Consider the following 71,285-nt stretch of genomic DNA (forward strand, 5'->3'; position numbering starts at 1 on the left):
TGAGCAAGAGGACAAGTACATTAGTGTGTCTAGTTTGAGAAACAAGTCCTCAACTGTCAGCTTCATTAAATAGTACCCGCAAAACACCAGTCTCAACGTCAACAGTGAAGAGGAGACTCCGGGATGCTGGCCTTCTAGCTAGAGTTGCAAATACTCAGACTAGCCAATAAAAATAAAATATTAAAAAGAACACAGACACTGGACAGAGAAACTCTGCCTAGAAGGCCAGCATCCCGTAGTCGCCTCTTCACTGTTGAGACTGGTGTTTGCAGGCGACACTACAGTGGTAGGCCTGATTAGCAACAATGACGAGACAGTCTACGGGGAGGAGATGAGTGCCCTCGGAGTGTGGTGTCAGGAAAATAACCTCTCACTCAAGGTCAACAAAACATCCACATTGACGGGACAGTTATGGAGAAGGTGGAAAGTTTTAAGTTCCTCTGCGTACACATCACGGACAAACTGAAATGGTCCACCCACACAGACAGAGTGGTGAAGAAGGCGCAACAGGGCCTCTTCAACCTCGGGAAGCTGAAGAAATTTGGCTTGTCATCTAAAACACTCACAAACTTTTACAGATGCACAATCGTTAAACAGCCATCACTAACACAGAGTGGCTGCTGCCAACATACAGACTCAAATCTCTGGCCACTTAAATAAACGGACTTAATAAAGGTATCACTACTCCCTTTAAATAACGGCACTTTAATAAAGTTTACATAGAGGTATCACTAGTCACTTTAAATAACGTCACTGTAATCATGTTTACATATCCTACATTACCCATCTCATATGTATATACTGTATTCTACAGCATCTACTGCATCTTGCCTATGCCTCACACCATCGCACATCCATATATTTATATGTTCATATTCTTATTCATCCCTTTACATTTGTGTGTATTTGTGTGTGTATAAGGTAGTTATTGTGAATTTGTTAGATTACTTGTGAGATTTTACTGCATGGTCGGAACTAGAAGCACAAGCATTTCGCTACGCTCGAAATTAACATCTGCTAATCATGTGTATGTGACCAATAAAATTGAACTTGATTTTGATTTGATTTGATGAGACGAAATCTGTCGGGAGAGGTTCTCTTCTGCACTGTTCAACCAATCTAGTAAATGTGGAGGAGGAGTTAAGATGGAGTGTCGCCTTGTTAACATCCAAAAGCGCCACAGGCTCTCTTTCCATTTCCCCTGAAAACCGGGAAGTCTGGTTGTTGAGGGAACTCTACAAAGGCTAGGGGACTTTTGACAGGTTAGCTCTCCTTCAAACATTCATTGGTCAGTTCATAAAATGTAGACATCCGGCTGTTAAAACTCATTGGTTGCTTCCTCCTGAGCAGACATTGACCATCAGGTCATCGACATCTTCATTCACCTACCATAAACACACACACCATTCTATTGCCTAAGAATCGGTCATTCTAACACATTATATAGCTAGAAGAATCCTAGAGCAAGTATGATTTTTGTCTTTATTTGCTGTCTCGTACTGTATTTTGCTAGGTAGTGCCATCTACTTTAAGTGCTGCCTGTCTCCCCAGTAGCCTACTTGGTGCGTGAACTGCTGACTGCTCATAACTTGCAGATGATTGTGGACACATCAACCAGGATTAAGGGGCAGGGAAATTTCTGACTGTTGTGGTTTTCATAATCAGTGGCTGTATTGGAGGGGGAGTGCATTCTCCTCGGCAATCAGCAATTAGTACTGGGTGGTGTGCTCTTCACCTTTGCAAGGAAATTATTGTTAGTACTTCAGTGTCCCCTGTTTTCTTAGCCGTAGCTGTGTTAGCAACGGTCTAGTTGGCAAAACCAAGACCATCACCGAAACAAAGACGGTTCTGCTGGAGGAGGCAAGTAGAAAGGAGAGAAGGAACTTGTCTGCATTAAAGACCAAAATTGGTTAAAGAAAATTGTGATAAATAAAAAAAGTATACCAGTTCCATTTAAGGACCAAAATATGTACAGCTCCGCCATACATGTTGCAAAGTAGTTGGGAGGAGATTTTTGATGTACCGATTACATTTATGAACTGGTTTATGAACTGATACACAAAATGACACCAGTTTCAAAACGTAGTTTTTCAATTTAAATGATTATACACAATTCTTGCAACCAATAGAATGATATATATATATATATATATATATATATATATATATATATATATCAATAATAAAAAATACTCTTAGCAAAACATTTTTTCTTTAATTTACAATATGTATAAAATATGAGAATAGAAAAGTTCTGAACTGCACAGCAGAAAAGTATATGGCGGTATATGGACTGAAAACAAACAGAAACATAAAACATATCTAATGTAAAATATACTGTTTGTAAAATGTACAGTGCATTCGGAAAGTATTCAGACCCCCTCCCCTTTTCCACATTTTGTTATGTTACAGACTTTCTTAAATTGATGAAATAAATTAAAAATCCTCATCTACACACAATACCCCATCATGACAAAGCAAAACAGGTTTTTGGCAATTGTATATGCTGAAATACCTCATTTACATAAGTGCTCAGACCCTTTGCTATGAGACTCAATTGAGCTCAGGTGCATCCTGTTTCCATTGATCATCCCTGATGTTTCTACAACTTGATTGGAGTCCACCTGTGGTAACTTCAATTGATTGAACATGATTTGGAAAGGCACACACCTTTCTATATCAGTGGCGATTTTTAGCATGTAAATCTTGGTGGGGCACAAATAAAATTGTGGGGGTGCATGCCAGCCAAGCCACTACACTACACAACACAACACTAAACAATACATTAATTGCACTATAACAGTGACAAATGGTGCCCACAAACTTTTAGGGCCTACATAAAGCTGTCACAACAGCAGAGTCCCAACAGCAGTCCCAACACCTTACCACTGCTACACCTGGCTATCAGTGGAGCCATGTCTGGCAGTGAAACAGTTCCTTCAGACTTTTTTACTGCCTTTTAAAAAAACAGAGCTGAGATGGCTGATTTGCTTAAACAAATGTGGTTTCTGCTGACAATTGAGATATACAAACTATGGCATAAGGGGACGACAAGCGGATAAGTGACAATCCATAATCTTGATTAAGACTTTATGAGCGACGGACTTGGTCAATATAACTATTTGTTCAGCACTTTTGAAATGTATAAGCAGACAATGAAAGCTCTAGGCAACATGTGCACCACCAAGTCAGAACAGTAGGAGAAATTAGACCAAATTATTAGGGTGAGGCACATGGGCTACTAACAGCTTACTACACAACATACACTTAGTATTACTTTCTTAACTACAGTATACATATCTCCCTGGCATATTACATTATTAAAGTATTAAAAAGGATTTGCCAGTAGATTGTTGACTTGATACATGACTGCTAGTTTAGATTTTGAAAGTATGATGTTGACATGATCAGTCCAATCAAAAGGACTAGATATAATGTAATTTGATGTGATTTTCTGTGGTCAATGACCTCGAGCCTTCTTGGATGGGCACTTCTAATGTAACTCTATGGCAGCACCCAAGGGGCTAGAATTTTCAAGCTCTACGGTTAGACTTGGCGGTGACGTAGTGTCCCCATAAGTGACAGAAACTGAACCAATCACAGCGCAATGCGCCATATTTTCTACTGGCTTGCCCCATCATCACTGAGCTAGGCTGAAACAACTACATTTTGGAGGTCCCTTACTCAAGAAAACAAAAGAGACCATGTTTGTATGCAGCTTTATTAACTCAACATATTTTTTTACATTGTTTGCACGTTGATATGTGACACGTATTAATGTCAAAATAACATGCAAAACAGGCAAGCTCAAATGTTGGTCTCAATGAACACAATGGGAGACAGAGGGCTGGTTTCAAACGCAGGGCTCAGCAGGTGTTTATTTGCAAAGGACCACAGGAGGAGGCAGATAGCTGGGTCCAGGGGCAGACAGAAGGTCATACACAGGGGGTCCAAAAAGACAACAGTACAGGCAGGGAAAAGGCTAGTAAAGTCATCCGGGAGATCAGGCAATATGTTGATAACAGGAAATCCGGCTAGGCTAGGGTACAGGCAGGGAATAGGCAAAAGGCATCATTAGTTTTGGCCTGCCTCACTATCATACACGGGAGGATTAAGTCACAGGAAAAACAGAGCTCCGAATAGAAGAGTGTCATAAAACAAACAATACCTCACAATGATGGGGTGCAAAGAACTGAACTAAATAGAGCGTGATAATGACATACAGGTGTGCGAATAGGTGATCAAATTTCAGGTGATTGGGATCTAGAGAGTGAGCTGCGTTCAGGGGATCTACATGTTTGAGAGTGTGAGTTGGAAGCAGACGTTACAGTAGAATAATAGTGAAGACATCAAAACTATGAAATAACACATGTGGAATCATGTAGTAACCAAAAAAAATGTTAAACATGTCAATATATTTTGGATTGTTTAAAGTAGCCACCCTTTGCCTTGATGACAGCTTTGCAGAATCTTGGCATTCTCTCAATGATCTTCATGAGGTAGTCACCTGGAATCCTTGAAAGAATTCACACATATGCTGAGCACGTGTTGACTAATTTTCCTTCACTCTGCGGTCCAATTAATCCGAAACCATCTCAATTGGGTTAAGGTAGCGGGATTGTGGAGGCCAGGTCATCTGACACAGCACTCATCACTCTCCTTCTTTGGAAAATAGCCCTTACACAGCCTAGAGGTGTGTTGGTCATTGGCCTGTTGAAAAACAAATGATAGTCCCACTAAGTGCTAACCAGATGGGATAGCATATCGCTGCAGAATGCTGTGATAGCCATGCTGGTTAAGTGTGCTTTGAATTCTAAATAAATCACAGATAGTGTCACCAGCATAGCACACCATCACCATCACACCTCCTCCATGCTTCACGGTGGGAACCACACATGCGTAGATCATCCGTTCACCTATTCTGCATCTTACAAAGACATGGGGGTTGGAACCAAAAATCTCAAATTTGATCTCATCAGACCAAAGGACAGATTTCCACCTATTTCACCGATTTCCATCGAATGTCCATTGCTCGTGTTTCTTGGCCCAAGCAAGTCTCTTATTTTTGTCTCTTAAGTCTGTGAAGATTTTATTTGGGCTGCAATTTCTGAGGCTGGTAACTCTAATGAACTTAACCTCTGCAGCAGAGGTAACTCTGGGTCTTCCATTCCTGTGGCGGTACTCATGAGAGCCAGTTTCTTCATAGCGCTTGATGGATTTTGCGATTTCAAATATAAAATATATTTTGATTTGTTTAACACTTTTTTGGTTACTACATGATTCCATGTGTTTATTTCATAGTTTGATATCTTCACTATTATTCTACAATGTAAAAAATAGTAAAAATAACGACAAACCTTTGAATGAGTACGTGTGTCCAAGCTATGACTGGTACTGTACACTTTCTTTTTTTGCCCCACCAAGGTTTACATGCTAATATCGCCACTGTGTCACTGTCACTTGTACACTCAAGCTTAACATATCTGACAACAATCGGCCACCAGGTGCCCTTAGAGTACTTCAATGAGCTTGACACCTTGATAAGACAATTTCCAGATGATGGCTCGTGCTCTTTGTACTTAACGACTTTAACCTCCTGACGTCTGCCTTCGATTCATGTATTTTTTCACCTTCACCTTGCACTGTCCCCTTTCCTCCCGGCCGGCTCAGCCCTCCCATCCTGCTCTGTGGCTGAGTGACTCATTGCAAGCTTACAGAACAAGGCTGTGGGCAGCTGAGCGAAAAGTTGAGGAAAACTACACTTCCAGAGGACCTATCATCCTTTCACTCCCTCCTCTCTACCTTCTCTTCCTCTATATCCACTGCTAAAGCCACTTTCTGTCACTTTAAATTTCAATCTTATGCCTCTAACCCTAGGAAACTCTTTTCCACCTTCTCCTGCGTCCATAATCCTTCACCCCCTTCGTCCTCCCTCTCTGCGGACGACTTTGTCAACCACTTTGAAAAGGTTGGCGACATCCGCTCCTCATTCACTCAGTCTATTGCGTACACTGGTCCCACTCACACACAACTGCTCGACACCTTGCCTTTTCCTCCCCTCTCTCCAAATGAAATCCTGTGACTAGTGAGGTCCAGCCATCTGACAACCTGCCCGCCCGACCCCCGTCCCCTACTCCCTTCTCCAGACCATCTCTGGAGACCTTCTACCATTCCTCACTTCTCTCATCAACTCATCCCTGACCAGTGGCTGTGTCCCCTCTGACTTAAAAATGGCCCGAGTAACTCCCCTCAAGAAACTAGCACTGGAATCCTCTGATGTCAACTACAGACCGGTATCCCTTTTCTTTCCAAAATGCTTGAGCATGATGTCTCTGCCCAACTCTTTCGCTTTCTCTCTCAAAACAATCATCTTAACCCAGCCAGTCAGGCTTCAAGACGGGTCACTCAACTGACACTGCTCTTCTGTGTCACGGAGGGTCTCCGCACTGCCAAAGCTGACTCTCTCTCCTTTATTTTCATCCAACTTCGACACTGTGAACCATCAGATCCTCCTCTCCACCCTCTCAGGGCTTGATGTCTCAGGATCTGCAAACTCTTGGATGGCATCTTACCTAGCAGGTCGCTCCTACCAGGTGACGTGGAGAGGATCTGTACCACTTACTCTCACTACTGGTGTCCCCTGGGCTCTGTTCTAGGTTCTGTCAAATCCTCACATGGTCAATCCTATCATTGCTATGCGGATGACACTCAACTGCTTTTCTCCTCCCCGCCCCCCTTCTGACACCCAGGTGGCGACACACATCTCTGTGTGCCTGGCAGATATCTCTTTTTGGATGTTGGCCCACCACCTAACACTCAAACTCGACAAGAAGGGGCTGCTCTTGCCCCCGGGCCTAACTGTTCAAAGACCTCTCCATCACAGTTGGCAACTCCAGTGTCCCCCTCCCAGAATGCAAAGAACGTTGGCGTGACCTGTGGCGGATGAATCAGAATTAGTTGGGAAACATAGATAATTAAGATGTTTTATTTGCATAATATGCTTATGTGAGATACTTGTCATTAGAATGTATCCTTTTGGACTATAGTGTTGGCAGTTGCACTTTTCCCTAAGCTGAGGCTCAGTCACTTGGGGCCCAGAGAGGGGAGAGGTCAGGCTTGTCTTTCACATGTCCCTGGTGCTATGCAGAATATCAGAAAGGGAAGAGAACAGAATGGAACATTGTCTTCATATGTGAATGTGTCTTTACCTATTCTTAAACCATGTGAAGGGATGGAGTGATTAATGGGGAACCAATTACTTGTCTCCACAATGTCTGTGTGCCAGTCACTCCCTCCTTTTCCCATTGGGGGGAGGTGTATGGCAGTGTCTGGAAACATTGTATGTCCTCTCTGATCTTACACTTATCCTGGGATAGTGTATGGCCTAGAGGCTCACACCCCTCAGTGAGCTTGTCCAGGAGTGGGGTCAAGATGGGGTTTACTTGAGATGGGTGTATCTAGAGTTGATAATTGATATATGCCATTGGATGAGTGGGTGTTTTTGTACTATGAAATACCAGGAACGAGATTAGAACCTCGTCTGAGGGACCAAACTGAACGATAATTTATAGTGAATGTTATCTGGCTTAAGGGATACTCCTTTCTCAAGAAAAAGTATTTCTTTGTGAACAGTTCCTAAGATCTGTGGTTCGTCATGTAAGTTGAGAGGGGTGTATCTTGGCTATAAAAGATCTTTGTATTTTTCTGACGTCACTTTTCAATGGTTCATTGGAGATAGCGCATCATTGAAAGTCAAAAAGGCTATTGCAAAGCTTATTATTAAAAAATATGTAGTTTAAGTATAACTCTGACTGGTGTGTGAAGTTTGTCACTCTCCTCATTTGGTAAAGCAGAAATATGCCACCACATACCTTGCACAACACCCTGTTGGTCTTTGCAAACATCAAAGTAGTGACTTGTTCATGATTTACAACATCCGTAGAGTACGACCCTACCTCACACACAGGAAGCGGCACAGGTCCTAATCCAGGCACTTGTCATCTCTCGTTTGGACTACTGCAACTTGCTCTTGGCTGGGCTCCCCATTTGTGCCATCAAACCCCTGCAACTTATCCAGAACGCTGCAGCCCACCTGGTGTTCAACCTTCCCATGTTCTCCAATGTTACCCCATTCCTCCACACACTCCACTGGCTTCCAGTTGAAGCTCGCATCGACTACAAGACCATGGTACTTGCCTACAGAGCAGCAAGATGAACTGCCCCTCCCTACCTTAAGGCTATACTCAAACCTTACACCCCAACCCGAGCACTACGTTCTGCCACCTCTGGTCTCTTGGCCCTCCCACCCCTACGGAGGGCAGCTCCTACTCAGCCCAGTCCAAGCTCTTCTGTCCTGGCACTCTGTCACGACTTCCGGTGAAGTCGGCTCCTCTCCTTGTTCGGGCAGCGTTTAGCGGTCGACGTCACCGTCTTTCTAGCCATCGCCGCTACATTTTTCATGTATCCATTTGTTTTGCCTTGTTCCCTGCACACCTGGTTTTCATTCCCCATTCATATGTACTGTATTTATTCCTCTGTTCCCCATCATGTCTTTGTTTAGGATTGTTTGTGTTACGTGTATTTTGATATTGTGGATATTGTTACGCACATTACTTTTTGTCTATGTTCTGTGTTTTGGGCACGTTTTATGTTATTTTGTGCTGTCATTTTGACCGGAATAAAAAGTGTGCCTGTTCACTACACTCTGCTCTCCTGCACCTGACCAACACCAACCATGGAGTCAGCAGGAGCAGGTACCACGGTCAGAGGAGTCGAGGAACGTGTCCAGGAACACGCGGCTATGCTACATCATCTCGGTGCCATGATGGATCGGGTTTGTCCAGACCATGGACCGCTGGGAGAGACAGGCCTGGACATGCGCTGGCTTGAGCAGGGGGGCTTGGGTGCGCTGCAGGATTTTAATCCATGACGGCGTAGTGTATTACTAATGGTTTTCTTTGAGCTGTGGTCCCAGCTCTCTTCAGGTCATTGACCAGATCCTGCCGTATAGTTTTGGGCTGATCCCTCACCTTCCTCATGATCATTGATGCATCACGAGGTGAGATCTTGCATGGAGCCCCAGACCGAGGGTGATTGACCGTCATCTTGAACTTCTTCCATTTTCTAATTATTACGGCAACAGTTGTTGCCTTCTCACCAAGCTGCTTGCCTATTGTCCTGTAGCCCATCTCAGCCTTGTGCAGGTCTACATTGTTTTTCCCTGATGTCCTTACACAGCTCACTGGTCTTGGCCATTTTGGAGAGGTTGGAGTCTGTTTGATTGAGTGTGTGGGCAGGTGTCTTTTATACAGGTAATGAGTTCAAACAGGTGCAGTTAATACAGGTAATGAGTGGAGAACAGGGGGGCTTCTTAAAGAAAAACGAACAGGTCTGTGAGAGCCGGAATTCTTACTGGTTGGTAGGTGATCAAATACTTATGACATGCAATAAAATGCAAATTAATTACTTAAAAATCATATAATGTGATTTTCTGGATTTTTGTTTTCTATTCCGTCTCTCACAGTGGAAGTGTACCTTTGATAAAAAATTACAGACCTCTACATGCTTTGTAAGTAGGGAAACCTGCAAAATCGGCAGTGTATCAATTACTTGTTCTCCCCACTGTATATTAAAGATGTGAAAAAGATTTTAGCATATGCCAACAGCTATACAAAGCTTGGTTTAACCGTTGAATTCCTGGACTTCCTCCGATTATGACATGTAGGAGACATCTATCATGGTGCCTTAATCCAGGTCAACTCTCTGCTCCGTTTGGTGTGTTTGTGTGTCTAGTGGATGCAGAGAGCTACACAGTGCACACCCACCTCAGGCAGTCCATCTCCCAGGGCTGTGATTTACAGCCAGAAGAAAGAGTCATAGGCCGGTATAAAACACTCTGTTAACAGACCAGCTTCCCAATGCCACATATAACTCAGCCTAGCAGTTATTCAATAAGACTCCTAACACACTACTGCCGTGACTCTCATAGATATTCTAAAGACTCCAACTGCTGTGACTTTCAGAAATATTCAATAATATCATTACCGCAGAGACGATCTTCAACAACATCAATTTCCTAGACTCCTGCTAGAGATACAATAACAGTTTCCAGTGGTGTAAAGTACTTAAGTAAAAATACGTTAAAGCCCTACTTAAGTAGTTTTTGGGGATATATGTACTTTACTGTACTATTTATATTTTTGCCTACTTTTACTTCACTACATTCCTAAAGATAATAATAATAATGATGCAACTCAGCATTCTTTGTCCTCCAAATACGACGAGTTGAGTTTTTACCAAAAAGTTCTATTTTGGTTTCATCTGACCATATGACATTCTCCCAATCTTCTTCTGGATCATCCAAATGCTCTGTAGCAAACTTCAGACGGGCCTGGGCATGTACTGGCTTAAGCAGGGGGACACGTCTGGCACTGCAGGATTTGAGTCCCTGGCGGCGTAGTGTGTTACTGATGGTAGGCTTTGTTTCTTTGGTCCCAGCTCTCTGCAGGTCATTCACTAGGTCCCCCCGTGTGGTTCTGGGATTTTTGCTCACCGTTCATGTGATCATTTTGACCTCACGGGGTGTGATCTTGCGTGGAGCCCCAGATCGAGGGAGATTTTCAGTGGTCTTGTATGTCTTCCATTTCCTAATAATTGCTCCCACAGTTGATTTCTTCAAACCAAGCTGCTTACCTATTGCAGATTCAGTCTTCCCAGACTGGTGCAGGTCTACAATTTTGTTTCTGGTGTCCTTTGGTCTTGGCCATAGTGGAGTTTGGAGTGTGACTGTTTGAGGTTGTGGACAGGTTTCTTTTATACTGATAACAAGTTCAAACAGGTGCCATTAATACAGGTAACGAGTGGAGGACAGAGGAGACTCTTAAAGAAGAAGTTACAGGTCTGTGAGAGCTAGAAATCTTGCTTGTTTGTCGGTGACCAAATACTTATTTTCCACCATAATTTGCAAATAAATTCACTAAAAATCCTACAATGTGATTTTCTGGATGATTTTTTTCTAATTTTGTCTGTCATAGTTGAAGTGTACCTATGATGAAAATTACAGGCCTCACTCATCTTTTTAAGTGGGAGAACTTTCACAATTGGTGGCTGACTAAATACTTTTTTGCCCCATTGTATATACTTGGTGATATTCAATAAGGGAGCACTTCAGGCCAACACAAATGGTCTCAAAGTTCTCACCTTGAAAAAATTGTTTTCGCAAGTAGTCTTGATTCCCAAAATACCCTTCTATCTCCTGTCCTCCATGCTTGATTTAAGGCACATCTGGAGAGTTAATTTCAAGTCTGCTAGTGCCTAAATGAATCAAAACACAGAAGGCCTGAGCAGTGTAGAGTCAGTTACAGTAGGAGCACATACATGTATATCCTTCATCACTTGTGAACTTGTGTAATGCTAACTTTATCAGCAACGTTATATTCCATTTTGTGCTGGAAAAGTATTGTGGGCTACACAGAGAAGTATTGCTCGAGTTGCACAAAATGGAATATAACTTACATTTACATCGCAAATAGATTTGGTTAAAATAAAGTAAACTTCTCCTTTAACATCACTATCTCTCTCCTTTAAGATCTTCCACTGACTGTAAATGAGATCACCACAGTGATCTGGGGAAAAGGTGGTCGAGGTATGATGGATGGGTGGGAAGGGGAGGGGATTGGGTGGGCAGGTGGGGTGGGGATTCTTGTGCTGCTGCCAGCACTGAAGAATGTCCACAGAAGAGCACAGGCCAGCACTTTTCAGAGAGCTGCTGTAGTGTAGATCGGTGATCTCTCCCTCCCCCATCAGCACCAAATCATGGGCTTCCCATGGGAAGCGCCTCCTCTCCCCTCACATACAGAGCAGGACGACCAGGCTGAGCTCAGCTCCCATGCTAATTATCCATATGTTAATCTGCAGCAGCAGTTCATCTTTGGCACGGCCACATGCTGCTGTGCTGTGCTGAACTAAACCCTGCTACCTCCAGCATCTCTACACAGTACACACGCCTTTCCATGGGCCACTAGCTGGTTGAAATTCATTTACTTTGCCATTTTTTCTAAACCCTTTCCCTCCAATCACTAAAACCATCCCCCCACACCAGAGGAGGCTGGTGGGAGGAGCTATAGGAGGACAGACTCATTGTAATGGCTGAATTGGAATAAAGGGAAAGTATCAAACATATGGAAACGACATGTTTGACTCCATTACATGTATTCCATTCCAGCCATTACAATGAGCCTGTCCTCCAATAGCTCTTCCCACCAGCCTCCTCTGCCCCATACATTCACCTTCCAAATCAGTACATGGATGGAAGCTGGCTGCATAAATTAGATGCAGGCTAATCTTATTTCCTAGTTTTCCCTGACAGCAGGTTGCTGCCAACCACCAGCCCTGTGCTACTACTAGCAGTACCACTAGCACGGGCAGCAGACGGAGCAGCACAGAAGGACCTGCATGCCAGGTTATGGTCCTCTTTCTTTTTCAGACTGACACAATGCCCGTCAGACCATGTCATTTTTCTCTCTATCACTTCTTTCACCTCTATTGGATTGTGATACTGGAGGTGAGAATTCATTAAGGTGTTATGATTTGAGTGTCTCTCTCATTCATTCATACACACACACACACACACACACACACACACACACACACACACACACACACACACACACACACACACACACACACACACACACACACACACACACACACACACACACACACACACACACACACACACACACACACACACCTTACTCACCTTCATACAATCCTCTGCATTCTCTGACACGCAGTTATTCCTTAAGTTTCTTTGAACACCTTTTCACACAAAATGAACCATGAAATACCATAATCATGTCTGGTAAGCATCTTTCTTTGCTGAATTTCCTTATTTTCCTTTTGGCCTTTTTCTGAAATTGAATATTTCATATCGTTATTGCATTCAACAAATTAGTTGCAGTTAGTAATGAATCCTGAGAAATTATCTGCTTAAAGATTAAAAAGAGGAATTTAAACGTGGTTTTCGTGTACACCTCTGGCGCCATCCTGTGGACATGGATATGACATCCTTCTAAAATCCATCTGACTTTGAGTGTTGTTGTTTTTTTACTCCAGATCTTTGTTCATTCAGTGATTATAACAGTTAATACAATAAAACGAATTGATGGCGGTATCAAGTATTCAGATCATTTGGACTATTATCCGCTGAAGAAGACACACACATGCAATTTAAAGCAGGCTTTCAGAGCAAACCCAGCAATTGTCTGTAAAGTAATATATTTATTGAGATGAATAAAGCCAAAAATGAAATGAATAATGTATTATCTGACTATCTCACTGTACATATGAAAAGGCCATGTACAGTATTTAGAGCTCTGCTGGTAACTAACCAGGTTTCCCTTTTTGTCTGTGGTAGTACAGTAATAAAGGACCAATCGGATATGCAATTACACGCATGCGCGCAGAACCTACTTTCACTGTATTTTGATCCATCTAACATTAGACTGGAGTGGCTTGGGAATTCCCCAGGACAACTATTTTAGCAAGACGCCTTGACTTGAAACAGCTTAAGACGGTAACATTTATTTTACTCCTTAAATAACCTTTTAAAATATTAACTTTATCAGTTAGAGTTTAGGTGCAGCGCCCTGCGCTGTTTTCTTAGCCTGGTCCTAGCACTTTAGCTTGCAAGCTAGTCAACTGCTACTGTCAAGCTGCCAGCTTGACAGCACAGCTAACGTTAGCTTGTTACTTTTCTTTAGACAGTTTGCTATCAGACTAGCTACTAAAAGTAAATATACACCAATTTTAACCAACTGTTATTGCCATTATTGCAGAGGAATCTTTAAAAAAAAAAGTGCATAGCTAGCTAGCAACGGTATTCGTAATGGCTGGTATACAGCCCAGGTGCGATTCTGGAAAGCCGCCTACACGGCCTGAACTTCACTTCGGGCTTGAAAAACACGACGCTCTGTGTACTTCTACACCGGAGGATTGGTGCGACAGTGGGCTAGATTGTCTGAGTGGAGCAGCGCTGAGTCTGGATGACCCCTTCAGCAACGAGGTATCCCAAACATGGGTGCCCGGGTCCCCTCCGTACACGACCTCCTACCCATCACTGGATGACACTGACAAGCGCCCCATGGACTGTAGTTCACCGGGGGGTGAAGAGAGGTTGGACTCGGCTATAGGCGATTCAATTACAGATGAGACTATGGGGAGTATATCACAGGGGCTGGGGACCATGCACCTGAATGAACCAGTTATCAGTGACACAGTGGATGACAGTGGGAGGCAAGCGTCACTGATCCCAGAGGAGGAAAGACGGAGAAGAGAGATATTCAACACACTGAACTTTGTGTCTGAGGATGGAGACACGTGAGAAGCCTCTCCTTACTATTCACATGGTGAACAGCAGTTTGTTGGCTATTTGTACTTCTCTCAAACACCTCCTTTGCTCATAGGGCTCTTCACTTGGCTCTTATCCACGAGCACTGGGCCTTCGTACAGTACCTTCTGGGGGTGATAGCGCTGGACAGGAGCTGGGTGCCTTACCTGGACATCCAGAACCACTTGGGACAGGTAAGCACAAGGACACATAGCTACATTTGCAACACTGGAGTATTTACAGGGACATTTGTGACAAAATATCTAAAGAAACGTATTATTAAAGACTTTCTAAATGTAGGTCTGTTGTAGACCCACTTCTTCTCTGCTAACCTCATGTCAAAATACAAGTCCTGCCAGTGTGCCATATGTGGACAAAAAATCTAATAAAATTGTATTGGTCACATACACATGGTAAGCAGATGTTAATGCGAGCGTAGCGAAATGCTTGTGCTTCTAGTTTTGACAGTGCAGCAATATCTACAACAACTACCTAATACACACATCTAAGTAAAGTGATGGATTAAGAATATATAAATATATGGATGAGCAATGACTTAGCAGGCATAGGCAAGATGGTATAAAATACAGTATATACATATGGGATGAGTAATGCAAGATATGTAAACATCATTATTAAAGTGACTAGTGATCCATTTATTAAAGTGGCCAATGATTTATTGTCTGCATGTAGGTAGCAGCTGTCTGCATGTAGGCAGCAGCCTCTGTGTTAGTGATGGCTGTTTAAGTCTAATGGCCTTGAGAGAGAAGCTATTTTTCAGTCTCTCGGTCCGAGCTTTGATGCACCTATACTGACCTCGCTTTCTGGATGGTAGCGGGGTGAACAGGCAGTGGCTCGGGTGGTTGTTGTCCTTGATTTATCTTTTTTTTTGCCTTCCTGTGACATTGGGTGCTGTGTGTGTCCTGGAGGGCAGGAAGTTTGCCCATGGTGTTGCGTTGTGCAGACCGCACCACACTCTGGAGAGCCCTATGGTTGTAGGCAGTGCAGTTGCCGTACCAGGCGGTGATACAGCCGACATAATGCTCTCAATTGTGCATCTGTAAAAGTTTGAAAGGGTCTTAGGTGACAAGCCAAATTTCTTCAGCCTCCTGAGTCTGAAGAGGCCTTCTTCACCACACTGTCTGTGCGTGGACCATTTCCGCTTGTCTGTGACGTATACGCCGAGGAACTTAACTTTTCACCTTCTCCACTGCTGTCCTGTCGACGTGGATAGGGGGATGCTCCCTCTGCTGTTTCCTGAAGTCCACGATCAATGAATACCTTGTGGGGGATTTATTTTGACATGATGTAAGCAGAGAGGAATTGGGTCTACAACAGACCCACATTTGGAAAGTCTGTTAAGTAATATGTTCCTTTCAGATGTTTTAACAAATTCCCCCCTTTTAATGACCTGCCCACTAGCACAGTAAGTTGAAATGGAATTTTATTTAACTTCTGGCTTCCCAAAGACTGTTATTGTGCAACTCAATACAATAGGGAGCAACGCTGTAGGTTAAATCTATTTTAATTCAGTCACTTGACAGCACCCCTTTTGATTTGAACAAAACCTTCTATACATATTTGCCCAGTGTAGAAGTGCTCCGAACACTGACTTTTTGGACCTGAATGTCAAAACATTCAAGAGATAAAGGTGCTCAAAGTTGACCCATTTTTGCATACCCCACCATACCATGAAACATCCATGTCTTCACCACAGTAATGGATAAACAGTTGAGATTCATATCATTTAAAAGCTTACAAACAGGGTTGTCAAATTATTTAAAAAACAATCTCTTACAAAATAATATACACACGCTACTGGTCAAAAGTTTTGGAACACCTACTTAAGGGTTTTTATTTTTACTATTTAATACATTGTAGAACAATAATGAAGACATCAAAACGATTAAATAACACATATGGAATCATGTTGTAACCAATGAAGTATTAAACAAATCAAAATATATTTGAGATTCTTCAAATAGCCAAATAACGACAACCGTGTTAAACAATTTAAAATATATTTTATATTTGGGATTCTTCAAGTAGCCACCATTTGATTTGATGATAGCTTTGCACACTGTTGGCATTCTCTCAACCAGCTTCATGAGGTAGTTACCTGGAATGCATTTCAATTAACAGGTGTGCCTTGTTAATTTGTGGAATTTCTTTGCTTAATGCGTTTGATTCAATCAGTTGTTGTGACGTGGTGGTGGGGGGGTATACAGAAGATAGCCCTATTTGGTAAAAAAAAACAAGTTCGTATTATAGCAAGAACAACTCAAATAAGCAAAGAGGAATGACAGTCCATTACTTTAAGACATGAAGGTCAGTCAATACAGAATACAGAACATTTCAACAAACTTTAAAGTTTCTTCAAGTGCAGTACAAAAACCATCAAGAAACTGGCTCTCATGAGGACCGCCACAGGAATGGAAGACCCAGAGTTACCTCTGCTGCAGAGGATAAGTTCATTAAAGTTACCAGCCTCAGAAATGGCAGCCCAAATAAATGCTTCATAGAATTCAATTAACAGACACGTCTCAACATCAACTGTTCAGAGGAGGCTGTGTGAATCAGGCCTTCGTGGTTGAATTGCTGTGACGAAACCACAACTAAAAAGACACCAATGAGAAGAAGAGACTTGCTTGGGCCAAGAAACACCAGCAATGGACATTAGACTGGTGGAAATTTGTCCTTTGGTCTGGAGTCCAAATGGGAGATTTTTGCTTCCAACAGCTGTGTCATTGTGAGACGCTGTGTGAGTGAATGGATGATCTCTGCATGTGTATTTCCCATCGTGAAGCATGGAGGAGGTGGTGTTGGGGTGCTTTGCTGGTGACACGGTCAGTGATTTATTTTGAATTCAAGGCACACTTAACCAGCATGGCTACCACAGCATTCGGCAGCGATACACCATCCCATCTGGTTTGCGCTTAGTCCCATTATCATTTGTTTTTCAACAGGACAATGACTCAACACACCTACCGGCCGTGTACGGGCTATTTTACCAAGAAGGAGAGGGATGGAGTGCTGCATCAGATGACCTGGCCTCCACAATCCCCCAACCTCAACCAAATTGAGATGGTTTGGGATGAGTCGGAGCGCAAATTGAAGGAAATGCATCCAATAAGTGCTCAGCATATGTGGGAACTCCTTCAAAACTGTTGGAAAAGCATTCCAGGGGAAGCTGGTTGAGAGAATGCAGGAGTGTGCAAAGCTGTCATCAAGGCAAAAGGTGGCTACTTTGAAGAATCTCCAATATATATATTTTGATTTGTTTAACACTTTGTTACTTCATGATTCCATATGTTATTTTATAGTTTTGTCTTCACTATTATTCTAAAATGTAAAAATAAAGAGAAACCCTTGAATGAGTAGGTGTTCTAAAACTTTCGACAGGTAGTGTGTGTGTATACACGCACACACACAGTCCATTCAGATAGGATTCAGACACCTGGACTTTTCCCACATTTTGTTACATTACAGCCTTATTCTAAAATTGATTAAATCGTTTTTTTCCCGACCTCAATCTACACACAATATACCATAATGACGAGCAAAAACTTTTTTCTAAATTTGAGCAAATGTATAAAAAAATAAAACTCACAGTTACATAAGTGTTCAGACACTTTACTCAGTACTTTGTTGAAGCACCGACCCTGACTAGTCTCCCAAGCACCTTCGGCAGTGATTACAGCCTGCATATGTAAATAAGGTATTTCCGTATTTTTTCTTCATAAATTTCAAAACAGTTTTTGCTTTGTCAAGGGGTCTGAATACTTTCCAAAAGCACTGTATATGTTTGTAAAGTACATTATTGCACCCACCCTGTATTCAAAATTATGTTCTGTCTCAACTGATGGCGGTTACAACACCACCTCAGATGATGTAAACCAGGGTCGAAGTGAGCTAAAACATATGAAAAAAAATCAGTTTACACATTTTTGGACAATTGATGTTAAAGGTTACTTTATTATTACAAAACATTTTACAACCCTGTTTGTAAGCATTTAGATATCAATCTCAACTGTTTATCTTTTCCAGTGATGAAGACATGGATGTGTCATGGTATGGTGGGGTATGCTAAACTTTGAGCACCTCTATCTCCTGAATACTTTGGCAATCAGGTCCAAAAAGTACATTTCTGAACATTTCTTCCATGGGCAAACACATATGGAAAGTTTTTGTTTAAATCAAAAAGGATGCTGTGAAAAGTGATTGAATAAATACACCAGCAGGGTAGCCTAGTGGTTAGAGCGTTGGACTAGTAACTGCAAGGTTGTGAGTTCAAACCCCCTAGCTGACAAGGTACAAATCTGTCGTTCTGCCCTTGAACAGGCAGTTAACCCACTGTTCCCAGGCCGTCATTGAAAATAAGAATTTGTTCTTAACTGACTTGCCTGGTTAAATAAAGGTAAAATTAAAAATAAATAAAAATTGCTAAGGGTTACACCTCTCTACTGAGCCTAGATCCGCCACGCCAGCATATGGGGATTTCACAATGGGGGATTTATTACTGCTAAATAGCTAACAAAATGGCTATACGGACTATCTGCATTGATCCTCACACTGACACGCCAACACACACACTCGTGTGTGCACACACTTCATTTGTTCACACACAACACTCTACATACACACAGTATACACACATGCGCATACAATCATCATACTCTGCTGCTACTCTGTTGATCTTATATCCTGACGCCAAGTCACCTTACCCCTATACCAGCCGAGGCTGCTGAGGGGAGAACGGTTCATAATAAATGCTGAAACCATGTGTTTGATGTATTTGATACCATTCCACTAATTCCTCTCCAGCCATTACCATGAGCCCATCCTCCCCAATTAAGGTGCCACCAACCTCTTGTGTCCTCTCCATATCTAGCCCTACCACGCCAATATTCCTGCACATTGTAAATATGGTATTGGTACTGACCCTGTATATTCACAAATATGTGGACACCCCTTCAAATATATGGATTTGGCTATTTCAACCACACCCATTGCTGACAGGTGTATAAAATAGAGAACACAGCCATGCAATCTCCATAGAGAAACATTGACCTTACTGAAGAGTTCAGTTACTTTCAACATGGCACTGTCATAGGATGCCACCTTTCCAACAAGTCAATTTGTCAAGTTTCTGCCCTGCTTGAACTGCCCTGATCAACTGTAAGTGCTGTTGTTGTGAAGTGCAAACCTCTAGGAGCAACAACGGCTCAGCCACGAAGTGGTAGGCCACACAAGCTCACAAAACGGGACCGCCGAGTGCTATAGTGCGTAAAAATTCTGTCCTCGGTTTCAAAACTCACTACCGTGTTCCAAACTGCCTCTGGAAGCAATGTCAGCACAATAATTGTTTGTTGGGATCTTCATGAAATGGGTTTCCATGGCCGAGCAGCTGCACACAAGCCTAAGTTCACCAGGCGCAATGCCAAGCGTCGGCTGGAGTGATGTAAAGCTCGCTGCTATTGGACTCTGGAGCAGTGGAAACGTGTTCTCTGCACTGATGAATCACACTTCACCATCTGATAGTCTGACGGATGAATCTGGGTTTGGCGGATGCCAGGAGAACATTACCTGCCCCAATACATAGTTCCAACTGTAAAGTTTGGAGGAGAAATAATGGTCTGGGGCTGTTTTTTTCATGGTTCGGGCTAGGTCACTTTGTTCTAGTGAAGGGAAATCTTAACGCTACAGCAAACATTGAAATTCTAGACGATTCTGTGCTTCCAACTTTGACAACATTTGGGGAAGGACCTTTCCTGTTTCAGCATGACAATGCCCCCATGCAGAAAGCGAGGTCAATACAGAAATGGTTTGTTGAGATTGGTGTGGAAGAACTTTGACTGGCCTGCACAGAGCCCTGACCTCAACCCCATTGAACACCTTTGGGATGAATTGGAACGCTGACTGCGAGTCGGGCCTAATCGCCCAGCATCAGTGCCCACAGCAATGTTCCAACATCTAGTGGAAAGCCTTCCCAGAAGAGTGGATGTTGTTTTTAGCAGAAAAGGGGTGACCAACTCCATATTAATGTTCTTATTTATGTTTCTTGTGTGTTCTTGTTCTACTTTATTTTATAGTATTTTTTAAATATTTTTTACTACTGAGATTGATTACTGCATTGTTGGGAAAGCGCTTGCGCACGAGACAATAAAACTTGAAACTAACATGTAATTAACACGTCACCTTCCATTTTCTTGTCCCTCTCCTCCTTTCTTTGTCCACGTTTCTTCCTCTGTCAGACTGCCCTTCACCTGGCTGTCATAGTGGACCAGTCTCAGTTTGTGCGAGGGCTGCTGTGGGGTGCTGCGAGCGCTGAGCTCCAGGAGAGGGGAGGGAACACACCGCTGCACTTGGCTGTCAGGGAGCTGAGGCAGGACTGTGTACGAGAGATCACCTCCAACTGCCAGAGCACTGACTACCTGCATGTTACCAACTACTTGGGTACACGGATCACCCCGAGGACATGGAGCCTGTTATTTTAATGTTAGAAACTCTGCATCCCTGCTTACCTTTTGTTTCTCTATTTGTAATGTCAACCTCCCTTCTGCTCTCTCTTCTCTTTCAGGGGTAAGTGCACTGCATTTGGCAGTACAGAGGGGCAAAGAGGACATAATCAGCATGCTGATTGATGCAGGAGCCAATGTTAACCAGAGGGTGAGTAGCCCACATTAGTTACTGTATCAGACTGATGAAGACAGGGTGGGTCCTCTATGCCCGCTGGGTTCCAACATGCCTCAGTACTTCATTAATCAAACTCATTATTAAAGGTCCCCTTACCGAATGAGCAAGATAATTACACTTAAAGGTTATGATGATGCCTCTCTCCCCTCCTGCCCCCCCCCAGGACCTGGGCTCAGGCCGCTCCCCTTTACACTGGGCCGTGGAGTCCCAGAGCCCCAGGCTGGTGCAGCTACTGCTGCAGGGGGGGGCCAATGTAGACCAGCCCTCCTATGCAGGCCACACGGCCCTCTACTGCGCCCTGCACAGGCCCAACAAGGAGGTACAGGCCCTGCTCAAGGCTAGAGGGGCCTCTGACACACGGGTCCGGGATGAAGAGGATGAGGAAGCAGAGGAGAGGGAGAGTGAAAATGTGAGGGTGGTCTGGGGCAGTTACAGTTAGCATTGTACATGTTTGATCACACATTGTCTATCATGGCTGTAAGTGTTATTATTATGAAGATTAACACTGCTGTTCTGTTTTCCTCCTGTAGGAAGAGTTTGATGACGTTGTTATCAATGGACAACGAGTGCACTAACCATGAACATGGACACTAAGCCACATGGAGTCATGGCGCTGCTGTTGGGCTAAACTATAGATGTAGATTGTGTGTGTGGTTCGTGTATGTTTGTGCCTGTAAATTGTATATATCAAGGCTGCTGGGGAACTCCAGTTCTCAACTCAGTCAGGAACTAAGTTGTTCGAATTAGCTGATCACAGTTGTTCCTGCTTCAAATTAGTTCCCTTAAATTGTGCAGAGGGCAAGCTAATATTAGTTGGATCACATGGGTTTTAATGTCTGTCTGGAGCTAAGCTTGTCAAGACTAGTGTTGCCTACTCTAAGCATGGGAGAATGATCCAACCATGGACTCAGCTGTGTGCTGTCAAACTCAAATCATGGCCCCGCCCACTAGTGGCCACATCTCTTGTTCATGTCCCACCCCACCGTTCGCTCACATTCAACTCCACTGCTCAGATGGGCTACTGATACCCATCTTCAGGGTAATCTATGGTGCAAAGTCAGAAAAGGTTTTGATGTCTAAATACCCAGTAACACATTGATACTGCAGTGTGCTGTAAAACAGACCAGTTGGATTTGATTTGTTTATTTTTCATTTTTAAATATGTCTCTATAAGATAAAGAATTGCAGCTCGATTAAGTTCTCAAATAACCCATACTGTATGTTTTAAATTCAAGCTATTGCTAAGGGGCAGATATAGCTGGCATTTGGGGACTTAAAAAAAAAAATCCCCCTCTGTTTAAATAACCACTTGATCATGATTTTCTTGCCTCTGATGGTGATCTTCAGCTGCATGGATTTTTTGTATTTTTTATTTCCAATGCTAATCGTGAAATTAGGCTATAAATAAGAGATGTGGGTTTGGGATTAAAGTAGTTGGATTATCTGAGATGTTTGCATTATTAACAGTTCAGGGTTAAGGGAAGATGTGAATGTATATCAGGTAGAGGTTAATGCATGCCAAGGTAAGTAGTTCATTTGGGATGGAAAGAGAAAGGAGGGGCAAACTCAACACATTGGTACTAAATCATCTTTGCTTCCAGTTGAAAATAAATTATAATTTCACGTATTCGAGAACCTCTGCAAATCCACATGAATTGATATTTGACCTATCACATGTGACGTGACGTGATCCAACTATTTAACCAGGGCCTGTTTGTCCCTGGAGTGATGTTGTCATTTAGTCCATTTTATGTACAGTTCACCAATTAAAGACGGAACTACAAGAAGCAAACACAGGGACCCACCCAGAAACAAGGGTTGGAGATCCCTGGTCTAAAAGAATCTGGTGTATATTCGCTTTGTGCATTTTGATTATTTTGAAGGATTGACTGTTGATTTGACAGGCTAGGATGCCTCTGTGTTTGCTCATCAGCAGGAGCATGGTGTCTACATGATTATTGTAATTAAAACTAAAATAAATACAGTATTAAGAGGCTATGCAGTGTCTGCTGTTTATTGTCACTAAACACGCAAAAGTATAGATTCTGAATCAGTTGTAGTTTAACTTCCATGCACTACTTTGATACAGTTACAGCATCCGGAAGCCGAGGCTACGTTATACATACTTTCAAGGTTTAACTTGCAAAGAGTTTGACACAGTTTTGCAGGCTGTTGTATAATCCATTCGGCTGCTTCTGATCGTCTATCATCTTCTCAAAATGTTGCTAGAGTCATTTGGAGAATAAATCATGTGCACTCAAGTAAGCCTGATGTTTTTAAATGTTTATTGTTGAAATGCATTTAGTTAGCTGAAAACGGCAACATTCAGAGTAAACCAGGTAAACACCCTATAACTTAAATTCATAATTTCACAATTTTTGTGAAAACGGCGTGTTTCGATGTTTTATAGTAAAAAAAGATGCACGCCAGATGATATCAGAAATACTTTTGAAATAATCTGGTGTGCATTGTGATTTTAACCAATTATGAGCAGGCAAAGGTTTGTAAAAAAACTAAAAATGTTGTGTTATAGCCTGAATTTTTTTGGCACTGGCCGTACACACAATACCCCATAATGTCAGAGGAATTATGTTTTTCTTTTTGTTTTTCAAATTAATTTCAAATGAAAAGCTGAAATGTCTTGAGTCAATAAGTATTCATCCCCTTTTTCATGGCAAGCCTAAATAAATTCAGGTTAAGCAAATGCTTACTCAAGTCATATAAGTTCCATGCACTCTGTGTGAAATAATAGTTTCACATTATTTTTGAACGATTACCTCATCTCTGTAACCCACACATATAATTATCTGTAAGGTCCCTCAATCGAGCAGTGCATTTCAGCCACAGATTCAACCACAAAGATGAGGGAAATTATCCAATGCCTCGCAAAGAAGGTCACCTATTGGTAGATGGGTTAAAAATAAAAAAGCAGGCACAGAATAAAACTTTGTGCATGGTTAAATTAAAAATTACACTTTGGATGATCAATACACCCAGTCACTACACAGATACAGGCATCATTGCTAACTCAATTGCCGGAGAGGAAGCAAACCGTTTAGGGATTTCACCATTAGCAACTTAAAAACAGAGTTTGACAGAGATTGAAGAATTTTTAAAAGAATAATGGTCAACTGTTGCACAATCCAGGTGGGGAAAGCTCTTAGAGACTTACCCAGAAAAACTGCTTCTGTGAAGCATTGACTCAGATGTGTGAATACTTATGTAAATGAGATATTTCTGCATTTATTTGCAAACATTTCTAAAAACATGTTTTCACTTTGTCATTATGGGTGTAGATGGGTGAAAATATATATATAGTGGGGCAAAAAAGTATTTAGTCAGCCACCAATTGTGCAAGTTCTCCCACTTAAAAAGATGAGAGGCCTGTAATTTTCATCATAGGTACACTTCAACTATGACAGACAAAATGAAAGAAAAGAAATCCAGAAAATCACATTGTAGGATTTTTTATGAATTTATTTGCAAATGATGGTGGAAAATAAGTATTTGGTCAATAAGGGTTTATCTCAATACTTTGTTATATACCCTTTGTTGGCAATGACAGAGGTCAAACGTTTTCTGTAAGTCTTCACAAGGTTTTCACACACTGTTGCTGGTATTTTGGCCCATTCCTCCATGCAGATCTCTTCTAGAGCAGTGATGTTTTGGGGCTGTTGCTGGGCACCACGGAAGTGGGAGAACTTGCACAATTGGTGGCTGACTAAATACGTTTTTGCCCCACTGTACATTTTTGATGTTGGGGTGGTACTGGAGATTAATATGAAGGTCAACAATTTCGAAAAGTCCCTTTTAAACAGATTTTTTATTTGGGAACAGATGAAAACTTAGAGCATTCCATATTTTGTAACTATATGAGTAGGCTGGGCAAACCTAATTTGTTGATTTCTTTCATATCATCAAAATGAATCAATTGCAGCATGTTTTTTGACTCATTCTGCAGTTTTTACCTGCTTAAGTACAGTACCATTAGAAATTAATGTTGAAAGTTCTATTAATATTACTAAAACGCAAATAGAAAATTATGCTTTCGCTGCTTCCTGTTGACAAGACATTTTGATAAATAGACCAATGTCAAAACACAGCTTTAAAAGCCTCTTAGATGTAAAGTCCCCTATTTAGGGGACCTGCGTGGTTTCTGGTACCGGTTCCGTTCAACATTTTCACTTATAAATCGATCTGTGAACACCATCGATCAATAGCCCTGGTTCCCACGGACACGGTAGTACTGTATATTTTTGTGCCTGAAATCTGAAACAACTTGACACTGGGATGTCCTTCCTACCGTTTCATTCTCTCTTCTGACTCTCCTTCAACTCCTGGCTGATCCCTATGTCACAGCCACTGACAAAGCACATGCCTGCAATCCTTTATTGCATGAAAAAAAATCATAGATTTTAAGACCCAAAAAACACGTTCTGTTTGTCATAGATGGACAAGATTAATATGATATGAAAGGAACGTTCCTAACGAATTCATGAAGCCACACTATAGCTCTGTGTGACATTCACAGCAGTGGGGCAGATGTTTTGATCAAGAGAGACCTTTAGAAAATATGTACATTTTCTCTAACACTAAATATATATGTATTTTACAGTTATAAGCATGGTGAAATCTTATAGTTATGAGTTTTATAATTTTATTATACTATATTTAGAAAGAATATGTCATTTTAAGCCTTATTCATACATTTTTTTAAAGGAAATGCATCATTTAAAAAAATCATATTTTTTATCATATTTGTACTGTGTACTTGAGCTTGTGTCCTCAAAAGTCACTACACCTCAGCAATTTATAAATATTTTTTTACCAGAAAGGTGAGATTTTTTAACCTCTCTTGGAGTATGCAGCATTACTCGTTATTGTTCAGTCCTCTCATTATAAGTAATTACTTTCGGGGGTAACGTAGATTACATTTTAAATTAAATGTAGTTACAATTAAAAGGTTATAACGTGTCCAAATCAATAACAAATATACAGAAATGGTTTGTGATATATTGAAAACCTAAACATAAAATGTACTATCTATACAAACTGTACATGTGCAAAATTAGTACTGTTGACCGATCACCGATGAAGGGGCATAGACTTTGGCTACCGAACTTCAACTTGCCTCAAGAAAAATGGTTGTGTGCTCAAACAGCCAGAAAAAAAACCTGCCGAAGACCAAAACGAAACAAAAATAAATACATGCTCAAACTGTTTAGAGTAGGATGCACACGGTAAAGCTTACTGTATGCCTACCATGCTCAAACTGTTTTGACTGGGAAGTGTAATAAACATATTAAACGCATGTAATAACGCATTCACTGACTGTTGTCTGCCTGTGGCCTAACCATGCAATTGTGGCTTGCACACTGTGTCATAACCCTACCCTCCCCCTGTCCTTCTGTAGATACTAATCGCACTGGTACAACCCTGTACGGGTGGCTGACTGAGATAACACATATACTGAACATATACACTGAAATTCCTAAAATACAAACACCCGACGACCCCCATCGGGATGGACTCCAAAGACAAAGAACTCTGTCAAGAACCAATGGGATACGGACACCAGGCTGGGGGGGACTGTCTATCACCTACAAGCAACCTACCAGAAGCCAGGACTACCAGAATCTACCTACGTCATTTTAATGTATTAAAAGGACTGCACATCATGTTTCGGCCTCTTTTCCGACAGTTCCATAAGAGCTGGACGAAGGAGCCGTGCAGCACGTTTACGCATTGAATAAACGGTATTTTATTATACCTTATCCGCCTTGTCCAGAGTCTCAACTTGATCTCATTTCCCATATACTTATTCATCAACAGAAGCATACGGTATGCTTCCCAGTCAAAATAGTTTGCGCAGATATTATGATGTTTTTGTTTGTTTTGGTCAAAGCATAATTTTTTTTTACAACTGTTCGTGATTTATTTTGGAGGCAAGTTGAAGTTCGGTAGCCGAAGTCTACGTCCCTTTATCGTTATTGGTCAACAGTCCTACTCATAGCAGGAGTGGAAACATAATGAAGTGTTTGTTGTCATTCAACGAGAGACTAGTTTTCATACATTTTTTCATGCTAGATACCATAGACTTCCAGTCATTGCGCTAACTCTAGTTAGCATTGGTTCGCGAAACTACCTCTAACTCATGAATACATACAAACGGTATCCATGAGTTCATCTGACTCTGGAAAAGTAGATAAAGTGCTTAAATGGCAAAATCATGTAGTGTCCCTTTAATTAAAGGATGACAGTAAATGAAGCAAACACAGACTTTTTTCAATACTCCCATATTTCTTAATTTAACCATTTTTGAGATTTAAAAAATTATCTTTTGCACAATCTAGCTGGGCGCTCTAGAAAGAGCTCCCATAGTGACTGCATCCGCACATTCATTCAACTTTCCTACTCTGAGGGTGGTACTGACTTTCTTTGCAACCAATTATTTTAACTAGATGGTAACTTTAGATGAAGTAAAGTTGTGGGACTTGTTTTAGCTCTTTAAAAGTATTTTTGTGGAATTGGAATAAGTTTAAAAAAAAAGTTTATTTAAAGCAAAGCAGTTACATATAGTCAAAGTTAAATTTAGTAAAATAATTGGTCTGAATACTTCGATAGACTACTACAGTATATCAACCTTATAACTTGGGGTTGTGGGACAGTTAAATCACCAAAATGTCTGAGTTACAGTTGTTGCGTGTGAAAATGGAAAAAAGAAAGACAGTTGGACAAAGCAAGCTTCTGTCAGAAGATGGGCGGCAATAAAAGACAGGATCATGTGGAACACATAAATAGAATGAATTCAATTTCTATAACACTTAGGAAAGCAAAGAAACTCTGAATCATTCATACTGTGGGTCTCATCTAAATAGATGCATGCTTCACTTTTTTTTAAATGTTCTAGGTAAATTAAGTTTGATTTTAGTTGAATGATGATGTAATGATCAAACATTACATTGTTGGAAATTCATAGGTCTGCTGCTCAAGGTCAGATAGAAACTAACATTTTATTATAGTTTTTCAAGTTAAGTTTTTAATGTAACATGCACAAGTACAGTGAAATGCATTTATTGCAAGCTCTAAATCCAGCAATGCAGTAATCATTATCAATGTAGCACTAAAAATGCCATAAGGTAGAACAGAAAGACACAAATAAAAATAAGAACATGAGAAAGTAAGAAGCGAGATACAGGGTCAGTTCCAATACCATATTTACAATGTGCAGGAATACTGGAGTGGTAGAGGTAGATACACTATATATACAAAAGTATGTGGACACCCCTTCAAATTAGTGGATTCGGCTATTTCAGCCACACCTGTTGCTGACAGGTGTATAAAATCGAGCACACGCCATGTTATCTCCATCGACAAACATTGGCAGTAGGCAGTAGAATGGCCTACTGAAGAGCTCAGTGACATTCAACATGGCACCGTCATAGGATGTCACCTTTCCAACAAGTCAGTTTGTCAAATTTCTGCCCTTCTAGAGCTGCCCCGGTCAACTGTAAGTGCTGTAATTGTGAAGTTGAAACGTCTAGGAGCAACAACGGCTCAGCCGGGAAGTGGTAGGCCACACAAGCTTACAGAACGGGATCGCCGAGTGAGGAAATGCGTAAAAATGGTCTGTCCTCGGTTGCAACACTCACAACTGTGTTCCAAACTGCCTCTGGAAGCAACATCAGCACAAGAACTGTTCGTCTGGAGCTTCATGAAATGGGTTTCCATGGCCGAGCAGCCGCACACAAGCCTAAGTTCACCATGCGCAATGCCAATGCCAAGAGTTTTTCATGGATCGGGCCCCTTAGTTCCAGGGAAGGGAAATCTTAACGCTACAGAATACAAAAACATTCTAGACGATTGTGTGCTTCCAACTTGGGGAAGGCCCTTTCTTGTTTGCGCAAAGCAAGATCCATACAGAAATTGTTGTTGAGATCAGTGTGGAAGAACTTGACTAGCCTGCACAGAGCCCTAACCTCAACTCCATTGAATGCCTTTGGGATGAATTGAAACGCTGACTGCGAGTGAGGGCTAATCGCCCAAAATCAGTGCCCGACCTCACTAATGTTCGTGGCTGAATGGAAGCAAGTCCCCGCAGCAATGTTCCAGCATCTAGTGGAAAGACTTCCCAGAAGGGTGTAAGCTGTTATAGTAGCAAGGGGGACCAACTCCATATTAATGATCTAATCTGGCAGACTCACTAAACACATGCTTTGTTTGTAAATTATGTCTGAGTGTTGGAGTGTGCCCTTGGCTATCCGTAAATAAAAAAATGTGGCGTCTGTTTTGCTTAATATAAGGAATGATTTATACTTGTACTTGTACGTTTGAAACTTAAGTATATTTTAGCAATTACATTTACTTTTGATACTTAAGTATATTTAAAACCATATACTTTTAGACTTTTACTCAAGTAGTACTGGGTGACTTTCACTTGAGTCATTTTTTATTAAGGTATCTTTACTTTTACTCAAGTATGACAAATGGGTACTTTTTCCACCACAAATGTGTCCACATACTTTTGGTCCTATATAGAGTATGCATCGGGTAAGGTGACTAGGCATCAGGATATATGATAAACATAGTATCAGCATAAATGATGATTGTATGGGAGTGCGTGTGTGCATGTTATGTTTTGGACTGTCAGTGTGCATAACTGTGTAGAATCCTGTGAGTGTGCATAGAGACAACACAAATAAAATACAAGGGTCAACGCAGATAGTCCGTGTAACCATTCTGTAAGGTATTTAGCAGTCTTATGTTTTCGGGATAGAAGCTGTTCAGGAGCCTGTTGGTGTCGGACTTAATTAACCGGTACCACTTGCCGTGCAGAAGCAGAGAAAACAGTCTATGGCTTGGGTGGCTGGAGTCTTTAAAGATTTTCCGGGCCTTCCTTTCACAACGACTGATATACAGGTCCTGGATGGCAGGGGGCTCGGCTCCAGTGAAGTACTGGGCTGTCCAGAACACACTCTGTAGCACCATTGCCATCTCAGACAAAACATTTTGCTCATTAAAATTCCTAGAATGTTTCTTTATAATAATATGTAAACTACCTAAATATTGCTCACACATTATTATAAAGATACATTTTAGGAATTTTAATGAGCACATTTTTTCTGAGCTGGGGTTGAGTGACTTGGGGATTGTGTCAAATATCACTGATGTGGATCAGGCACTTAACCTTTATTTTTTTTATTTCCCTGTTTAAGGGTAAAAGACTGATGTAATCCTTGGTTTACGCATGAATTGTCGGAGAAATTACAGGAAAGAAATGTAGCTTGGGCTAAGGTTAGACGGACTGATTCTACATCTGATTGGCAGTCCTTCAGAGATTTGAGAAACAGATTTCTATCCCTGGTTTCAAAAGCAAAATCATTATATTTCTTGAATTGTTTTTCAGAGTGGTGGCAATCCAGCCAACTTCTGGAAAGTGGTCAAATCCTTTAAACAAAACTCCACCCCTCGTTGCCTCAGCAGGTTGACAGCCTCTGGTCCCATTCTAGACAAAATGGACATTTATGATGCTTTTAATAACCATTTTGCGTCGACTGGCCAACTGTTTGAAAGAATCATCTCTGAAAATTAATCTCATCCCACTAGAGGGAGTCCTTCAGTCACCTCAGACCAGATTGTAGAGAATGATGCACGAACAGACTCATACTTTATTTTCATTTCAACCCTTTGATGTCTATGATGTACTTTGCTAAAAAACATAGAGGCTGATTCACTTGATTTCTTCTTATTGCAGCTCTCTGCCCCACTTATTGCAGAACCACTGACCTATATGTTTTACTTGACAATTGTTTCTAGTGTTATCTCAAAGATATGGCAAGAGGCAAATGTCCTCCCACTACATAAAAGAGGAGATCCTTCTGACTTAGTTAACTCCTGTCCAATTTCCAAATTATGTTGCCTTTCCAAAGTTTTAGAATCCCAGACTAACTTTCAGCAAAAACTTTAACTTCTCCCTCTATTTTTAATGTGCACCAATCCTGTTTTAGATCTGGACATAGCACAGTTTCAGCTGCTACACTTGTTTATGATGATGTGTTAAAATTGTTAAATCATTCTGCTGCCTTATTTATAGACCTTTCCAAGTCATTCAATACTGTTGACCATCACATTCTTATTCAAAGGTTGACTGAATAGGCCTGGATCAAGCTTCTTGCAAGTGGTTTGAAAACTTTCTGTCAGACAGGACTCAATGTGTGATCTCTGGTGGTGTTAAGTCTAGTTTTCTGGATATTACACAAGGTGTACCGCAGGGGTCCGTACTAAGACCTGTTATCTTTACTATTTATTTAAATAATAGTCTATCTGTTAAAACTTGTAATATTAATCTGTATGCAGATGACACTTATGTATGCCATTGCCCCAACTGTTGAACAGGCTATATTAGAGCTGCAATCTGACCTTGTTACCATTCAGAAAGCCCTGGTTGGTTTAAAACTTGTACTTAATGCGATCAAGATGAAATACATGTTGTTCTCTAGTTCTCGCAAGAATATTTCAGATGGACTACACATTTATTAATTGGATGTTTCTCCCATTGATCAGGTTCCCGCCTACAAATATCTGGACATCTGGATTGACAAAGTATTTCATGTTTAAAAAACATACGGATGACCTAGTTAAAAAGCTAATATTTAATGTGGGCTACTTTTTTATAAATAGATTGGCTGGTCCTCATTAAAGTCACGTAGATCAATGTATTACTCCCTTTTTGTTCCCGAAGTCCTACTACACAAGCTTCCAAATTACCTAACTTCGTTGCTAACGTATTAAAGAATGAGATAACCAACCCTGTAAATGGGTTTGCTAACTCTTCAGAATCCTCAATCTCCACAGAATTAGGTGAATCTGCTTTTAGTTTTCACACTCCACATTTTTGTAATCATTTACAAAATTCATTACATTTGGATTCCCTGGTGCTACTAAGGCATTTTAAAACCCAGATGATAAATGAGTTCGAGGTGTACAATTGTTTTGATTGATTGATTTAGTAACCTGCTTATGATGGCTCTGATGTTAGTGATGTTCTGGTGTAGTGTAATATTTTTTAGCTTTGTGGTCTCAAGGCACCATTGAAAATGAAACACTGGTCTCAATTGGGCTCCACTGATTAAATAAAGGTTTACAGTAAAATAACAAGCAAGCAGGTAAAATAACAAACAAGCAGGTCCTAAGCTTGGTGATGAGCTTGGAGGGGACAATAGTGTTGAACGCTGAGCTGTAATCAATGATCAGCATTCTCACATAGAAAAATTATCTTCTTATCGAGGTGGATGAGGGTAGTGTGGAGCGTAATTGAGATTGCATCGTCTATGGATCTGTTGAGGCAGTATGTCTGGTGTCTGGGATGAATAACCTTTCAAAGCACTATAGGGCGGTAGTCATTTTGGCATAAAGCTTTAAGAGTTCTTGGAAACAGGAATAATGGTAGTTATCTTAAGACATGTGTAGATTACAGACTGGGACAAGGAGAGGTTGAAAATTACAGTGAATATGCCTGCAAGCTGATCTGTGCATGCTCGGAGAACAGGCCCGTAAGCCCTGTGAGTGTTGACCTGAATAAAGACCTTCCTCACGTAAGCCTCGGAGAACAAGATCACCCAGTCGTCCCATTGATTTTTTTCATTGCAGTCTATGGCCCCTTTTCAGCCAATGAAATGCATTGGTATCCATAGCAACGGCTCTGTTTGGGCTGAGAGAGCTTTTAGCTGATGTTAGCTAGCTACTTTGTCACTAAACTCTGACAAACTGCAGTAACTCAGAAACTATTGATTGGTAGAAGTTTGTTCTGTTCTGATTCCAGATTTAAATAGCTGAGTCCAAGATGTTATACTCTCTACGTTTTTGCGAGTATCCATAGCAATGGCTCCTTTTGGTCTGCTACATTTTTTAAAATGTACCTTTAGGGAGTCCCCAATGACCCCAGGGTCTCTTTCACAAGGGAGCCCTGCATAAACAATTTGACGTGGCATGAGACAGCTGTTAGTTGGCGTTAACTAGTTACTTTTCACCACTCAACTCAGACAAACAACTGTAACTTTTGATTGGTAGAAGATAATTATGTTCTGATTCCAAATGTGAATAGCAGAGATGTAGACCAGATGTCATAACCTTTTAAGTTTTTGCAAGTTTCCATTGCAATGGCTGTTTGGGCTGCTCAATGATGAAACAGAGAGCTGTTAGCTGGCTGCTTTTCATCACACTAAAATCAGACAGCTGTAACTTTTGATTAGTAGTAAATCATTTGTTCTGATCCCAGATTTGAATACCAAAGAAGTAGACAAAGATCTCATATGCTCTAACTTTTTGTCTAACTGGGAAAGTGGTCCAAATTTAGGTTGTTTATAAAAAGTTAATAGAAATGTCATTGATGCAGTTAGTAAAACAGCTGTATTGTTTGATCGGTATGATATTTTTGTTCCAATTTCAGATTTGAATAGCAAAGTAGAGGAAGATTACATATGCTCTAACTTTTTGTCAAAATGGTTGAGAAAGTGGCATCAGGTTTGTGTCAAAAGTTTCATTGTTCACAGTAAATGGAATGCTGGAAGTCTGGGAGTTGATGTCACAATGGGACATTTAGAATGTTGAAGAAATCACATGAAAGTGAAAAAGGACAAAAAAGCTTAATAGTTTAAAAATAATAAAATATATCAAAAAGTTGATTGCAAGCACACTGGTCCTGACTGTTCTGCACATTTTAAAGTTTGAATGATGTTTCTAGCTTAAACAATGTAAGAGAATGCTTTGCAAGCCCCACTAATAAGAATTATTATGACAAAGATTTAAACTGGGACGTTTGCGTCGCAAGTCTCACCAATAATAAGAAGTATGTTGAACATTTTAAGTGGGGACTTTTTTAAATAGAGTCAATTCCAATAGGGCCTAGGTGAAATGTCTCCATTCTTATGAAAACTCTGATCTCCATTGAGGTACATGCTTTCATCATGCACCGTCCTCAGATGCCTTAGCAAGTCGTCATTTAGTTTAAAACTCTTTCCACAGCGAGTACAGAGGAAAGACTCCTGGGAGTGAAGAAGCTTATGTTTTGTTAGGGTGTGGCTGTGGTGGAAGCCCTCCCCACACACACTGCAGCGGAATGGCCTTTCTTCTGTGTGGATGTTCCTGTGCTCCTGCAGCCCTTTCAGCTGAGCAAAGACATCCCCGCAGTCTGTACAGGTATAAGGGGACTCACTTGTGTGGGTTCTCATGTGACATTTCAGATTATACTTGTCCCTAAACTGCTTTCCACACTCTGAGCAGCCTAGAGCCTTATTATGGCTCCTGCGGTGGTGGGTCAGGCATTTCTGAGAGGCAAAGACTTGGGCACAGTCAGGACAGATGAACTTAGGGAAGGCACTGCAACTGTGTTTGCTGAGAAAAGCAGCCCGTTTGTAGCTCTTACCACAGTCATGACAGCAGTGGCTTGGTCTATGGAGGGGATCTTCTTTGTTTTTCCGCTTCAGGCAGCAGGGTGTTCCTCCCTCTTTCTCGGCGGTGTTGGGGCTGGACGAGGAGATGACAGGAGCAGATACACCTCTCTTGGCCCTTCCAAAGACGGGCATCTGATTTGCTATGTTTCTAAACTGACTTCTCTCAACATTCTCAGTATTTCTATCCACATCAGTAGACTGTCCCATCTCAGAGGCTGACCTGATCTCATCCTCTACCTCAGCCTGGTTATTGTATTTTATCTCCTCCTTAATCCAGTCCTCATGTTCAGAAAAATTGTCTTCCTCAACCAAATCATCTTCTCCATCAAGTCTCCTCTCCTCACTGTAAATGTCCTCCAGATGTTTGGCATCTATATTGAAAGTACTGGACTGACAGACTTTAGAAAATTCTATCCTCTTCAGAAACAACCCTGGTCCTGTGACTTTCATCTTCTCACTGTTAACTTGATGTTCTGCAGGTCTGAAAATAAATGGAAATAGACAGCATATCAACAAATGCATTCCAATAAACACACACTATTTGTCGTAAACATATTTAACACTTCCTTATTATCTTTGAATGTGCAAGAAAGAAACACTCAAAACATGATCTGGCCCTACCCTGCTTCTTCCTCTCTCAGTTGGCCTGCAGGGTATCCCTCTCCATCAGTGTGGTTGTCCATCTCACTGCACTTATCCCCAGGTGTGTTGTTCAGGTACTCCTCAGCCATGTAGACAGCCTCCTCCATGTCCCGGGGGCACTGTTTCAGCACACAGTCTCCAACGTGTGTGGGCAGGAGTGACACAAACCTCTGCAGGGCCACACACCTCACCACCTCCGCAGCCGTTCTCCTCTCAGGCCGAAGCCAGTGCTGGGCAGCACTTTCCAGTCCCTGCCCCAACTCCCTGGGTCCTCTCTCAGGGTCGTACCTCAGATAGCTGAAGTCCTCTTGCCGTCGGCTCTCTTCTGCCCTGACTTGGCTCTGCAGGCTAGCCCTCAGTGTCTCGTAGTTTGGCTCTCCTGACCTGAGGCACTCCCCACCAAGGAGCCCCCACTTCACATTAGAAAGCCTGGAGTTGGAGTCTGCCTCCTCCAAAAGCAGCAGGTAGGCCTCAGGATCCTTCACCTCCTCCAGCTTCACATCTGGCTCCATTCTCCTGAGCTCCTCCTTCTCCAGTAACTGTGCCAGAGCCTCAGTCTGGATCTCCCCCTGTACAGCCAGAGCCTGTAGCTGCTGTCTGTGCACTGCTAGTAGGTTTGTAAATAACCGCACCACATCCATGGTTCCACTCTTGGAGTCTCTAGCAACGGCCTGTGAAATATGAAATGATTATAAAAGTATGGTAATGACAGTACCACTGGGCAATGACGATAGCAATTTGGGTGTATAATAAATCCTGTGAAAATAAAATATGTTGATCGCCCAACTCTCAATGACGTTTCTAACACGTGATCCACGAGGTAGTGTTTAATGTGTTTATAAGGCGGTACATGTAGCTATGATCTAAATTATAGCGTCTAGCTAGCTTGTTAATCTGTCTGGCACCACATTCAGATGTGTGCCTCATTTTCTCTCTGGATGAGGGCTAGCTGGCTAGCTAACGTTTGGTCAGTTAGGTGGGCTAGCTAGCCACGTTAACTGACAATCCAGGCAAAATAGACAAATTCCACCATAAAATGTGATTATCAAGCTGACTAAAACCACTGTTAGAAAAATAACGTTACTTACCGAGCGACTGTGCGTATTTTTTGTCTTTTACTCGTATTGTATTTCTTGCAGGTTAGCTAGCTAACTACGTACACAGTTTTATTGTTGTTTCCAGGGGTACCATTTGATCGTGACAACGTCTGAGTCTGCTGTGTGTAACATGATAAGAATTCCCGTCGTCTATTGTCCAAACATTATATGTAGCTAGCTAACGTTAGCTAATTGAAACGTCCACGGCAAGTAATTAATCATCACAGGTAACTAGTCATTTATTCGTTATTTTCCATTCTTTGATAATCAATTTTGAGATAATATGTTCATTTTGATAGCGTTTTTTATTTTAAATCACCCACCCAGCTAACAACTGAGTCCTGGAACGTTTGTCCACCTTGCTAACGTTAGCTAGCTACTAGCTAAGTTTCAGTGATGGTACTGGGAATTTGACTCAAATAATTAGCTAACAATTATTTTTCGGTGGTATTAGATGCCTTTGTGATCGAGCTGGCCATTCTGACCCTGTCAGCTAGTGAAAAGTATTTTTTTTACTGCCCTCGCCATTGGCACCTGCAATCATTATGGATGTGGTTGAGTTCCTGGTGTCCCTGCTGGATGTGCATAAACAACAGCTGAAAGCGCTGACCAGACAGGGGGACATCCAGGCCAAGGTCCTCAGCCAGCTTGTCAAGGATGGTTTGACCAGAACCCTTGACCGGCCTTCACCCCAGGATGTAGAGGAACAGAGAAGGCATCGGCTGACACCAGGGAGAGATAAAGACCCAGAGGACTGGGGTGCTAGGCTTGATGGTCTGCTGCAAGAGGAGACACAGAAGAAGAATCAACTAATCAGACCCCAGGGGTTGTCTAATGCATTCCAGACCAGGGTGATGGGACAGATGTGGACTGTGGAGGACCAGAGCAGGCAGGACTTCTTATCTCTGCGGTACGAACCCCAGAAGGGAGCCAGAGAGCTGGGGCAGAGGCTTGACTCAGCTGCTAAGCACTGGCTTAGGCCTGACCTAAGAACTGCTGCACAGGTAGAGCAGTGTGTTGCCATGGAGCAGTTTCTGTCCCTCTTACCAAAGGAGGCTGGTGCCTGGGTGCAGAAGCAGCAGCCCAGGGATATGGAGGAAGCGATCAACATGGCTGAGCAGCGACTTGGGTCTGGTGCCTTCACCGTCTCCTCGCCTTCCCCTGACCGTACACAGACAAACACAGCACAGGGCTCAACAGAGACACAAGAACAAGGGTAGGTAAATGTGTGGCAGCTATTGAACTAATCATATCTGCAGTTATTCTATCATCCTCAGTATCTTTAGTTTAATTATTCAGTCACATGCAGATCCTAAGAACAATTCACTATGATTAATCTCATTTTAATTTACAGGAGTGTCAAGATGCAGAGCACCAGTGATCACCCAGATGCTTTGACCAAGTCATTTCTCAACCAGCTGGAGACTGTTAAGTCTGCCCATTTCAGTCTAGAGATTCCAGACATGGGAGTAGCCAGCTACCAGGAGGAAAAGGATGAGCATAAGGTGGTCCCAGAGGAAGGGTCCATCTTTGTGTGTAAGCAGGAAGTGGAGGACCCTGACTGGCATCAGGAGAGTGCTCCTCCAGAGCCTATCCAAATGTATGGGAGCACAACAGGACATGAGAGCATGTCAGTGGACACACCTTACATCTCCCCTCCCAGACACAACTCTCTCTCCTCCAGCATGTACACTCATCCAACACACAGAGTGTCCAGTCAGATCCCCTCCCCACAGTCACCTCCATCCCTTGCTCCTGATGTCTATCATCCACAAGTTCAGGACAGCCCAGTGACAGACAGACTGCAGAGTAACAATCATTCTAGTGACGAGACGGAGCTTACTGCCAGGTACACAGGGCTTATCTCTGAAGATGGACAGCTGACCTGGGGGACCCTCCCGAGGGTTCCCTCACCCTCCTTCCATACTCGCCCGCCCTCCCCCTCACCCTCCCACCAGTGCCCAGACTGTGGCTGCTGCTTCACCCAGCAAAGGAGCCTGGAGGAGCACAGGAACATTCACACGGGGGCGAGGCCCTTCGTCTGTGGGGTGTGTGGCAAGGCATTCTGCCACCGCCGCACTCTGAACAAACACACACGTATCCACTCCTGGGAGAGACCCTTTCAATGTACTGACTGTGGACAGACCTTTAAACTCAAAGACACCATGAAGAGGCACCAGGTGTCCCACAGCAGGCCAGGGACAGGGCCGGGGGCACGTCAGCTCTCTCACTCACCCTGATACTCTATCTAGCAGCTAGCTGCTCATGCAGCACTTCATCTGGCTGAGAGGAGGCCTGGTAGTAATCAGCACACAACAAGGACTTGAAGTAGGACTGGTCAGATGGCTTTCTCTGTAAATGTCATAAATAGGCAGATTTGTGTGAGAACGCTAACAGTGTTTTCTGTTGGTGTGTTCCATAAACAGAGAGAGGACACTGCTTTGGGTTTCACAGGTGAACTGGTTGGTGGAACATCTCTCCCATGTTTCCATGTAAACAAGCTCAAATTACTTGTGCTTCATTGCTCCCTTTTTGTTTTTGTAGAATGCCCTGCCATGGTCCATGTTAGAGGTGTTTCATGCATTTGGATATTGTGATAGTTACTCTTGAATAATTAATTGTTATGCAGAATCATTTTTTTTGTATTTAATTTAATTCTTCAGAAGAGCAGAGATCAGAACATTGTGTAACAATGTACTGTACTGCTTTATGTATTTGTTGTTTTATGCATAGGAGATATATATATCACACACACAGTTGAAGTCAGAAGTTTACATACACTTAGGTTGGAGTCGTTAACTCGTTTTTCAACCACGCCAAAACTATAGTTTGTTAACAAGAAATTTGTGGAAAGTTGGTTAGGACATCTACTTTGTGCATGACACAAGTAATTTTTCCAACAATTGTTTACAGACAGATTATTTCACTTATAATTCATTGTACCACAATTCCAGTGGGTCAGAAGTTTACATACACTAAGTTGACCGTGCCTTTAAACAGCTTGGAAAATTCCAGAAATGTATGTCATGGCTTTAGAAGCTTCTGATAGGCTAATTTACATCATTTGAGTCAATTAGAGGTGTACCTGTGGCTCTATTTCAAAGCCTACCTTCAAACTTAGTGTCTCTTTGCTTGACATCATGGGAAAATCAAAAGAAATCCACCAAGACCTCAGAAAAAAACATGTAGACCTCCACAAGTCTGGTTCATCCTTCTGCGCAATTTCCAAACGCCTGAAGGTACCACGTTCATCTGTACAAACAATATTACGCAGGTATGAACACCATGGGACCGCGCAGCCGTCATACCGCTCAGGAAGGAGACAAGTTTTTTTTTGTTTTTCGTACTTTGGTGCGAAAAGTGCAACTCAATCCCAGAAAAACAGCAAAGGACCTTGTGGAGAAGAATCAGGTACAAAAGTATCTATTTCCAAAGTAAAACGAGACCTATATCGACATAACCTGAAAGGCCGCTCAGCAAGGAAGAAGCCACTGCTCCAAAACCGCCATAAAAAAGCCAGACTACGGTTTGCAACTGCACATGGGGACAAAGATCATACTTTTTAGAGACATGTCCTCTGGTCTGATGAAACAAAATAGAACTGTTTGGCCATAATGACCATCGTTATGTTTGGAGGAAAAAGGGGAAGGCTTGCAAGCCGAAGAGCACCATCCCAACAGTGAAGCACGGGGGTGGCAGCATCATGTTGTGGGGGTGCTTTGCTGCAGGAGGGACTGGTGCATTTCACAAAATAAACGGCATCATGAGGAAGGAATATTATGTGGATATATTGAAGCAACATCTCAAGACATCAGTCAGGAAGTTAAAGCTTGGTTGCAAATTGGTCTTCCAAATGGACAATGACCCCAAGCATACAAAGGTGTGGCAAAATGGCTTAAGGACAACAAAGTCAAGGTATTGGAGTGGCCATCACAAGCCCTGACCTCAATCCCATAGAATATTTGTGGGCAGAACTGAAAAAGCATATGTGAGCAAGGAGGCCTAGAAACCTGACTCAGTTACAACAGCTCTGTCAGGAGGAATGGGCCAAAATTCACCCAACTCATTGTGGGAAGCTTGTGGAAGGCTACCCGAAATGTTTGACCCAAATTAAACAATTTAAAGGCAATGCTTCCAAATACTAATTGAGTGTATGTAAACTTCTGAGCCACTGGGAATGTGATGAAATAAATAAAAGCTGAAATAAATCTGTCTCTCTACTATTATTCTGACATTTCACATTCTTAAAATAAGGTGGTGATCCTAATTTACCTGAAACTGAATTTTTACTAGGATTAAATGTAAGCAATTGTGAAAAACTGAGTTTAATTGTATTTAGCTAAGGTGTATGTAAACCTACGACTTCAACTGTGTGTGTGTATATATATACTACCGTTCAATAGTTTGGGGTCACTTAGACATTTCCTTGTTTTCCATAAAAAACATACCTGAAATGAGTTGCAAAATGAATAGGAAATATAGTCAAGATGTTGACAAGGTTATAAATAATTATTTTTAATTGAAATAATAATTGTGTCCTTCAAACTTTGCCTTCGTCAAAGAATCCTTATTTTGCAGCAATTACAGGCTTGCAGACCTTTGGCATTCTAGTTGTCAATTTGTTAGGTAATCTGAAGAGATTTCACACCATGCTTCCTGAAGCACCTACCACAAATTGGATTGGCTTGATGGGCACTTCTTACGTACCATACGCTCAAGCTGCTCCCACAACAGCTCAATAGTGTTGAGATCCGGTGACTGTGCTGGCCACTAAATTATAGACAGAATACCAGCTGACTGTTTCTTCCCTAAATAGTTATTGCGCTGGGCTTTAATTTGGTGCTGTGCTTTAGGTCATTGTCCTGTTGTAGGAGGAAATTGGCTCCAATTAAGCGCCACCCACAGGGTATGGTGTTGCGAAATGGAGTGATAGCCTTCCTTCTTCAAGAATCCTTTTACCCTGGACAAATCTCCCACTTTACTGCCACCAAAGCACCCACAGATCATCACATTGCCTCCACCATGCTTGACAGATGGCGTCAAGCACTCCTCCAGGATATTTTCATTTATTCTGTCTCTCACGTATGTTCTTATTTGTGATCCGAATACCTCAAACTTGGATTCATCTGTCCAGTGTCTGTGTTCTTTTGCCCATCTTAATCTTTTCTTTTTATTTGTCAGTCTGAGGTATGGCTTTTTCTTTACAACTCTACCTAGAAGGCCAGCATCCCGGAATCGCCTCTTCATTGTTGACGTTGAGACTGGTGTTTTGAGGGGTACTGTTTAATGAAGCTGCCAGTTGAGGACTTGTGAGGTGTCTGTTTCTCAAACTAGACACTAATGTACTTGTCCTCTTGCTCAGTTGTGCACCGGGGCCTCCCACTCTTTCTGTTCTGGTTAGATGCAGTTTGCGCTGTTCTGTGAAGGGAGTTTCCACAGCGTTGTACGAGATCTTCAGTTTCTTGGCAATTTCTCACATGGAATAGCCTTCATTTCTCAGTACAAAAATATACTGATGAGTTTCAGAAGAAAGTACTTTGTTCCTGGCCATTTTTATCCCGTAATCGAACCCAAAATGCTGATGCTCCAGATACTCAACTAGTCTAAAGAAGGCCGGTTTTATTATTTCTTTAATCTGCATAACAGTTTTCAGCTGTGCTAACATAATTGCAAAAGGGTTTTCTAATGATGAATTAGCCTTTTAAAATGATAAACTTGGATTAGCTATAACAACATGCCATTGGAACACAGGAGTGATGGTTGCTGATAATGGGCCTCTGTACGCCTATGTAGATATTCCATTAAAAATCAGCCATTTCCAGCTACAATAGTAATTTACAACATTAACAATGTCTACACTGTATTTCTGATCCGTTTGATGTTATTTTAATCAACAAAAAAAATCATTTTCTTTTAAAAACATTTTTAAGGGGCCCTAAACTTTTGAATGGTAGTGTATATAGCAGATACTATAGCTGGAGGATATGCATATTTCTTAACTTGCACGGTTTTGAAAGAGAACCTTTGACAGATATTGTCTTGCAATGAACATGTCATGTTATAAAATTGTCTGGAGAGATGGATAATTCATCACAAATATTTATTTTTTCTCAGATTGGTTAAGATAATTTCTTTGACCCATTTCCAACATAGGTAAACATTTTTACAAAAATCACATGTCACAGTACTGAAGTCAGGCATATTCTCATTATGAATCATTACTAACTTCACTCATGCAGTTTTATATTTTTATTGAAGTCTATTGAATTTAAATGATTCATAATGATTGTGTGCAACATTAGCATTGTGTAGTTTACATAGTCCTATTTACATTGAGTAGATTCCCCTCAGTCTGTTGTCACCGTGCTCAGTAAGGTTGGAGGTTCTCCTTTAGTTGGCAGAGGGACACAGAGGAGCCCACTCCAAAGCCTGCATACAGAGGCTCAGAGAACTGGGCCTTGAATTTATGGATCAGCTCCATGGCCTCGGACACAGAGTAGAAGGCAACCGTGTTGGCAGCGTAGTCCAGGTACACTCCAATCCGTGTGGCCCGCGGGGCCTCTGGCAGGTCTTTGTCCATCTTGTTGTGCCATGCGGAGTAGCCCGAGTCAGAGCAGAGCAGACTCCAGGACTTGTCGTTGTAGCCCAGCAGACTGTAAGAGTTCTTACCCTTGCGGCTGATGCTCTTATAGGCCACTCCGATGGAGAACTCCCCACTCCACTCTGCTTCCCAGTAGTACCTGAAACCACCTAGTGACTCCCTGCATAGAACCTGGGAGAAGCCATCGAAGCGTTCGGGGTGATCCGGGTAAAACTTGACTGTCTTCTTCCGCATCACTTTGTGGTTCCCCTCAGACAGAACCAGCTCTTTGTAGGCTGTGTTGGGGTCAAAGGTGAGCGGACAAGAATCTGAAAAAAAAAAATATTTATTGGCATTATCAGAAAATTATATGATTTGAGTTGGTATAAAGAACAGACAAGAACAGACCACTCACATCTCAAGAAGTCTGCTCTAGTTTTGGGTTCCTGAAAATCTGCCCTGGTGGGAGCTGTATTAGAACAAAATATGGATTCTATCACCAGAGATATTTGGATTACAAGCATATTTTTTCACAGATAATAAACCAATGTAAACTTCATAAATATGTACCTTTGAATCGTTTGTCGCCACCTCTTGGTGAAAGTATGTATACAGGGATATCACTTACTGTAAATGTAAAATTACAGGTGGTTATCGCAATACTAAACTCTTGCTGTACAAAAGCTATGTTGTAGGCATTTTAGTCACATTAATAGACTAACCTAACTTGGAGATTTTGCTCAGCTCCTTCTTACAGATGTCATCTAGATGCTCCTTCATGCCGGTGACAGTCTTGGTGACCTCTCCGAAGGAGAACTGAGGGTTGATTAGGACTTTGGGAACCATGGGCTCAGGAGGAACACACAGTGTGGGGAAGTTCTACACAGCACAAAATAAATGGATCAGTATCGTAATGCAAATGCTGGATTCATATTTCTACCAGTCTATTATCAGTACGGATCCTGGTTCTTGTCTCAGCCCAATGTCTCTCCCCCCTCCAGTCCAGTACCTGTAGGAAGTGGATGTTGTCCTCTGTGTCGAGGATCTGACGCAGCTCGACGTCTCTGCGCTGCAGCTCCAGAATCTCCTGCTCCAGACGCTCCACATATCCCTCGGCCTGTGACATGGCTGCCTGCATGTTGGCCTTTATCAGCTGGCTCACTTCAACATGCCAGCGCTCCACCGCCTGTAGCATCTCACTGAAGATCTTATCACTGTCTGACATCGCCCGCTGGGCATTGCTCTGAGGTTAGGGGAGGGAGATACTGCAAATTACACAATTATCATTGTGTTATTATATAATTAAAATCAAAACATTGCAAACACAATTGTAATGATTGATTTAGTGCATCTATGGCAATATATGGTCCAAAAAATGTATAATGAATGATACTATGGTGCTAAATTGAAGGGATGTAGTCTCATAAAAAGTACCAGAAATTGACCTAGGAAATGGAAATGGACCTAACCTTGAGAACGTCAACATTGTGTCTCAACTCCTGCAGTTCCTTCATCCGCTCCTGAATGATGTGCTGGACCTCAGACTGGGTCACCAACAGGTTTTTCTGTTAAAGGAGAGGAAGAGATGGTTAGTAAACTGAGGGGCCATAATACCCTGTTGTCTTTACAAGTTTCAAATGAGTTAAGCTGTATCATTGCAGTTGTCATGTACTGTTAGAGCGATTAGTGAGGGTAGGTTGTTCCAGTGTGTAAGAGCAGTCGTGCCTGTTTCTCAGCGCGCTCCTCCTCAGCAGAGATGATGTTGTGGCTGCGGTGCTCCCTGACGGTGCACAGCACACAGATACACATCTGGTCAGAGCGACAGAACAGCTCCAGGCCCTTCTCGTGCTGCGGACAGATCTTCCTGTCCAGGTGACCCGTCTCATCCACCAGCTTGTGCCTCTTGAAGGTGGCAGACTCGTAGTGGGGCTTGATGTGTGTCTCGCAGTAGTAGGCCAGGCACATCAGGCAGGACTTGACAGCCTTACTGCGGCGTCCCACACAGAAGTCACACAGCGAATCCCTCTGGAGGTAAGGGAAGGGCTGTAGCTCGGGCAGCTGCCGGCGCACCTGGGTCACATTGGGCACGTTGCGCCTAAGGACGGGGCGAGGGGTGAAGGTGGCCCGGCATTGGGGGCAGTTGTACACCCCCAGGTGGTCATACTGGTCCCAGTAGACCTTGATGCACTCCAGGCAGTAGGTGTCTCCACAGGAGATGGTGACAGGGTCTCGCAGCACATCGGCACACAGAAGACAGGTGTAGCCATCTGGAGGCAGGGGGAAGTTCGGCTCAGCCATGGTCCTGCTGGGTCAGACTGAGACACAAGGAGATAACCAGTCAGTAGAAGTATAGAATCACACCCCACTGACCTGTATTAAACGGGAGTGAGACTAAAGCAAGAGTGCAGTCCCCTTCCACTGGTATTTAAAGGTGAGGCTGTGTTTTAGTGTAAACAGAAAAGACAACCTGCATGAAACTGGGAAGTGAATGTGACCATAGAGGAATGAACCCACATACCACCCAGCAACAGACACTCTTGGTTGGTTCTCTTGGCGAAATGTCTGTGATCATAGTCCTAGACTGTTCTCTCTGCTACCGGACAGCAAGCTGTACCGGAGTGCCAAGTCTAGGACCAAGAGGCTTTTTAACAGCTTCTAACCTCAAACCATAAGACTCCTGAACATCTAATCAAATGGCTACCCAGACTATTTGCATTGCCCCCCCCCAACTCCCACGCTGCTGCCACTCTGTTATTATGTATGCATAGTCTCTTTAAAAACACTACCTACAAGTACATGTTACCTCAGTCTTGACTAACCGGTGCCTCCTGTATATAGCCTTGCAATTGTTATTTTACTGCTGTTCTCTAATTATTTTTTACTTTTTTATTTGTTACTTTTTTAGGTATTTTCTTAACTGCATTGTTTGTTAGGGGCTTGTAAGTAAGCATTTCACTGTAAGGTGAATACCAGCTGTATTCGGCGCATGTGACAAATATAATTTGAATTTGATTTGATCATCATGATGAACTTGCCATTCATTGAAAGCATGTAATGGAACATTGACTGTAAACAGGGATACAACTTAATATTGCAGTATATTAAAAAGGCAAGTTGGTACAGCATTTTTGTTGACACAGCAGTAGTAGGTTTCATGATGGCTGATGATGTCGAAACAGCCTGTCCTGCTTCTTCTCCGTATAAGAGATAGGACACTACACCACCATGTGTACACCATATACAGTCGTTGGTATATACCCACACAACATGGGGACAGGGCCTTACAGTAAACATATCCTAAAGGACAAAGTCAAATCCCTGCAAGTTCCTCTGGTGGGAAAACATGCTCTCTGTGTCACAATATCAGTTAAACACTCCATGTGTGGTTATGCTGTAAATTCTCTAGAATAGAACATTATTGACACAATATTCGTGGTGCTAGTACCAGATTAGCCACTACTGTGTTTCCATCATCATCCTTTCTTGTAGAACTGATGGGTTTCACTTCTTCAATGATTATGTCAATTTGTTTCTAAGATGTGTCACACATGAGGGAAGGGTTATGAATGAGTGAGTAAAAAAATGTACTATGCTTCATATTAAAGACGTGCACAGAATATTAGACCAAAAATGATGTGGTCGCAAATAGATATAAACATGAAATCCATATCATCAATTCTTTCAGATGTTAACTGTTCATGTATAATGCTGTCCTCATTTATGGGCTTTTCTTCATGTTCGTTAATACAAAAAGCCTTTAGTCTCTGGACAGACAGAGGATAGGGCGTTGCAGCACCAGCTGTGAGCCAATCATAAAGGATAGAGGGGGAAGGAGCCAAGGAGGAGGAGGAAGGGAGGGGGTAGGGTTGAGAGAAAGGGGGGAGTAAACAAGAACGCATGCTCACGAGAGAGGCAGCAAATGATGTCATGGCTTGTGCTGGTCTGTGCTCGCTCTTTTCCTCCCCACCTTCTGCTCTCCATCTCCCTCTCTTCTCTGTACATCGCTATCATCATTGTGAAGGTGGTGTGAGTGGCAGGGCTAGGAGGAAGACACGCAGCATCAGCACAGGCATCCCCAACATCATCGTCACTCAGAATTCCTTCACCTAACAGGTAAACATGTCTACACTTAAAGTTATCCTGTACTTTAGTCTATGTATTGACCAGTAAGAAAGAGGTCAAAACACAATACATGACACCAAATCATAGAAATGAGCTACGCCATCTATTTGACATAATTTATTACGCTCACTGTCCTCTTTTTGGTGTACTTTTATTTTGTGCTGCATCATACTATATTGAATGTACTGTACATATAACATGGGGAAATGATGCATGATGTTTGTGTTTAACTTGTGGAATGTATGTTAAATATGAATTTACATATGTTAATGTTTCTTTACATTTTGAGTATCAGATGCTGCATGACCCAGTGTTTTTCTCTGGTCTGTTAATAATTAATGCAAGTGTGCTGAATTAATCTATTTGATCCAAGCCTTCATTACTATATTGATCGATTCCTTTACTTGATTAATCTCACAGCACCCCCCTCCCCTCGCCCCCTCTTAAAAAGCAATAACAACTAACACCCTTGCTTTTCTTGAACTTTTTATACTAGCACTGACTTTGCTGATAGCTACTTTTTGAGGAAAAATGTACTGACTATGACTGAGATATGTGGTTGTCACACCTAGCTACATTATACAGTGCATTCAGAAAGTATTCAGACCCCTTGACTTTTCCAGACTTATTTTAAAAATGGATTAAATAAAACAATTTACTCATCAATCTACACACAGTACCCCATAAAGCCAAAGTGGAAACATGTTTTTAGAAAGTTTTGCAAATTTATTTAAAATTAAAAACAGGAATACCTTATTTACATAAGTATTCAGACCATTTGCTATGACACTCGAAATTGAGCTCGGGTACATCCTGTTTCCATTGATGATTATTGAGATGTTTCTACAACATGTGGTAAATTCAATTGATTGGGCATGATTTGGGAAGGCACACACCTGTCTATATAAGGTTCAAAAGTTGACAGTGCATGTCAGAGCAAAACTCAAGCCATGAGGTCGAAGGAATTGTCCGTAGAGCTATATATATATATGTATATATATTTACAGTGGGGAGAACAAGTATTTGATACACTGCCGATTTTGCCGATTTTCCTACTTACAAAGCATGTAGAGGTCTGTAAGTTTTATCATAGGTACACTTCAACTGTGAGAGACGGAATCTTAAACAAAAATCCAGACAATCACATTGTATGATTTTTAAGTAATTCATTTGCATTTTATTGCATGACATAAGTATTTGATCACCTACCAACCAGTAAGAATTCCGGCTCTCACAGACCTGTTAGTTTTTCTTTAAGAAGCCTCCTGTTCTCCACTCATTACCTGTATTAACTGCACCTATTTGAACTCATTACCTGTATAAAAGACACCTGTCCACACACTCAATCAAACAGACTCCAACCTCTCCACAATGGCCAAGACCAGTGAGCTGTGTAAGGACATCAGGGATACAATTGTAGACCTGCACAAGGCTGGGATGGGCTACAGGACAATAGGCAAGCAGCTTGGTGAGAAGGCAACAACTGTTGGCGCAATTATTAGAAAATGGAAGAAGTTCAAGATGACGGTCGATCACCCTCGGTCTGGGGCTCCATGCAAGATCTCACCTCGTGGGACATCAATGATCATGAGGAAGGTGAGGGATCAGCCCAGAACTACACGGCAGGACCTGGTCAATGACCTGAAGAGAGCTGGGACCACAGTCTCAAAGAAAACCATTAGTAACACACTACGCCGTCATGGATTAAAATCCTGCAGTGCACGCAAGGTCCCCCTGCTCAAGCCAGCGCATGTCCAGGCCCGTCTGAACTTTGCCAATGACCATCTGGATGATCCAGAGGAGGAATGAGAGAAGGTCATGTGGTCTGATGAGACAAAAATAGAGCTTTTTGATCTGAACTCCACTCGCCATGTTTGGAGGAAGAAGAAGGATGAGCACAACCCCAAGAACACCATCCCAACTGTGAAGCATGGAGGTGGAAACATCATTCTTTGGGGATGCTTTTCTGCAAAGGGGACAGGACGACTGCACCGTATTGAGGGGAGGATGGATGGGGCCATGAAATGCGAGATCTTGGCCAACAACCTCCCTCAGTAAGAGCATTGAAGTTGGGTCGTGGCTGGGTCTTCCAGCATGACAACGACTCAAAACACACAGCCAGGGCAACTAAGGAGTGGCTCCGTAAGAAGCGTCTCAAGGTCCTGGAGTGGCCTAACCAGTCTCCAGACCTGAACCCAATAGAAAATCTTTGGAGGGAGCTGAAAGTCCGTATTGCCAGCGACAGCCCAGAAACCTGAAGGATCTGGAGAAGGTCTGTATGGAGGAGTATCAAATACTTATGTCATATAATAAAATGCAAATTCATTACTTAAAAATCATACAATGTGATTTTCTGGATTTTTGTTTTAGATTCCGTCTCTCACAGTTGAAGTGTACCTATGATAAAAATGACAGACCTCTACATGCTTTGTAAGTAGGAAAACCTGCAAAATCGGCAGTGTATCAAATTCTTGTTCTCCCCACTGTATATATATAAATAAAATGCCCAGAGGATGTGGTGTGCTGAATGTATCGCCTTAATGACCAAATCTCTCCCAATACCTCCTCATTTCCTGTCTCCGTGGACTCGGTGTCCTCCCAATGTTATTTCAACATTATGGCAGTGCACTTGCTGTTAGTTTCAGAAACTACAGCAGTCTCGACTGTATGCCTTTCTCTTGCATCCCATCCTTAGTGTGTTACCTCTCTCTCTATCTCCATCTCTCTATCTATAGGGCAGAATGGCAGAGGGCTCCGTATCAGTAGCAGAGGTGGAGACGTCCTTCAAGAAGTTTGCCATTCATGGGGACACCAAGGCTACTGGGAAGGAGATGAACGGGAAGAACTTTGCCAAACTCTGCAAGGACTGCCGGGTCATCGACGGCAAGAACGTCACTGCCACCGATGTGGACATTGTCTTCACTAAAGTCAAGTGAGACTCGGTCCAGTTTCAAACCTCCACACTGACAGATCCGCAGTCATCTTTCTAGGAAAGAGGGGATACGGCCTGAGGCCCTCAGAATACCATATCATGAGTAAAGGTAAAAATCTCAATGTTTTTCTGTGTATTTTAGGGCGAAGACAGCTCGTGTGATCGCCTTTGAGCAGTTCAGCCAGGCCCTGTCAGAGTTGGCCCCGAAGCGTTTTAAAGGGAAGTGCCAGGAGGAGGCGCTGCAGCAGCTCTACGGCCTCATTGCAGGGAGGGAGCCTGCCAACGCTGGCGTCACTGTGAGTGTCTACCTGTCAGCAGCCTGATAATATTACAGTCTCAGAGAGAGCGTGTGTTTGTGTCCGCTGTGTGTGTATATCTGTTTGGTGGGTAAGCTCTGACTTTGTATCCTCATCTCTCATTCTCCCTTTCCCTTTCTCTTTCCCTTGCTCTTTTCCGGCTCATAGAAAGTGGCCAAGGCAGCGGCGGTGGACAGACTGACAGACACCACCAAATTCACAGGGGCACACAAGGAGCGGTTTGACGAGTCGGGCAAGGGGAAGGGCAAGGCCGGGCGAGTAGACATTCCAGATGCCAGTGGCTATGTGGGTGCCTACAAGGGCAAGGGCACCTATGAGGATAAGGTCAAGGAAGCATAGGCAGGACAGAGGGAGAGAGAGAGAGATATGCTCAGTCAGATCCTACTATTTACCCCAAGACCCCTCCTAAATAGTGTAATTTAAGTGAGAACTTGCGTAAATGTATATTAATGCACATACTGCGCAGGTAGGATGGGCTGGTCAGTCACTGAGTCAAAGTATTATATATCCTTTAACGTTGCATGTTGGGGTGGTGGTTGTTATGATGGAGAGGGGAGGTGTAAGGGTGAGGAGTAAACCTGGATAGAAAACAAAACAGTGACCAAATTCTATGTCAATAAAAACGTGAATAATATTTAGATATATTCACCTTCCCAAGCGCTCCAACCCCTGACCCTATCCCTCCCAGCTTCACTAGATGCCTCTGTATGAGTCGTTTTTACTTGTTTGTGTTGTGTATAATATATACTGAACAGAAATATAAACGCATCATGCAACAATGTCAACAATTTGACTGAGTTACAGTTCATATAAGGACATCAGTCAATTGAAAGAAATTCATTAGGCCCTAATCTATGGACAGGGGCGCAGCCATGCAGCATTTCTCCTTTGCCAAGATAATCCATACACCTGACAGGTGTGGCATATCAATAAGCTTATTAAACAGCATGATCATTACAAAGGTGGACCTTGTACTGGGGACAGTAAAAGGCCACTCTAAAATGTGCAGTTTTGTCACACAACACAATACCACAGATGTCTCAAGTTTTGAAAGAACATGCTCCAGAGCTGTAGCCAGGGAATTTAATGTTCATTTCTCTGCCATAAGCCACCTTCAATGTCGTTTTAGAGAACTTGGCAGTACATCCAACCGGCCTCACAACCGCATACCACGTGTATGGGGTCATGTGGGCGAGCCATTTTCTGATGTCAACTTTGTGAACAGAATGCCCCATGGCGGCAGTGGGGTTATGGTATGGGCAGGCATAAGCTACAGGTAACAAACACAATTGCCTTTTATCGATGTCAATTTGAATGCACAGAGATACCGTGATGAGATCCTGAGGCCCATTGTCGTGCCATTTATCCGCTGCCATCACCTCATGTTTCAGCATGATGTCATAAGGATCTGTACACAATTCCTGGAAGCTGAAAATGTCCCAGTTCTTCCATGGCCTGCACACTCACCAGACATGTCACCCACTGAGCATGTTTGAGATGCTCTGGATCTACGTGTACAACAGTGTGTTTCAGTTCTCGCCAATATCCAGCAACATGGCACAGCCATTGAAGAGGAGTGGGACAACATTCCACAGGCCGCAATCAACATTCTGATCAACTCTATGTGAAGGAGATGTGTCGGGCGGCATGAGGCAAATGGTGGTCACACCAGATACCGACTGACGGGTTTTCTGATCCATGCACCTACTTTTCTTTAAGGTGTCTGTGACCAACAGATGCATATCTATCAAATCAAATGTTATTTGTCACATGCGTCAAATACAACAGGTGTAGACCTTACCATGAAATGATTCATTACAAACCCTTAACCAACAATGCAGTTAAGAAAAATAAGAGTTAAGAAAATATTTACCAAATAAACTAAAAGTTAAAAAAACTTTAACAGTAACGAGGCTCTATATACAGGGCGTACCGCTACCGAGTCAATGTGCAGGGGTACAGGTTAGTCGAGGTAATTGAGGTATGTACATGTAGGTAGGTGTAAAGTATTCCCAAACATGTGAAATCCATAGATTAGGGCCTAATGGATTTATTTAAATTAACAGATTTCTGTAATATTGTAACTCAGTAAAATCTTTGAAGTTGTTGCATGTTGCGTTTATATTTTTGTGACCAGTAACCCATGACCGAACATTTTGTGCCCTCTAGTGTACAAAACAAGTTAAAACATCCCTAGACAGAACATATACAACACATGAAATGATATATAGGCAGGCCAAATGCCTCCTACAGGCACAGTCATCACTCCTATTACTGCAGGAACTCACTTAGTTCTACTACTACTACTACCACACATTTTGCCTTATCATTGAGGTTGCGACTAACACTAATACCCTAGATTTATACACTGCTTTCACCCAGCCTTCTCTACTGATGTCCTTAGCTTTCATCTACTCTGCTATAATAACTGTATATTGTAAATAGAGATAGTTGAATGGAAGAATGAATGAATAAACAAATGGGTAGATGATGTAATAGATTAATGAATGGTGAATGAATGAGAAGAGATTTCCACTGTATCTGTACAGTGTAGCGCTTTGCCTGTGCTTTAGAAATGAAGAGAGAATAAGAGACCGATGAGGACATTCCTCCACTCCTCCAGTGAGGAATGACTAAATGAATTGTTCTGTTGGAGGACTGGGAGCCTCCTGACTGCACTGCATTGTCTCCTATTGGGTTGTTGTTCTGTCCCTACTGATCACAGTCTGTTGTGTTTTGTATAGTTTAGCTGTGTCTCCCTCTATTCTGAAAAGCTATAAGAGAATGTACATGTTCAAATAAATCACTGAGCAGCAATTCAGACCATGTGAAAGAGTATTTTTCTCACACGCACGCATGCATGTGCACACACACACATACACACACAAATACTTTATCAAATGATATCAACGTAGCAGGGATTAGTAAAATTCCATGGGGTACTGCACACCCAAAAACACAGTATCTGTCCCTAATACCCTTACAAAGCCAGTCTGCCTCCTCTGCTAAGTCCCATACAATGGTAGGTGGGGTGCAGCAAGGCTATAAAGTGAAGTATGAAGTTCCATGTGACATTCTCAGCCATGTTCAGTGGAAGTGTGCTTTGGTGAAGTTCAGAACAGTTCAATTCACTGTCGCGCTCTGAAAGCACATGACAGTGCCTTCCTTGTATGTGAGGGTGTATCTGTGTTGGGTTTTGTCCTCTCTCCCAGGTATCGTGCTGCTGTGTGTGTTTAGGACGGCCCTGGGACATGTGGGACCGGGGAAGTGAACCTACTCCTGGAACGGCCGGGGGCAACCCTGCACCACCAGAACACTGTGAGAGAGAGACAGTACAGAGGAAGAGTCTATATTTCAGTGTTTGTAATAGTCTGTTTGAGTCTCAATGCGGATGTGTGTGTAAAATGGGTATAGTGTGTATGACAGACCCAGCATCCTGTGGCTGCTGTGTGATGCAGAGACTGGTAGGGAAGCTGCATAAATATTTTGACACTACTCTGACCCAACTAGAGAAACACCTTGATACAGCCCCGACTGCACTGATTGACATTAAAGGTTAGTCCTATCTGTGTGTTTTACTATCAGATTATTGACGATCCAAGTCCCTATAAATGTGACTAGACCCTATTGTAACTGCTCTAGTAGAAATAATAAATAACCCACTGGGCACAATTCAACGTCTATTCGACATTGGTTCAATGTAATTGAGTTGAAATGACATAGAAACCATATTGATTCAACCACTGTGTGCTCAGTGGGAACTTAACTACTGAAATATGACCCTTTATAGTTTCTCAGGTCCTACACAACTCATTCTTCCCTGTATATCACTGACCATTTTTCTACCCTCCTTCCTCTCCCTCCCCCTCTCTCTCTCCTGTCTAGAAAGCCGTACAGTGTTCTTGGTGGCGTTGACACACTGGCATTGGTGCATGGGTCCAGTGAGGAAAAATCATAGTTGCATATGAGCACGTGTTCATCGACCTGGGCCAGGCTCACAACGTGTCCTCAGGGGTGTTCACCGCACACCTCTCTGGGGTCTACAGTCTGGCCCTGATGGTGTGGAGCGATGCAGGCTCCCCGGGGGCCCTGCTGGCAGCCTGTAAATTAATGGCCAGAGCCGGGCCACCACTGCAGGAGAAGAACCACAAGGACCAGGAGGACACAGCCAGCACCGTGCTGGCCCTGGCCCAGTCTGGGGATATCGTGTCCGTCTGCCTGCCCCCTTGCTTCCTCTGTGATGACAGAGCCACTGCAACAACTTCAGTAGCTTCCTGATCTACACCACCGACTGACCGCTAGGAGCTGACTCACCGTCATGTCTCTCTCTCTCTCTCTCTCTCTCTCTCTCTCTCTCTCTCTCTCCTCTCTCTCTCTCGCTCTCTCTCTCTCCATCTCTCTCTCCCTCTCTCTCTGTCTCTCTCTCTCTCTATATCTCTGTCTCTCTGTCTCTCTCTCTCTATCTCTCTCTCTCTCTCTCTCTCTCTGTCTCTCTCTCTCTCTCTCTCTCTCTCTCTCTCTCTCTCTCTCCTCTATTACCTGCTCAACAAGGTCTGTGGGATTCAAAATATTGTTAATGGCATATTACTCTAATAATGTTCACCAGACTTGGGGTTCCAACTAATCATTGGTAAAATACACTGAGTATACATTTGTTAAATCCATTTCATTGAAGGGGAGAAGACCGGTTAAAGAATACTTTTTTAGCCTTGAGACAATTGAGACATGAATTGTGTGCCATTCAGAGGGTGAATGGGCAAGACAAAATATTTAAGTGTCTTTGAACAGGGTATGGTAGTAGGTTCCAGGTGCACCAGTTTGGGTCAAAAATGGTCTACCACCCAAAGGACATCCAGCCAACTTTGCACAACTGTGGGAAGCATTGGAGTCAACCAGCATCCCTGTGGAACGCTTTCGACACCTTGTAGAGTCCATGCCCCGACGAATTGAGGCTGTTCTGAGGACAAGAGGGGGGGTGCAACTCAATATTAGATAGGTGTTCCTAATGTGTGGTATACTCCGTGTATGTTGAATGGAAAGGGATTTGATTTAAAACATGTACGAACACAGCCCTTCCCTTATAGACCCACAGTGTAGAAGTACATACAGGTTGCTGGCTGACGGAAGAGAAAGGTAGATGTGACCATCTCAGGGTGGCTGCATACCCACCCCCCCCCCCCACAGTGGAACTGTAGACCTACTGTCATGTATGTATAATGTGTGACAATGGTTTCAATCTTCCAACAATACATTGCAGTGATGAGAAATATCAGACTGATTGCTCCAGTATTGTCTCTGTTTCAGTTACAAACACTCATAATGGCACAACCATGGCCAGAGTGATTCATTATTATTCACAAAATCTTTAAGCGTTAATTGATTTTGTTTATTTTTGATAGATGTCAATGATGGGTCTTTTATATTGTTCTAGCAATATAATTAAATTATAAAGTGGCAAGTGTTAACCACATAAGTATGCGTAAGATACTCAAAACTATGCACAATATGCTGAAATTTAACCCTGAGTATGAACCAGAACAAGCCTACTTACAGACTCAAAAACACTCACTGCAGCCTTGTGTCCTCCATAACAACAGCAGCCGGCCAGGCACCAGGCCTATACAGTGTGTCACAACTTCACATTGTTGTTACACCTTGATGACCTATACAGTGTGTCACAACTTCACATTGTTGTTACACCTTGATGACCTATACAGTGTGTCACAACTTCACATTGTTGTTACACCTTGATGACCTATACAGTGTGTCACAACTTCACATTGTTGTTACACCTTGATGACCTATACAGTGTGTCACAAACATTGTTTACACCTTGATGACCATTGTTGTTACACCTTGATGACCTATACAGTGTGTCACAACTTCACATTGTTGTTACACCTTGATGACCTATACAGTGTGTCACAACTTCACATTGTTGTTACACCTTGATGACCTATACAGTGTGTCACAACTTCACATTGTTGATACACCTTGATGACCTATACAGTGTGTCACAACTTCACATTGTTGTTACACCTTGATGACCTATACAGTGTGTCACAACTTCACATTGTTGTTACACCTTGATGACCTATACAGTGTGTCACAACTTCACATTGTTGTTACACCTTGATGACCTATACAGTGTGTCACAACTTCACATTGTTGATACACCTTGATGACCTATACAGTGTGTCACAACTTCACATTGTTGTTACACCTTGATGACCTATACAGTGTGTCACAACTTCACATTGTTGTTACACCTGATGACCTATACAGTGTGTCACAACTTCACATTGTTGTTACACCTTGATGACCTATACAGTGTGTCACAACTTCACATTGTTGTTACACCTGATGACCTATACAGTGTGTCACAACTTCACATTGTTGTTACACCTTGATGACCTATACAGTGTGTCACAACTTCACATTGTTGATACTCCTTGATGACCTATACAGTGTGTCACAACTTCACATTGTTGTTACACCTTGATGACCTATACAGTGTGTCACAACCTCACATTGTTGTTACACCTTGAAAGGTGACATCAACAAAGTCACTCTTGGGTTCACAGAGAACTATTTGACCTGTGGTCAGTGCCAGCAAGAAAGATCAGATATACAGATTAGTGATTGGAAAACCACAAGACTAAACCATGTGTTAGAGGAATATTAACAATATGTACTGCCTTCTCAGGCTGAGATGAAGCTGATATCAAAGCTGTGTTGGAGCTTTTGCCCTGGTGGTTATAGAAGACATCACCAACCAACCTCCTGTGACTCAACTCTTCTGTCTGTCCTGTGTTCTCAGTTAATGGTAAGGGGATTATAGCGCAGAGAGCTTGGTGTCCATAACTTTGGATTTGCCCCAGAACAAGCACTCTTGTACTAGCGCAGGCTGTGCCAGCTTTCAGAAGATCCCAATCTCAGAACAATGTGTCACTCAGAACCGTTTTGATGTGAATCGGATGTGGTGACACTGATTACGACAATGGCCCGTGAGAAAGGAGATGAAAAGTCAATGGAGAGATTACCTGCTCACACACACCATGACACCTTCACTGGCAGGTTCACTACCTACCGTATGTCACCACACAATGACCAAGGAGGACAGGGAAGGGGGAAGGACAATCACCCAAACTAAGCCTCCCATTGATCAGGTATTATCAGTCTCCTATTGAATTCCAAGAGCACTGGGGCAGAGACACAACCAGGAAGAATAAACAACCTTACTGATGCCATCAGTCCACCTGACACCAGTGGCCTAATAATACACATGGATTGCTACAGTCGCTGTATGTACACATTACACACTTGGGTTGATAATCTGGGTGGACCCTGCAGGATCCTGCCTTCACACCTAGTGTGGGTGTCCTGCCCAGGGACCTGAAATTGGAATTGTGTGTGGGAGAGAGTTTGGGGAATTGTGCTGGCAGTGTCGGGATGTGTCGGAGAAGATCCCCCTCTCCTTCCCCATAGGGTAGTCCACCTACGATAAAACTCACCTGGAAGAAGCTGAGTGTTGGCTTTGCTGGTACTGTACATCCTGTCTCTCTGTGTGTTTGTTAGCGCTGGTTCCTGTTAGTGTTGGAGTGTTTGAGCACTGGAGTTTGCTGCTGCTGCCTATCTTTCACAAGGGTGAGGGCTAGAGGACTTGGGCGTGGACCAGATGATTGGTTTGTTCTTGCTGACACAGTCAGTACAGTGATGACAAACATATGAGAGTGGGATCAAAACAGTATGTACAGTACTTAGAGCTGTTGTTTAGCTAGTTCATCTCTGTCACAGATATATCTATCTGGACTACTGATGTGGAGTGAGGAGATGGACTATGACTGCACAGTACAATTATTAATACCCTTACGACACCAAATAAAAATGGACACTGGGTGAGTAAAATATATGAAATGATGGAAAGTAATGCCCATAATCAGAAGTAGATAATGTATGGTATAAATTAAATTGACTTTTACCTGTCTCAATTGATTAATTAAAATGTTGCTGAACATTACTTGTGATACTGTTTTTGTTGTGTTGTACATGTTAAATGGATGCTGTGTTTGTGGCTATTCTACTCTATATTATAAGGAAGTTCACATTGTATTCCAGGGCTATAAAATTGATATTCATCCCCTCAGATTTCCCAGTGCTGTCCGTCTCCTTCCGGTCTGGATCCTGCCTTCACACCTAGTTTGGGTGTCCACTCTGTTCCTCTTGGGGCACTGTATCTCAGTGTGACAGTCCATACCTCCCTCCTGAGAGAAGCAGCAGGTAGAGCATTCATCATCATCATCTTCATACCTATGAGAATCTCTGAACTCTAAGCCTTTACAATACACACTGTACAATATTAGTACTGAAATTGCTCGCAGTCTGACCTTTATTGTCATGAATCTTGCCCTGAAGGTAGAACTGAGCGATTTCTGTTAGATGGGCCAGTTGCAAAGTCTAAATTTGATATATCGTAAAAATTCCTGAAAACAAAAATGTTTGGTTCGGGTTAGCAGTGTGGTTAAGCTTAGGGTTAAGTTTTATAAAGATTGTATGAATCTGTGGCTGTGCCAGCTAGTCACCACTCTGCAGAGCTGCCTCCAGGGCAAGATTCATGATAATAAATGCCAACCTGAATTGAAATCACTGTAACGTTAACAAAGGAGTACAAATCAACACATTTGTTAACATGAATGAGTCAGCTAAGTTGCATCACTATACATGTCCTTAACCCTCCTCTCTCTACCCTTGTCCCCCCACCTCTCTCTCCTCTCCCTGCCTGTGGTCAGTGGCATGGGAGGGTGTGCTGCCGTGCGGCCGCTGGGACTGTTAGTGTGCGTTTAAGCGCCAGCGGGGATGCTCCATGAACTGGAGGAGCAGGTGTCCACCAGGATGGTGACCCTGTGGCACAGCCTGTCCCAGCTGGGCAATAGCATCCAGGAGGTCACAGGTACCAACATTATAGAAACATTATATCTGGTACACAGACAGACCAGGGAGGAGTGACCTCATTCTTAATTCTATGGATAACTTCTCTGCTAACAGAGACCAGGGCTGCTAATAACATATGCCTCAAAACACGTACTTCCCACTGTGCACAGATGTCAGATGTCTCATTTTGATTTACATTTGATTGAGCTCACGTAGTTCAACGTGAACTCAATATGAAATTAACAAAACATTGACCATGTCATTGGAATTTAAAGTTGGGTGATAAAAAGACAAGCATTCCAGAAATTCCTTTCCTCGTTGACTCAACATCACGTAGCCTTTTTCTTTAGATGGCGATGAATTAAAGTTGATACGACCAGTTTGTGCCCAAACTGTTATCTCTGTCTGACTGAAAAACGGACTCTCTCTCTCTCTTTCTCTCTCCAGGAGGAATGCGGATGGCATTCACAGCCACCATGAGTCCCAAAAGCCACTGCTTCGGCCCCTTCACCAGTAACGTGCCGATTCCCTACACCGAGATCTCCCTCAACCACGGAAACTGCTAAAACCCTGCCCTGGGTATGCATACACACCAACCTTAAACCCACTACACATGTTCCACAGACAATACACTCAATAATAGTCCTATCCTGGACATGCAGTCATCCATTTCATTAACTCTCTTCCTCTCACTCCAAGTGTGTGCGGCGGACCAGAGGCTGAACCACAAGCTGCGGCTGATGAGGAACGGGGAGATGGTGGTGTCCACGTGGGAGGATAACGGGGAGGACTCGGAAGACAGACCGCCCTGGTCCTGCTGGACAGAGGCAGCCAGACGTACGTGGAGCTACTCTCTGGAAGACAGATGTGTGGAGGCGGAAACCCATAGACAGACATATTGTACATCCAATGAGACATACAACTGTACTGAACAGTTAAAAGCACATGAAAATTGTAGTCAACTCTGATCATTCTCCTTAAAAAAGCAATCCATGTATTTTTTTTAATAAAAAAGGTTCTCACTGAAGCAGAATCCGACTATTAATATTGTTTAGTTTCACAGTCATCACCAAAGCGATTGCTGTGTTTTTAGGCTAAAAGGTTGTGGTGATTTATTATGATATACTGTGTAAAATGTTCATCATTAAACTGAATCATTAACTTGCAGAAACCCTATTTTACCACCAGCTCAGAAGAACTGTGTGTGTGAAAGGACTGTTCACTATCTTATGTGTGTCTAAGGTTTACAAGTTCAGTAGCCCAAGGTCTGGTGGCTAAAGAGATATCCTTGTTGCTAGGGGTAACGAGTCCAGTCTGGTGCCCTTGGATGGAGAACAACTGACAATAAAGACACAACACAACCTGGCACCTATAAACAGAATAGCTTAGGGACTAATATGACACTGATACAACATTACCCAATACCTTTCATTGCAACAACCTTTGTGGTCAGACAGTTACTTCATTCTAATGCTGACTCCTCTCAGTGATGTCATCTGTGATGTCAATGTTTTACCTCGATGGCCTCTCAAGCTATGGCATGCCCCGCTTTTGCTGTCAATGTAATGATGTCATGTACCATTAGCATGGGTGTGTTTATATGCGAGGGGGTGTATGTTCTTTAGAGCCAAGAGGAAAATGTAAAAAACAAAAAAGGATGAGGAATTTAACTGAACACCCAACAAAGCAAAACAAATCAGCATTACTTGCACTTTGGCTGACTTACTTGCATTCTAGTTCCTCTCATTCACTCATGCCCTCACATACTTATCTTACTGTACTTATCTCATGGAACAAAAGTCATTTCATGGCTCCCAGACATTTTATTTGAATGTTTGTAAAACAAACAACGTAATAAATAACAAAAAACAGACAATTAATATAGAGGCAATAAATTCAACTTCCCTATAGCAGTGCCTCCTTCCTTATCCTCTCTAATTACTGAAAGCATCTCCCTCCCCCTGGTCCCCTTAAACCATCATACTCTCTACTTTCGCCCTCCCTCTCTCCCCGCCCACGCACTGGTTGAATCAACGTTCTTTTCACGTAATTTCAGTGAAATTACATTGAACCAACATGGAATAGACGTTGAATTGACGTCTGTGCCCAGTGGGTCCCTCCTTATGTTCTCTAGACAAAGTGGTAGAGGAAGATATTTGGAGAATTCCTATAGCTGACCAAACCAAGCCCTTTGGCAGTGGTTCCTCATTCTCTCTGTCCTGCTCCCAAATAAGGAGGTACACTTACAGGGGGATAAAGAGAGAAAGAAAAAAAGGGTGTGTCATAGAATGAAATAAGAAGACTAGAAACTCTAGAAAAATGGAGAGGAAAAAAGGCCATATCCTTTTAAGGCTGTGGTTTCCTCCCTCCCCTTCTTTCCTTTCCTCTCCTCTCCTCCCCTCTCTCTCTCACTTGCTTTTTCTCTTGTGGTGAAGTCATTTCAGAGAGCGTGTTTGTTCTTTTTAAGCTGGCACTCCCTGAGAGCAGACTCTGTACTCTGTTGTAAAGGGGAAGAGAGGAACTCTTTCACACCAGCTCACAGAAACACAGGTCCGAAGCCACCTGAACTCATCTCAACAACTACAGCTGCTCCCAGCTAAACACTGTAAGTACATACCTGGCTACTTCTTAACACCTCTGTCGGAGTGCACTTTGTTACTATCAGGCTCTACCTGTTATTCATACGGTTGAATTTCCAGTGCCAAGTTTTTCAAAAGTTATCTATCTGGAATTCGACTATCGGTTAGGATGAAACGTATAGGAATATAATTAATATAATGGCCAATCATTGACTTGAATGGGGACTCTCCTTCTATTTATTTCTATTTTATTCCTATCCAATAATCGATCCGAATAGATACTTTCTGAAGAACTGTGCCCTGGTGTGCCTGGAAGGTTGCTACTGACAGTGTTCTATTGTTTAGAAAAGTATCTTTTAGGTTAACATGGATGAGAGTGAGGGCGAAAAGGGTGTAGACAAATTGACATGGGGGATAACCTGACCTATTTTATATTCAGTCTCTTAATTACACACACAAACACACACACACTAAACACACACACACACCTGCCATCTCACACTCAGTCACTGCATGGCATGTAACTAATTTATTAATTTTATAAAATGTTAAGAAGCCTCAATGAATGACGCTGTGGCTTTTAGGTTTTCCTAAAAGTCTCTCTGTAAGGCTCCGTTCTCTCTTCACTCTGCCCAGAGAGGCTCTATCAGATGGATCCTGTTCACTATCAGATCCTGCTTCTTATCAAGTCCTGCTCTCAGCGATCTCTCACACAAAAACTGGCTACACCCCTGTTTAAAACTGCTAGCTCCATGCAAGACAAATTCATTAAGTAATATAGGGGTACTTTCTTTCATCATGATGTATGTGCTGTGTATTTGAGATGGAGCTAGAGGTATCTCAACGTGCGGTCAGAGAGTGTTTTGTAATGCATGGTGCCTCCTCATTCCCTGTCTATCCTCTGGTATCAGTCTTCAGTGCAGCTGTGGTGTCAAACTGTGTAGATGTGAGGGATTATGTGAACTATGCTGGTATGTCCAGGGGTCATTATAACAGCGGATGTTTCAGTGGACGCCCTGATAACTGTGACGTCACATTTACATGGACCATTTGCTTTCGGAACACTGCATGATGGATATTTTGTGAAGTATCCCCAGTAGCTATCACACGCTGTTTCACATCTCTGTAATAATGTAATCTGTAACAGTAGAAAATTAGTTATGTATTAGTGAGGGCACAGAGCACATAATGGGTAATAGGAAGTCAAGATGGCTTTACAGGCTGATTAAGGGAGATCTGGTCTGGGCCTGTAGCAGCAGGCCTGATCCTCAGAAGAGCAACTGTCGGGAGCCAACAGGTCTATCCTGCCCCACTCCTTCCCCTCCATGCACATCAAGCAGGTTCACTCCTATACATATCAGGGGTTTTGGATTGACAATAATTTGTCATGTGAAAACATACGGATGTGCTAGCTAAGAAACTGAGATTAAAGTAGGCTTATTTTATAGAAATAGATAATGCCTCTTCCTAAACAGCAGGAAGCAGATTGTACAGTCAACTTTCCTACCAGTTCTTGACTATAGTGACATCATTTATCGGAATGCAGCAGCCACTACTCTTAAACCTTTGATACCGTCTACCAAAGCGCCCTTTGCTATATCACAGGGGACAGTATTAATACGCATCACTGCCTCCTGTATCAAACAGCTGGCTGGTCCTCGTTGATGTCCCGTAGATCCCTTCACTACTCCATTTTTGTTTACAAAGCTCTACTACACAAGCTTCCGACCTTCCTCACTTCACTGTTGAAATACAAAAATATGACATACCAAACTGCCTCTAGGGTTAACTGCCTTTTGGGCAGTTTAGGACTTTAATGTTGATTGAAATTTAAGGAGAATTGCAACTGTTCGGATTGAATAAAAATAATTGTATTTGTGGTATTTGAAGCTAAAGTATTGATTCTGTAAGTTGCAGTTTATTTTATTTGTATTCCTCAGCGCACCATTGTAAATGAGACCCTGGTCTCAGTGGGTTCCCCTGAATAAATACAAGCTTAATAAAACATTTAAATACAATAGTAGACTATGCTTATCCCCCCTCCTCTCCTTCCTCTGTTCCATTCCTGGGAAAAAGGGCAGTAAACAGATCTATAAACTCTCAATCACACATGATGTATTCAGGTTCTGTGACGCAGCACACAGACAGGTTTAACCTAAGTTTTTTCACAGTTTATCGAGCCTGTTAGACACTTGATATAAGGCTAGAGTGAGGTTGGGAAAGGTTAGTGTAATATATGTAGTGATCTTATGGCCCCTGTCCCTTGCTGACCCATAACAGTCCTCATATACCCAATCATGTGCCTCCATGTTCAGATAAGGCCTGATCCAGCCAGTGATGTGCTCTGTACTGGGGGGGATTCTCTCTGGGCATGCTAACACAGTGCTTGGAGGCAGATCCTCAGATTATAAAACAGCCCTTCAGATTGGTTAGAGCAAAATCTGGTATTTATGATGGTATTTACAAGGGGTGTTGTTACAAACTGTTTCTGGTTGTGACATAGAGGAGAGTGGGGTAAGTTGAGCCATTTCTTTACATTCAGCATCACTCCTTCAAGGGAAATATAGTATTTTTTTCTAACCAAGATATCTACATATATTTCAGGATGTTGTGTAGCCCTGGAAATAATGAGAATTCATGTAAACATTTTGAAAACATAGTTTGTCCCCAAAAAACTGGTCACTTGGCACAACTTACACCGGTATGGGGTAAGTTGAACCGCAGGACAGGGTAAGTTATGCCGCTTACAAATTTCTGTACTGAATGAAATATTATCGCTACCTTTTTAAAACCATGTATATCTGTATTTCCCAAAGACAATTCAACTCAATCCCAATCGCTTTTTTGTCTGTTTATCATTTTAAGCATATTTTTAACACAGGCTTAACACCTAACAAACACTTTGTACTTTTTAAAACACTTTTCAAATAGGCTAAATCAAATCAAATCAAATGAATTTATATAGCCCTTCGTACATCAGCTGATATCTCAAAGTGCTGTACAGAAACCCAGCCTAAAACCCCAAACAGCAAGCAATGCAGGTGTAGAAGCACGGTGGCTAGGAAAAACTCCCTAGAAAGGACAAAACCTAGGAAGAAACCTAGAGAGGAGCCAGGCTATGAGGGGTGGCCAGTCCTCTTCTGGCTGTGCCGGGTGGAGATTGTAACAGAACATGGCCAAGATGTTCAAATGTTCATAAATGACCAGCATAGTCAAATAATAATAATCACAGTAATTGTCGAGGGTGCAACAGGTCAGGACCTCAGGAGTAAATGTCAGTTGGATTTTCATAGCCGATCATTCAGAGTATCTTTACCGCTCCTGCTGTCTCTAGAGAGTTGAAAGCAGCAGGTCTGGGACAGGTAGCACTCCCGGTGAACAGGTCAGGATTCCATAGCCACAGGCAGAACAGTTGAAACTGGAGCAGCAGCATGGCCAGGTGGACTGGGGACAGCAAGGAGTCATCATGCCAGGTAGTCCTGAGGCATGGTCCTAGGGCTCAGGTCCTCCGAGAGAGAGAAAGAAAGAGAGAAAGTGAAAATTAGGGAGAGCATACTTAAATTCACACAGGACACCGGATAAGACAGGAGAAGTACTCCAGATATAACAAACTGACCCTAGCCACCCGACACATAAACTACTGCAGCATAAATACTGGAGGCTGAGACAGGAGGCGTCAGGAGACACTGTGGCCCCATCCGATGATACCCCCGGACAGGGCCAAACAGGACGGATATAACCCCACCCACTTTGCCAAAGCACAGCCCCCACACCACTAGAGGGATATATTCAACCACCAACTTACCATCCTGAGACAAGGCCGTGTATAGCCCACAAAGATCTCCGCCACAGCACAAGCCAAGAGGGGGCGCCAACCCAGACAGGAAGATCACATCAGTGACTCAACCCACTCAAGTGACACCGGTAAGCCAGGGTAGCCTAGTGGTTAGCGTGTTGGACTAGTAACTGTAAGGTTGCAAGTTCATATCCCCGAGCTGACAAGGTACAAATCTGTTGTTCTGCCCCTGAACAGGCAGTTAACCCACTGTTCCTAGGCCGTCATTGAAAATAAGAATTTGTTCTTAACTGACTTGCCTAGTTAAAATTTTAAAAAAATACTCAGCCCCTGTAATAGGGTTAGAGGCAGAGAATCCCAGTGGAACCGGCCAGGCAGAAACAGCATGGGTGGTTCGTCGGTCCAGAGACTTTACGTTCACCTGCACACTCCTGAGCCAGACTACACTCAATCATATGACCCACTGAAGAGATTTGTCTTCAGTAAAGACTTAAAGGTTGAGACTGAGTCTGCGTCTCTCACATGGGTAGGCAGACAATTCCATAACAATTTAGCTCTATAGGAGAAAACCCTGCCTCCAGCTGTTTGCTGAGAAATTCTAGGGACAATTAGGAGGCCTGCGTCTTGTGACCGTAGCGTACGTCTACATTTACATTTAAGTCATTTGGCAGACGCTCTTATCCAGAGCGACTTAGGTATGTACGGCAGGACCAAATCAGAGAGATAGGTAGGAGCAAGCCCATGTAATGCTTTGTAGCAAGCCCATGTAATGCTTTGTAGGTTAGCAGTAACACCTTGAAATCAGCCCTTGCCTTAACAGGAAGCCAGTGTAGGGAGGCTAGCACTGGAGTAATATGATCACAATTTTTGGTTCTAGTCAGGATTCTAGCAGCCGTATTTAGCACTAACTGAAGTTTATTTATTGCTTTATCCGGGTAGCTGGAAAGTAGAGCATTGCAGTAGTTTAACCTAGAAGTAACAAATATACATTTTTCTGCTTTATTTTCGGACAAAAAGTTTCTGATTTTTGCAATGTTACGTAGATGGAAAAAAGCTGTCCTTGAAACAGTCTTGATATGTTCGTCAAAAGAGAGATCAGGGTCCAGAGTAACGCCGAGGTCCTTCAGTTTTATTTGAGACGACTGTACAACCATTAAGATTTATTGTCAGATTCAACAGAAGATCTCTTTATTTCTTGGGACCTAGAACAAGCATCTCTGTTTTGTCCGAGTTTAAAAGTAGAAAGTTTGCCGCCATCCACTTCCTTATGTCTGAAACACAGACTTCTAGAGAGGGCAATTTTGGGGCTTCACCATGTTTCATTGAAATGTACAGCTGTGTGTCATCCACATAGCAGTGAAAGTTAACATTATGTTTTTGAATGACATCCCCAAGAGGTAAAATATATAGTGAAAACAATAGTGGTCCTAAAATTGAACCTTGAGGAACACCGAAATTTATAGTTGATTTGTCAGAGGACAAACCATTCACAGAGACAAACTGATATCTTTCCGACAGTTAAGATCTAAACCAGGCGAGAACTTGTCCATGTAGACCAATTTGGGTTTCCAATCTCTCCAAAAGAATGTGGTGAACGATGGTATCAAAAGCAGCACTAAGGTCTAGGAGCACGAGGACAGATGCAGAGCCTCGGTCTGATGCCATTAAAAGGTTAAAAGGCTAGGCCCTGTTGTTATCTCATATCACAGCGATAATGCCTTGCATTGCACATGGGAAGAAAACACTTTCACATTTTGCCATTGGCTCAACCATTGCTCAACTTACCCCACTGCCATTGTCTCAACTTATCCCAAGGCAAACATTTTTACTATATTAACCCATACAGCTATAAGGATGCACATTCATTCTAGGTTTAGTACCTAATATTGAAGCTTATAGAGACCCTAACTGATATATTGAACAATCTTAAAATGATCTACTTTGGTTTAGATACAAGCATCATGAAACCTTTTAGCATAATAAATTCATTTGACTTGAAAATCAGTTTTTTTGGACCTAACTTGCTTTTTCCATGTGGTTTCTTAGTTCACAGACTCCATGAAATGATGACCTCTTCCTAAATATTTGGTCAAATTATTAATTTTGTTTGATTTCCTAGAAACACGGGTGGCTCAACTTACCTCTTTGGCTCAACTTACCCCACTATCCCCTACAATAACTTGGCTGGCAGATAGAGAACAACAGGTCCCTCCGCCACATTCCATATAACATATGTAGTAAGAACCGTAGTCTGCTCTGCTGTGGGTGAGGAAAGATACTGACATGGAACTATGATGTATTACAGTAGCTCTAATAGCTCTGATCTATGAGTCATTAACTACTGGATGACAGTTGATGTATTAGGTTTAGGAAGTAAAGTTTTCTCTGTGTTAGAGCTGAACAACATAAACAAGTGCTAACAACTGACACAAACATAGCAGTGCACGCAACCATGCATATTGAGAAACATTGACAAAAACCCTCTGAGAAAGAATTGAAATACGTGTTGCCGGGCCAAAACTGAATTATAACACAATGGATCGCAAAAATACTATGCAAGCATGGCAAATCTGAATCTCCATCTTGGATACTATTCTAGACACAATCTGTGTGTGTGTGTGTGCGTGTGTGTGTGTGTGTGTGTGTGTGTGTGCCGCACGCGCAAGTTTGGGCAGTAACTGATTACATGTAATCTGATTTTTTTCTTCTTTTTTAAAAATGTAATCAGTTACTTGACGTTACCAGCAAAATTATTGTAATCCGACACGAGACTTTTGAAAAACTCGATCATTATTACTTCTTGGATTACTTCTCGATTCAGAAAGGATGTTTGTGAAAAAAATACATTGAGACCTTTCTATTTTCTCAATGACATTCAATGGCTTTTTTTCTTTTTATGTTTACCTTTATTTAACTAGACAAGTCAGTTAAGAACAAATTCTTATTTACAGTGACGGCCTACCAAAAGACAAAAGGCCTCCTGAGGGGACGGGGGGCTGGGATTAAAAATAAATACAATGTAAATATAGGACAAAACACACATCACAATAAGAGAGACAACACTACATAAAGAGAGACCTAAGACAACAACATAGCAAGGCAGCAACATATGACAACACAGCATGGTAGCAACATAACAACAACATGGTAGCACACAACATGGAAGCGGCACAAAACAGTGTACAAACATTATTGGGCACAGACAACAGCACAAAGTGCAAGAAGGTAGAGGCAACAATACATCACACAAAGCAGCCACAACCGTCAGTAAGAGTGTCCCTGATTGAGTCTTTGAATGAAGAGATGGAGATAAAACTGTCCAGTTTGAGTGTTTTTTGCAGCTCGTTCCAGTCGCTAGCTGCAGTGAACTGAAAAGTGGAGCGGCCCAGGGATATGTGTACTTTAAGGGGCCTTTAACAGAATGTAAAAGTTGTATGTGGAGAATGAGGGCTGCAGTAGATATCTCAGAGAGGGGGGAGTGAGGCCTAAGAGGGTTTTATAAATAAGCATCAACCAGTGGGTCTTTGCGACGAGTGTACAGAGATGACCAGTTTACAAAGGAGTATAGAGTGCAGTGATGTGTCCTATAAGGAGCATTGGTGGCAAATCTGATGGCTGAATGGTAAAGAACATCTAGCCGCTCGAGAGCACCCTTACCTGCCAATCTATAAATGATGTCTCCATAATCTAGCATGGGTAGGATGGTCATCTGAATCTGGGTTAGTTTTGCAGCTGGGATGAAAGAGGAGCGATTACGATAGAGAAAACCAAGTCGAGATTTAACTTTAGCCTGCAGCTTTGATATGTGCTGAGAGAAGGACAGTGCACCGTATAGCCATACTCCCAAGTACTTGTATGAGGTGACTACCTCAAGCTCTAACCCCTCAGAGGTAGTAATCACACCTGTGGGATGAAGGACATTCTTCTTACCAAACCACATTACCTTTGTTTTGGAGGTGTTCAGAACAAGGTTAAGGGTAGAGAAAGCTTGTTGGACACTAAGAAAGCTTTGTTGTAGAGCATTTAACACAAAATCTGAGGAGGGACCAGCTGAGTATAAGAGTGTATCATCTGCATATAAATGGATGAGCGAGCTTCCTACTGCCTGAGCTATGTTGTTGATGTAAATTGAGAAGAGCGTGGGGATTGATCCTTGGGGTACTCCCTTGGTGACAGGCAGTGGCTGAGACAGCAGTTTTCTGACTTTATACACTGCACTCTTTGAGAGAGGTAGTTAGAAAACCAGCCCAAACACCTCTTAGAGACACCAATACTCCTTAGCTGACCCACATGCTTTGTTTAATGCCAGTGGCAGGTCATTGGTCAAAATAGAAAAGAGTAGAAGGCCTAGAGAGCTGCCCGGAGGTACACCACACTGTTTGACATTAGTAAAGCTTCCATTAAAGAAAACCCTCTAAGTTCTATCAGATTACCATATCGTGGATTCAGAGCTGAGGTTGAAAAACCACAACATGTTTTTTTCAACAACCGGTTATGGTCAATAATATCAAAGGCTGCACTAAAATCTAACAGTACAGCTCCCACAATCTTATTATCATTTTTTTCAACCAATCATCAGTCATTTGTGTCAGTGCGGTACATGTTGAGTGGCTTCTGAGCAATGTCCTGTTAGGGGGAAATATTCACTATGCCAGACTTTGACTCATACAGTAAGATCATAAGGTAATTTTGGATGTATACATTTGTCCCAACAATCTCATCTAGCTAGCATAATTCCCTGTACATTTACTTACATTGCATATTATACATTGGGCCATATGGTTTTCCACTTGCAGGGGACTTTGATGGGCTCTAATACACAGAAGAGTGTGAGCAGGTCTGTGAAAGTTTACTCTAACAGCTACCTCAGTGAGAAAGGAAGGACGTGACAGAGAGCCAGCTGGGAGGACTATGCCAAACAGGATGTAGACAGCAGAGTGTGGCTGTGGAGGAGGATAGGAAGCAGCTAGAAGTCAATGAGAGCAGCAGGCTCACAGAGAGATGACATCAACCTTTGACCCCCAGCTCTGAGAGGTTCTGTGATAGTTATGGTTCAAGATCGCAGCACAGGTGTTGAGACTTTTTGATTATACTGTGCAAGAATTGGGTCTAAATCTGAAGTCTCCATCTGGTGGTCCATTTGCATGCTTTGATCTACATGTGCCCCTGTGGCAGTGGTGGAAAAAATACTCAATTGTCATGCTTGAGCAAAAGTAAAGATAATAGTAAATGATAGAAAATGACTCAAGTAAAAGTGAATGTCACCCAGTAAAATACTACTTGAGTAAAAGTCTAAAAGTATTTGGTTTTAAATATACACAAGTACAAAAGTAAAAGTATAAATAATTTCAGATTTCTCATATTATGCAAACCAAACAGTTTAACGGATAGCCAGGGGCACACTCCAACACTCAGACATAATTTACAAACAAAGCATTTGTGTTTAGTGAGTCCGCCAGATCAGAGCCAGTAGCAATGACCAGTGATGTTCTCTTGATCAGTGTGTGAATTGAACCATTTTCCTATCAAAATGTAACGAGTACTTTTGGGTGTCAGGGAAAATGTATGGAGTAAAAAGTACATGTTTTATTTATTTAACCATTATTTAACTAGGCAAGTCAGTTAAGAAAAAAATATTTTTTTACAATGACGGCCTACCCCAGGCCAAACCCTATCCCAGACATGTAGTGAAGGAAAGGTTGGCAAAAATATAAATAGTAAAGTAAAGTACAGATACCGCAAAAAACGACTTA

General features: G+C 42.3%; 6 protein-coding genes across 7 annotated transcripts in view; 4 read left to right on the forward strand and 2 right to left on the reverse strand.

The window, feature by feature from the left end:
* Window positions 1-13,452: 13,452 nt before the first annotated feature.
* Window positions 13,453-23,081, forward strand: LOC135548458 (NF-kappa-B inhibitor alpha-like). 2 transcript variants are annotated; one of them, XM_064978077.1, is made up of 7 exons: window positions 13,453-13,576; window positions 13,839-14,379; window positions 14,466-14,583; window positions 20,644-20,845; window positions 20,970-21,058; window positions 21,249-21,494; window positions 21,616-23,081. In XM_064978077.1, the coding sequence occupies exons 2-7, from the start codon at window positions 13,889-13,891 to the stop codon at window positions 21,658-21,660; spliced, it is 1,191 nt and encodes a 396-aa protein (XP_064834149.1). In that variant the 5' UTR covers window positions 13,453-13,576; window positions 13,839-13,888; the 3' UTR covers window positions 21,661-23,081. The 2 variants fall into 2 exon arrangements, with proteins under 2 accessions (XP_064834149.1, XP_064834148.1); XM_064978076.1 differs by having other exon boundaries at window positions 13,453-14,379.
* Window positions 23,082-28,079: 4,998 nt separating this feature from the next.
* LOC135548456 (zinc finger protein with KRAB and SCAN domains 8-like) lies at window positions 28,080-36,356 on the reverse strand. The gene is made up of 3 exons (XM_064978074.1): window positions 36,267-36,356; window positions 35,158-35,849; window positions 28,080-35,017 (listed from the first exon to the last, which is right to left on the reverse strand). The coding sequence occupies exons 2-3, from the start codon at window positions 35,817-35,819 to the stop codon at window positions 33,973-33,975; spliced, it is 1,707 nt and encodes a 568-aa protein (XP_064834146.1). The 5' UTR covers window positions 35,820-35,849; window positions 36,267-36,356; the 3' UTR covers window positions 28,080-33,972.
* LOC135548457 (zinc finger and SCAN domain-containing protein 26-like) lies at window positions 36,353-42,296 on the forward strand. The gene is made up of 2 exons (XM_064978075.1): window positions 36,353-37,491; window positions 37,630-42,296. Exons 1-2 carry the CDS (start codon window positions 36,821-36,823, stop codon window positions 38,513-38,515), a joined length of 1,557 nt encoding a protein of 518 aa, XP_064834147.1. The 5' UTR covers window positions 36,353-36,820; the 3' UTR covers window positions 38,516-42,296.
* Window positions 42,297-42,358: 62 nt separating this feature from the next.
* On the reverse strand, window positions 42,359-45,257 carry LOC135548455 (tripartite motif-containing protein 16-like). Its single transcript, XM_064978073.1, has 7 exons — window positions 44,581-45,257; window positions 44,325-44,420; window positions 43,865-44,098; window positions 43,578-43,734; window positions 43,426-43,482; window positions 43,271-43,324; window positions 42,359-43,184 (listed from the first exon to the last, which is right to left on the reverse strand). The coding sequence occupies exons 1-7, from the start codon at window positions 45,151-45,153 to the stop codon at window positions 42,643-42,645; spliced, it is 1,713 nt and encodes a 570-aa protein (XP_064834145.1). The 5' UTR covers window positions 45,154-45,257; the 3' UTR covers window positions 42,359-42,642.
* Window positions 45,258-46,819: 1,562 nt separating this feature from the next.
* On the forward strand, window positions 46,820-53,047 carry LOC135548461 (tubulin polymerization-promoting protein family member 3-like). Its single transcript, XM_064978081.1, has 4 exons — window positions 46,820-46,968; window positions 49,713-49,909; window positions 50,052-50,205; window positions 50,374-53,047. Exons 2-4 carry the CDS (start codon window positions 49,719-49,721, stop codon window positions 50,563-50,565), a joined length of 537 nt encoding a protein of 178 aa, XP_064834153.1. The 5' UTR covers window positions 46,820-46,968; window positions 49,713-49,718; the 3' UTR covers window positions 50,566-53,047.
* Window positions 53,048-61,561: 8,514 nt separating this feature from the next.
* LOC135548460 (transgelin-2-like) overlaps window positions 61,562-71,285 on the forward strand; it is a 12,297-nt gene continuing 2,573 nt past the window's right edge. Inside the window, exon 1 of the mRNA XM_064978079.1 lies at window positions 61,562-61,762. The gene's annotated coding sequence lies outside the window, so the exon portion shown is untranslated. The remainder of the gene's footprint in view (window positions 61,763-71,285) is intronic.

The sequence above is a fragment of the Oncorhynchus masou genome, chromosome 11, assembly GCF_036934945.1.
Source record: "Oncorhynchus masou masou isolate Uvic2021 chromosome 11, UVic_Omas_1.1, whole genome shotgun sequence".
Lineage (NCBI taxonomy): Eukaryota > Metazoa > Chordata > Actinopteri > Salmoniformes > Salmonidae > Oncorhynchus > Oncorhynchus masou.

What these genes read in the sequence shown, in the direction of transcription:
- LOC135548458 (XM_064978076.1), top strand. Translation starts at nt 13,889, where the DNA reads ATGGCTGGTATACAGCCCAGGTGCGATTCTGGAAAGCCGCCTACACGG. An exon ending in GCATGTTACCAACTACTTGG is followed by an intron (nt 20,846 to 20,969) that starts GTACACGGATCA and finishes CTTCTCTTTCAG; the next exon opens with GGGTAAGTGCACTGCATTTG. An exon ending in AGGAGAGGGAGAGTGAAAAT is followed by an intron (nt 21,495 to 21,615) that starts GTGAGGGTGGTC and finishes TTCCTCCTGTAG; the next exon opens with GAAGAGTTTGATGACGTTGT.
- LOC135548456 (XM_064978074.1), bottom strand. Translation starts at nt 35,819, where the DNA reads ATGGATGTGGTGCGGTTATTTACAAACCTACTAGCAGTGCACAGACAG. An exon ending in CTGAGAGAGGAAGAAGCAGG is followed by an intron (nt 35,018 to 35,157) that starts GTAGGGCCAGAT and finishes ATTTATTTTCAG; the next exon opens with ACCTGCAGAACATCAAGTTA.
- LOC135548457 (XM_064978075.1), top strand. Translation starts at nt 36,821, where the DNA reads ATGGATGTGGTTGAGTTCCTGGTGTCCCTGCTGGATGTGCATAAACAA. An exon ending in ACAGAGACACAAGAACAAGG is followed by an intron (nt 37,492 to 37,629) that starts GTAGGTAAATGT and finishes TTTAATTTACAG; the next exon opens with GAGTGTCAAGATGCAGAGCA.
- LOC135548455 (XM_064978073.1), bottom strand. Translation starts at nt 45,153, where the DNA reads ATGGCTGAGCCGAACTTCCCCCTGCCTCCAGATGGCTACACCTGTCTT. An exon ending in ACAACATCCACTTCCTACAG is followed by an intron (nt 43,735 to 43,864) that starts GTACTGGACTGG and finishes TGTGCTGTGTAG; the next exon opens with AACTTCCCCACACTGTGTGT. An exon ending in GAGCAAAATCTCCAAGTTAG is followed by an intron (nt 43,483 to 43,577) that starts GTTAGTCTATTA and finishes TTACATTTACAG; the next exon opens with TAAGTGATATCCCTGTATAC.
- LOC135548461 (XM_064978081.1), top strand. Translation starts at nt 49,719, where the DNA reads ATGGCAGAGGGCTCCGTATCAGTAGCAGAGGTGGAGACGTCCTTCAAG. An exon ending in ATTGTCTTCACTAAAGTCAA is followed by an intron (nt 49,910 to 50,051) that starts GTGAGACTCGGT and finishes TGTGTATTTTAG; the next exon opens with GGCGAAGACAGCTCGTGTGA. An exon ending in CTGCCAACGCTGGCGTCACT is followed by an intron (nt 50,206 to 50,373) that starts GTGAGTGTCTAC and finishes TCCGGCTCATAG; the next exon opens with AAAGTGGCCAAGGCAGCGGC.